The sequence below is a fragment of the Phalacrocorax aristotelis genome, chromosome 5, assembly GCF_949628215.1.
Source record: "Phalacrocorax aristotelis chromosome 5, bGulAri2.1, whole genome shotgun sequence".
Lineage (NCBI taxonomy): Eukaryota > Metazoa > Chordata > Aves > Suliformes > Phalacrocoracidae > Phalacrocorax > Phalacrocorax aristotelis.
Window position 1 is genome coordinate 11,444,408 of NC_134280.1, and position 61,284 is coordinate 11,505,691.

The 61,284-nt window shown below is 41.8% G+C and overlaps 1 protein-coding gene and 1 long non-coding RNA gene across 5 annotated transcripts; both read left to right on the top strand.

Moving 5' to 3' along the window:
- The first annotated feature begins 599 nt into the window (after positions 1 to 599).
- SNX4 (sorting nexin 4) lies at positions 600 to 37,242 on the top strand. 4 transcript variants are annotated; one of them, XM_075092980.1, is made up of 15 exons: positions 600 to 687; positions 2,521 to 2,636; positions 6,463 to 6,564; positions 13,183 to 13,321; positions 13,398 to 13,547; positions 15,195 to 15,242; positions 19,166 to 19,221; positions 23,880 to 23,952; positions 25,506 to 25,567; positions 27,026 to 27,091; positions 31,168 to 31,257; positions 32,476 to 32,575; positions 33,389 to 33,534; positions 34,885 to 34,999; positions 35,320 to 37,242. In XM_075092980.1, the coding sequence occupies exons 1-15, from the start codon at positions 634 to 636 to the stop codon at positions 35,365 to 35,367; spliced, it is 1,365 nt and encodes a 454-aa protein (XP_074949081.1). In that variant the 5' UTR covers positions 600 to 633; the 3' UTR covers positions 35,368 to 37,242. The 4 variants fall into 4 exon arrangements, with proteins under 4 accessions (XP_074949081.1, XP_074949080.1, XP_074949083.1 ...); XM_075092979.1 differs by lacking the exon at positions 600 to 687 and adding an exon at positions 1,298 to 1,513; XM_075092981.1 differs by lacking the exon at positions 600 to 687 and adding an exon at positions 1,862 to 1,998.
- A 7,445-nt stretch (positions 37,243 to 44,687) lies between these two features.
- Positions 44,688 to 59,563, top strand: LOC142057276 (uncharacterized). The gene is made up of 2 exons (XR_012660597.1): positions 44,688 to 45,277; positions 57,305 to 59,563. It is a non-coding gene; the product is annotated as an uncharacterized LOC142057276 (long non-coding RNA).
- Positions 59,564 to 61,284: the final 1,721 nt, after the last annotated feature.

The window sequence follows — 61,284 nt, forward strand, 5'->3', positions numbered from 1 at the left end:
AATCAACTTTCAATCCCCTGAGGTGGCCTTTAACCTGGATTGAAAAGGGCAGGAAAAGAAAAAAAATTTACATGTGAATAATAAAAAATGCAGTGCTTGAATCAAAGGACATAAGCCTGGTCCAAAACCAGGAAATCTCAAGGGAGTGATGTGATATGTAAACCAGAGAACGATGGGACTGCTCCTGAGTGTCCGAAATGATGTTTGGAGTATGAGGAATAAGTAGGAGCTCTGTCCAGTTTGCTGGCCCCACAAGGACTGCGTGGGCACTGCAATGTCATGAGGGAATAAACCCAAAGGCTGCACCAGTGAAAGTGTATGTGTGTATATATATATTATACATATATACATAGCATGATACATTAACTGATGTTCAGTAGGAGCTGCAGGGCAGACTAGCTGAACGTCTCTCCAGAACGACGGAATAAGAATCACAGGAAAGCACAGTTGAGTTCCTGCTCAATGAGAAGAAAAGAGACAGCTGTGGCTTTTATCAAATAAACAACAGAGGCTTCCCCAGAGCTCTGCTCGGGGGATTTTAGCTACTCAGGTACCTCCTGGGGAAGCGTGGCGGGACGGGACACACTTTGGTGTTAGCTGGAAGGGACGGTGGGCAGGAGAACACCGTTCTGGATGTTGTACCACTGCCAGGAGGGAGCTGATGGAGAAGGCAGAGCAGATGGGAGGGTAAGAAAAAGCAAATACAGCACAACCGACTCCTTCGCTGCCTGTAAAGGAGAGTGGAGAAATAACAGGCTGGTGGGCTTTAAAAAATAACCCCACCTGCCTAGTGTTAACAAACATACTGGGGGAAAGTTAACAGCTGCTGGAAGAGAGTCTATAAAGCAAAATGACAAGTTGTCCTGCTATGGAGGGAAGATAAGGCGCAGCACGGCTGCATCAGAAACTCTTCAGTGACCTGAGGGCTAAGAGAGGAACAACAACAAAAATAAATATTAGAAATAAACATTTACAACTGTTCGAGGGAGGATGAGCGCCCAGGGGATGACAGAAGGTCTGCCCCTCTCCTGGACAGGAGGCTCAGCCTGCCCAGCTTCGGGGAAGCAGAGCGTTAAAACGAAGGGGTGTCTCTACCCACCCGGTACCTCACGAAGAGGTGCCCACCGCCGGGTACCCACAATTTTTGGCAGAGAGGTGGGCAGGACACCAACAGAAAGGGCTCAGCTCAAGGCAATCGATGAGTATCAGCCGCGGCGGCGGGCCGGGAAAGGTCGAGGGCCAGTGGGTCGGCCTGGCCTCAGCCCTCGGGAGGCTGCCTCGGCCGGCAGCGCCGGGCGGACACACGGACGCGCCCTCCCGCCGCGGCCGCTCTCTCTAGGACCTGCGATGAGTTTGCCCGCTGGAGCCGGCCTCAGCGCCTGCGCGGAGGGAGGCGGCCGAGCCCCTTATCCCCATGGAGAGCGCCGAGGCCGAGCCCAGCGATAGCCGCCCGGAGGAGGACGGCGCCGCGCCCTGCAGCGGCCTCCCGCCTCCGGAGCAGTCCGCCGCCACGGTGAGGGTGCGGGGGGTGGCGGCGGAGGGGCGGCGTCTCCCCTCTCGCCCTGCCGCGGACCGCTGGCCGCGGCACGGCCTACTCCGGCGGGTCGAGCACCGGGCTTTCCTGAGCGTGCTGCCCGGCCGCTGGCCCGGGGCGAGCGGGCAGGGGCTCGGGGCTCGGAGGCTGGGGCCGGGCGGAAGCTCAGCGCTGACCGCCGCGGTGGGAAGGGGTACAGGTGGGCCGAGCCCTCAGTCTGCCTGCCTGGGGCCGAGCCCCTGCCCGGGGAGCTCGGGGCAGAGCTGTGCAGCTTGGCCCTCCCAGCTGCCGGGTCCTCGTTCCAGCCCCATTCTGGCTGGTGTCAGAGGGCTTTGTGTGCCGTCCGCACTCATCCTTAGTGCCAGATTATTTTTTTTTTATTCGTTAATTATCTTCAATTCGTCGCCCCCTTAATTTCACCTATAACTCCCTCTCCCTGCGCAATTCAGCTCTGCCTTTTCAGGGTGAGTGTGTGGTCCTGACTGACTTCTGCCTGCCGATGTGTAAAAGATAACGATTCTCTTCTGAGAGATTAAGACACCTCGGTCTGGATGTATTGTGTTTCCTGTGAAAGGGGAGGGGTGGTTACATGTGTTCCAGGTGTCCTGAGGAGGATTTCACCTGGAGTTGGGAAGTGTTTGGGTAGAGAGTGTAGGCGTTGGTTTGTTTGTTTTTAAAAAAGGTTTGTTTCTTACCTGTAAGAAAGAATATTTCTTCTTTCTGTACCTTCCTGGCTCACGATGGCTTTTGGTATCCAAAGTTGGCTGTTGAGTTTGGGGTTTGTTTTCTTCCCCCCAAAAGCAGGTATTCTGTTTTCATTTGCAAATGTAATACAGAACATGGGTATAAAATGAAGCCGTGCCTTTATCCTATAGGGACCTGTCTTATTTGAACAACTGTGGTGTGAGAGAAGGGGAGGCAGGGTTAGTAGCCTTTGCCTTGTATGGCTAATGTTACATGTATCTTTATTTTCCTCTTCTAAAAAGATGGAAGACTGTTTGGCAAGAAAAATGGAAATCACTGTTTCGGAAGCCGAAAAACGGACTGGGAGGAATGCCATGAACATGCAAGAAACATACACCGCTTACCTCATTGAGACAAGGTGGGTGAAGAGAGCGTGCTCTCAGAGTACGTGGATGTGTCATTCTAAACAGGTTCTCTCTCCTTCCCCCAAAAAATGTTAAGATACAGTTGAGAGGATTTAGTTTGTTTATGATTTGTTATGTGATTATCAGCCTGCTTGTGAGGATCTTTTCCCATGAAAACTTGGCGTCTGATCTCCAATACAGTATTAATGCTGGTGTTGTGTAACTGTATACAGTGGTAATTCTTCAGTTGGAGCTAGGTGGAAAAATGTTTGCTGGAAAGATGTTGCTTTAATATGGTGTCAGCAGCTGCTTGGTTGTTTGTTAGGCATGGACTGGATAAATTTATCTACATATATATGAGTCTGTATGTGAGAGGGGTTGTACGTTGTGGTCTAAAGGAATGGTTAGGCTTGTTTGGGATCACAAGAAAATAAAGAAGTCTCATGACTTATGTCATGTGGTCAAAATTTACTGCTCTGCTAATATTTGTGTTTTGCTTGATCTGATCACCACATAATCCTTGTAGATGCTCTAAGGGTTAGGGTTAATTAAGTATTTCCTTCCTTTATACTAGCTTGAACTTTCACTGGAAAACTTACTGCTTTCAATAATCTTATGTTACATAGATTAATAATACAAGTATGGTAAACACACTTGGTGCCACAAAGACAACTTGCAATTTTAAGTATTGAGTAGTGAACAAAGCTTTAAAATCTCTTCTAACTTATAGTTACTTCCCAGTCACAGATGACTCCCATTATTCAGGATCATGTTACTCAGCTGAAGTAAGAATTTCAAAATTAGACTTTATTAGGAGTTTTGTCTCTCTCATGTTTATATTAATAGTTTAAAGCTTTGGACCTTGCCTCGGGAATGATCTGCTGTACAGATAAAACCTTCTGAAACAAAGCAGTTGCATTTTGCAAAGGCTCTGAAGAGTTCAAGTTGTAATACTATGGCATAAGTCTTCTAGTTACTAGGTAAAATGCTTTTTAACTTGTTTAACTGATGAGGGGGAACACCAGTCACGCTAACTGCAGATCTGTTGGGATATGTTTACTGTATTTTGCTACACTTTAAGGATAAAATCCAAAAATATGCATGTTATATTTTTCAAATATTGTAGCTCTTTGGCAATTACTCAGATGTTTAAAAAATACTTTTACAGTGTATTGATATTAAAGATCACATCTTCTCACATAAGTAATGTTATTTTTCTTTTAATGGTGTTCCTGAAGGAAAAGAGAAGAAAATTGGAATCATTGGTGTCTAACTGTGATGGGAAGTGTGCTCTGGGGGCATCTTTATGTAGCCCCAGAACATGCTGACTGCATCTCCTTTCCCAGTCATCCTTACATTACTTTAGACTCACTCCTGCTGGTCTCTCCCAGTGGTTCTTTCATAGTGGCAAAACTGTATTTTGCTGCCCAGATTGCTTTCTTTCATTAAGATTTATTTTATTCTGTGGTCAGCAAATACCAAGACCAATTACATGTTTGTCACAGAACTATTGAATATGTGGGTTTGTCACATCTCTAATAAAATAGGTTCTCTGTTCCTTTTGCTGAGAAGGCAAAATTTCTTGCATAAATATAATTGCTGGCTATTAAATGTGCTTCCTGCTGAGCCTGTAGCCGTAGGTGGGCTTCACAGCAATTTGTGTGTGGGTAATAGGATATTTTGTAGCTGAAGAATAAAACTCAGTTTTTAGTAATATAAAAGGAAGATCACTTAATAGTTGCATACGTTTATGTCAGCCAGGGTTCTGCCATTACTGCTATCTAGGTTTTAATTTCAGTTTGCACTGAGGAATTGCATGCATCTAGGTAAACCAGAGACACAAGATGGATGCAATTACAACCCCTGTATATTTGTTACAGAACAGGAGTACCTAAACTTTTAACACGTTAGTTTCATTAGTGGTGATGAAACTGTGCTCAAATTTCAAGTGAGTGTTGCTTCCTTTTTTCTTTCCAAAATAAAAAGATGTCTATTGTTTGTTTGTTTTTTTTTTTTCAAGTGATATTACACCTCCATGTAGATCTTTTTCTTTGAGACAAAACAAATTCTGCTGCTGTAGACTGCAGAGCCTCAGCAAATTCCAAGGGTTGTGCTTCCTGAAAGCATCTCTTTTATTCTTGGCTTACACCTTTCTGCATTAGCTAAGTAGATTTTTGTGGTGAGCTATTTCCGTTCAATTAGTCTTGAAGTCCATTTGTTTCACAGCTTCCGTTAAACTATATGGTTATTTAAAAATAACTTAGTTTTTATATTTCCCTGTGAGAACAGAGGAACACTTCCACCTCTTTGTGGGAAATGGCATTAAGGCAAGTAAAAATTGTTAAAATTAAGATGTGTAGCTAAATATTCCTCCTTGAGATGCAGGTGCTCAGCATATCACATGCTTTTTCTGTGAGAGAAATTGCAAATATCCAGGATCTCACTTAAATTCCGGATTGCTTCCTCGTTAGAAACTTAGGCAGCTGTGCCTTATACCAGAGTCTGCATGAAACTACAAGAACTGAGGTAGTATAAAACCCAGAATTTGAACCCTGGTCTTGTACCCATTGTTTTTCATGACAGCACTGAAAGTCAGTCAGTATTCAGTGTGCTCTAAGTGCTCTGTGTTGATGGACTTCTAATTATAGTACATACAGGGTTGCCTTTTTTTTTCCTGTTCTCCTTTAAAGTAAACAATTTATTCTGTAGTAGATGCTTCCATTTAGGTAACTTTGCTTTTGTCACTGCTGATGTAGATCTCTATCCTAGTCACGCAGTATGACGACTAGAGTGTGTTTTGGGTGTGGGTTGTTTGTTTGTGGGTTGTTGTGGGGTTGTTTTGTGGTTTTGCTTTTTGTGTGTGTTGTTTTTTTTTTTTAAATTTAAATGTGGCTTTAGGAAGAAGTAAAACAACTTTGTGCAGCCTGGTAGCTGACTATTTAATAGTGGGATCTGTGGTTTCCAGCCCTATTAATCTTTACTTCTTTTTGAAGTATATTTGCTTGTTACATCCCCAGTATGGCTGGGGAAGTTACTAATCATATTTCTGTTTTCAGCATTTGGAAGGTTTTCCATTAGTTAAGTTGTGCCATGGTGTTACTGCTTCTCCCTTAATGCCTTGGATTGCCCATCCAAAGTGTAGGGACTTCTAAAGAAAGTTTCTGTGAGAGAAATTAACTTGGAAATCAGTAGCCAGGCAGGTCACAGTTTAGTGGTAGCAATGCTGCACGATGGGACTTCAGGAGTTTTTCCTTTGTTACAGTTTGAGTTCCTTTCCCAAAGTCCGCTGTTCCACGTTGGGCTAGGCGAAGGGCTCAGGCATGCACTTCCTGGGGAGAGGCACAGAATGAATGCCCACAGAGGTATGTTTTCTTCTAATAAAACAACAAAATGCAGATTTAGGTCACTGAGAGTCAGGAAGACTTGTCTGCTCTCTCCAAAGGAGGTATTACGAAAAAAGGAAAAGGTCTGAATTTAGCATGAGCTTTCGGTGGGAGAGTCAGGAGCTGAAAGACAATGGAGTTGTTGAAAACACACTGCTGATTTTTACTTAATTGACACTATGAATCATTAACCTGCTGAGCTGATGTATATTTTAGTTAAATACAGCAAACTGGGTGACAGTATTAAAAAAATAAGAAACACCTGACTGAAAAATCTTCTTACAGGAGAACTGCCTCTTTGTTATTCAGCTTGCCAGGTAACTTCTGCTGTATTACAAAGTAAATAGCTGATCTATAATGATTGCTGTTCTGTCTGTCGAGAGGCCTTAATACAGAGACCATTTCTAAATAGCTAATAGAAAGTTTCTCAGCCCTCTAAAATGGTATTTCTCCACAGAGAGAGTGAACCTTGTCCGCTGCAGGGGAGTGGAAGTGGTGTTTCTCATACAATGGAAGGTCAAAGGCTGAAAGCAAAGCTACTGCTTCTGCGATTGAAGAGGTGATTGCTTTTACAAGGAAATAAACCAATGTATTTCCTTCTCATCTGATTTAATATTTTGCAGCCATTCCTCTTTTTATTGCATCCAGAATTGTTTAATGGCTCATTTAAGATAATTAGTTTAAAATGGGAAATGGGAAGAGGTTAATTAGATGGACTAAAGTTTTCACATTGGCACTTTGAATTACGGCAAATGAATGTGACTTTTGGAGTAATGTAATCTTCTAATCACTTATGATAACATCAGTTATGAATGTAAAAGCTGAAGGTTTCAATTTTGTCTTTAATTTTTTTTTCAGGCAGGTTGGTTCATTCAATGAATAACTTGCATTGTTAAAACTGTACTTAGAGGGGAAACATATGGTTTTTCCTGCCTGAAAACTGTACAAGTATTATATTGTGTTTTTAAAACCAAAACAAATTGAGAAGTTTGACCGAATGTCAACAAGTGATTATAATCTTAATTGAAACTGGTCTGCAGTACTTGCATTTAATGGTGGAGTTCATAATGTGGCCTAAAAAATTAGATGGTAATGAAGGTATTAAGTGTAATGAGTACCTTTGTGGATTTCTACTTCCTTTCTGGGATGAGGTTCCTGGGGAGAAATACTCTTGTAATTGGTGATATTTTATGGTCTCATGTATAACCAGGTGGAGACATTTTTGGTGTGATTTAAAAAAAAAAAAGATTTTTCGCATCTTGCTTGCCTGTACCAAATCCATTCATGCAGTTTCAAACTCTTAGTACCTAGTTCAGAAGGTAGGGGGGTGGACACAAGCTCATCACTGTGCGCTTTATGGTACTTTACTACCACAGCTTTGCAAAGAACTTTGCTGCTCCCCTCCTTTACCCAACTCTGCAGCATTGCACACTCTAGAGTGCAGAATGTGGCTGCTTTTACTTTATAAAAGCCTGGGTGTAAGGAGGAATCTTAATCTAGTGTTAATAATTTCAAAATGTGTATTAAATCTATTAAAGTGGGCTAATTTAAAAAGCATAGCTTCTTTGAGCGTTACACAGCTCACTCCTGAAATGTTGTTTTCCCCCTCTGGTCACTAAAAGTCACTAAACTGAAGTTTCACAGACTGTTGAGAAAACAACTAGAGCAGGTGCTGCAGAGGCAGCAGGGATTTCCTTCCTGCAGGGAAGGGCAGCATGGTGGCAGACTCCTGCCGAGGTGCAACTGTTAGGGTGCAGCTTTTTGCAATGGGATGTTGGGCAAAGAAAAAATCCAAATGCTTCTCTGGACAAGTGTCTGTCTACCTGTTTTGCTGTCACATTTACTCCCTTCACCTGTTGTCTCTTAACTGCTTTTCACCCAAAACAAGAACTGCATTATATAAAGATAAAAGCAACAATTACAACCAAAAAAAGTGTGTTTCACAATTCTAAGACAGCAAGAATAAATGTGCATTAGAATAAAGAAAGGAAGTGTGATTTGAGAAGAGAAACAACATCAGGTTGCTTAACTCGGAATATGCTGAGGAGATTTTATCAGATGCTGTCTGTTTAAAAAAGAACAAACTACGTGGGCGGGTTTGACCTTGAAGGTTCTCTAGTAGTAATTTAATCTTTTTCTTCAGGGTATGTGAGGCTTGTGTGTCCGTCGTAAGGGTTGTAAAGCTTGATTAATTTGGACTTAGGGAAACCTAGCCTGTTGTCCGCAGATCTGCTTTGTCAGAATAAATTGACAGTAGGCTTTAAGTTTATTAAACTTCCTTAGTTTCTTCAGCGTGGGCAGGGAAGATGTGGTGAGTGGCATGGTCTGGTCTGGCAGTCTGCGTGCTTCCTCCTTGAGTTCTTGAGGCCCCTTGTGGGCATAAAACTTCAAGTAACGGGGTGCCTCCATCTCTGTTGTGGAGTAGTGATGATTTGTTCTGATGTAGGACTGGGCTTCTCTATAAAGCTGTGGTCCTTCCCTGCTGAAGTGCTACATTCCTAGATGACCTTTGAAAAATTTTGGCTCCTGTTTAATATTCTGCATGATATTTTTTGTCTGTGTGGACTGTTACTACTCCAGTTATTGTGTTTTTTCAAATAACTGATGTGTTCTTGTTAACTTTGACAAATACAAAGCTGATAGAACAGGCATGTTGAATAATTTTTTGCACAGTTAAGGCTCCACATGGTCTTTGCTGCTTCTAGTTTATAATTAACTCTGCCAAACAGTCATGAAGCATTAAGAGCATAATTTACACTGGAACATTCTCTTGTCAGAAGGCTACTATCTCTTACAATGCCAGCTTACTGATGGTGTGTTGACCTGAACCCTTATGAATGATAAATGGAGTGCTATACTATTACAATATGTGATATTCCTATCCATGTGTTTGCTTTCCTTCAATATTTTTAGGATAGGAACGTAAAACGTAAGCCTATTCTCTTCTAACCTGTAATCTGTACTATGGAGGTAGAGTATATGTAGTTCTCCAACCAGACTTGAATCTGTGAAGTCACTTTTAAATTTCTAAAGACATTCTTGATTTAATTTCTCTTCCACTTGTTAGTTTGTAGCAGAGCACTAAGTCTTTAGTTCTTTTTTCACACTTGTGGTGTTAAAACTATTGAAGCTTATTAAATGATAATGTGACTCTCTTGACTGCAGAAATTGGGAGCTCTAAGAAAAAGAGAGATGAACTTTTACATGACACTGACTTGGCAAAAACGGGTGTGTGGAGGAATGGCAAGCCAGAACAGGATGAGTTAAGGCAAATCAACTATGGAAGACGAGCTACCTAACTTTATACTACTAATGTATATTACTGTAATTGTATTTGATATGAGTTACAGATGTGTGTACTACCAAAATTTGGGATAGTTCTAACATCTTGTGAAGTTGTACTTCTACAAAAGTGCATTTGAAAGCCAAGTAGGAATGTCTGGACCAGCCACTTCCTTGAAAGATAAACTCATTTTCCTTCCTCTCTGTGCTGACCTCACTGATGTTATAGGTTATTCAGAAAGTGATAAATATAAGATCAGGCTTGCACTGCATTGGGAATTGATTGGGTTAGAGGCAGAAGACCACACTTAAGTACACACTGCTGTGGAATGAAACAGCCAATGAAATTTTCTGAGTACCTGGTACTTAGGAGGTGGAACACACTGTATTTGAAGTTGCCTATGGCAGTGTAAGCCCATAGAATAAGTTAAGTGGAGACGAAAAATAATTGTGGGTAGCAGCATTTTTTCCATAGGGGCTCATATTGACAAGAAAAATAAGAATGATGTTTAAAAAAATAAAGTGAACTGTTCTTGTAGTTTACCTTTGGTGGTAACTTCTTAAGCCTCTGTAACTCTACTGTATGTCTGAAATGTGTTAGGCTGCCATAAACTGTCAGTAGAGTGTGCACATCCAGCTTGCCTCTAGTTACAAGGTGATGCAGTCAGTCTTAAAGTTCAGTTAAATTTTAAAAAGATGAGTAATGAAACTCTTATATTACAGAAAAATCAAAACTGGAAAGAAGAGCTAGTTAAACACAACTCCTGTGCCAGTCCCAGGGTTGCATTTGCTGTGGCCAGGAAATGGTTATGCATAGGAGTGACAGACATTTAATAGAAATGGACCAAATGCATCCTGCAGTGTTTTTTTAATGGTTTTTTTTGTGTTTTTTTTTTTTTTGTTTTGGTTTGGGTGGTTTTTTTGTTGGTTTTGGGTGTCTTTTTTGGGTTGTTTTTTTTTCCTTCCTTTCTTTGTTGCCTGACAGAACATGCATTATGGTACGGAGACCTCCTTGTTCCAGATCTGAGATCTGGATCAGTAATCTTCCTGCCTTTAGAGTACGGGTGGCTGCAGCCCGCTTCACTCTCTGCAATGTGTCTGCCTAGCTCTAGGTAAGTCTCTGGTGTCTGTGTTGGCGCAGCAACATCTGTATCTGCAGCACAGATGGGTCCTCCTGGGATGTGGCTGGGTTCTTAGGGCAGTTCCAGCCTGTGTTTTTCCCATCTCCCTATTAATGTTTCCTTGTGCAGTGTATTCTCAGACAGGGCCCACATAATCATATGATATATTGATGGTGGCAGTCTTGGTTAAGGGTTGTTAATAACCCATGCAGATGTAGGACTCTTGAAACCCATGGTGTAAGTCAGTGCAAGTGGTTGATAGCCTCTGAAGCTGGAGATTAAAAGGATCCCTAATTCTGAAGTAATTCTTTGTGAGTGTCTTGAATGGCCAGGTTGTTTACCAAACCCTGCTGGGAGTTTCTCCTCTAGGAAAGTGAGGTTTGTGCCTTCAGCTTTCAACTAGACAATTAATCTTCCAGAACATAATAGCTTAATTCTTTATCTATTTAAGTTTACCTCCAACTCAGCGACGGTACAATCACTAGATACCTACTGAAGTGTTCTTGAAATGTTTAAATTGTGCAGCGTTCTTTGTAGGAAGAATACTGCACAGCCTGTCAGCCCAGTGCTATGCCAAGTTTACCCTCTTCAGAACTTTGTGGTTGCAGTTACAACTTCATTAGATCGAAATACTCTAATAGAGAAGAAGCATTCTGTGGTGTGTTGCCAGTGCAATTTAGTGGCTGTCAGTAGTGTGCTCACCTTTTTTTAAGTCAGTCTCAGACAGTTTTAATCTGCAGCAGTTTGTGTTGGATGCTTATGAATACATCCTTTTTTTTTCTTCCTCCTTGTGATTTTTTTTTTTAAAAACTACAAAGTCAGTTATCTGGAATAAATGTCGTTCCACCAGGCAAGGATAGATATATAGAAAATGTTCTGCCTTACTCATTTATAAAAATTCCTTTTGCATAAATCTGTATTGCATTACTTCATCTCAAGATGTAACCATGGTTTGTGGAGGTTTTTTGTTTGTTTGGGTTTTGTTTTGTAAACAAGAGGATATAGCAAGACTGTTCCTCTCTGAGAGTTCAGAAATGGATGACAACGGCTTTGTGTATTTTGTTTAAGTGTACCAAATAATTGGGGCCACTCTGGAGTGGGATTTTTTGTTTTTCAGTAAGATCGCTAGAAATCCAACCTTGTAGGTTAAGAATAGTTTAAAAAAAATTGTGTGATAATTAAACAATTTAAAAACTTGACTCCAGAGGGTTCTTATGAATTCAAGAACTACATAGCCTGAATTCTGCTGCAAGAAATAATGTAGTACCCTATCCTACAGAGTACCATACAAGTAAGTACTTGTAGTTCCTAGCTTACTGCACTCAGTTCTGGGCTTGCCACACAAGAAGGATGTGGATGCACTGAAGCAAGTCCAGTGAAGGGCCATGAAGATGATTATGGGTTTGGAGCGTCTGACATGCAGGGAGAGGCTGAGAGGTGGGGTTGTCTAGCCTCAGAAAGAGGCAGCTCAGGGGATCTTAGCAATGTGTGTCAATACCTGGTGGGGGAGGTAAAGAAGATGGAGGCAGACCCTTTCTGTGATACACAGAGAAGGGACAAGAGGCAGTGGCCACAAATTCAAATATAGGCCAAACATGTTTGGCCATGTAGCCAGACATGGGAATGGGTTGCCCAGTTTGGTAGTAGAGTCTTTGTCCTTGATGATACTCAAAACCCAACTGGACATGGCTCTGAGCAACCTGCTTTGAGCAAGGGAGTTGGACTACAGATGAGCAGAGGTCCCTTCCAACCTCAGCTAATCCGTGATAATCTCATAACATAGCAAATACCGTTTCATGTTGGTTTATACCAGTGCTTTGTATGCTAATTAGTCACTTAATATAAGAGCTTGGGTAGACACAGACGTCACTGGGTTCTGTTAAGTGCCTTGTCTGAATTCTCTCTGTGTTTATTCTGGCATGCGCTAACTGCCAAGAAGCATTACTGACCTGATACTTATTTTATGATATTGCAAAGTATTTCTGTTGCTTTAAATGCCTTGTATGAAGAATGACTTTTTACTTTTCAATCCTATAATATTCCATGATTTCTCCTTATATACTAACATAAAATTCCTTTAGCCCCTTGCTAGGTGATGTTGACTTTAAGTTTTTGATGAAATTTTCAGATGCATCAATTTTGTACCTGCTTACCCTATCTTTAGATAGTTTGTTAGACTGCATGTCCTTAGTCTTTAAATATAAAAAGATATCAGTGGGGGGGGGGGGGTGGAGGGAGGGAGGGAGGGAAAGGAAGTGCTTTGAAATTTGCTGTTTTTTGAAAAATATCCTTTAAAATTTTTTAATATTTTTAGTTATTTTTACCTGTTCTAGCTGTTGCAGGCAAGACCGTTTTTACCCTCTGAAGTGAAGACTTTCCTACTGAATAGTAAATTCCTTGTTGTAGCTGCTCATGAAATCGTGTTGGCTTGGATCCTAACACTGTTCCAAGACAAATATGTCTAATTCTCTAGTGAAGTGAACTAAGTCACTTGTGTGACTATTTACTTGACTGCGACCTACCTGTTTGTTTGTGGTATGATGAAACTGCGTTGACTTTTCCTGTGTTCCTAAAAAAAATTGTGCTATCAGGCAGAAATTTTATTTAAATTAAGTACGTAGACATGAAATTAAGGTTACTTTAGATTATGGGCAAGTTAATGCAGTAATCATTACTGGATGACTATTTTTAGGGCCTTTGCTATAATAGTACTGATGGTACGAGGGAGAAGGCGATAGCTTACTAATGCTCAAACATGCTGTTTTATCTTTCAGAGCTGTTGAGTCCCAGAGTGAGGGACAGTGCGCCCCAGTGGACTCCCTGTGGCGACGTTACAGTGAATTTGAGTTGTTGAGGAATTACTTGTCAGTTACCTACCCACATATTGTTGTTCCACCTTTGCCAGAAAAAAGGGTAAGGAAGCTGAGGCTGCAGCTTGCTTTGTATTGTTTGTTATTTATTTACTGTTAACACTCTTCTGTTTAAATAGGCTGACTTTGTTTGGCATAAGCTATCAGCAGATAATATGGATCCAGATTTTGTGGAAAGAAGAAGAATCGGTTTGGAAAACTTCTTGTTACGTGTGGCTTCACATCCCGTTCTTTGCCAAGACAAAATCTTTTATTCATTTTTAACACAGGTATAGTAAAGTGATGTGCTTTCTAAATACATTCTTTAGTGTTTATTTAAGATAATGTCCTTCTGTTCTTTTTCCCTCCCATTGACCCGTAGCTTCTTCTGTTTCTAGAAGAAGGATAGACAATGTGAATAAACTTGAGGTAGAAAAGGCTTGTCCCTGTAACATCTTCTTAACAGCCCAGTGCAGTTGTACAATTGGCCTTCTAATGTACCTTATGACTTTTTCCAGTCTAGTTTTCAGGATCCTAAGAGAGAGTTTCCACCTCTTTGGAGCAGCATATTGGGAACTTCTTTCCTAGCTACCATGCTATACGGCTGGCTGCACAGACAGTACTGGCTTCCAATTCACTCTTTGAATATCTGATATTCATATCTGTGATATCTGTGATAGCTTTGCGGTTTGAATCATGATCCACTCATATGTGTTGTGGTCCAAAACCAATACAATATGTTATCACAAAGGTTGTGATCCAGTTGTCAGCTAAAGCATTGCATTCTGCAATATGAGGTGTTGGATGTTTGGTTTTTCCTGTGCTTTGATGAGAGATTCCCAAATAGTGGACTGAGCAGATGTTTACCCCAGCATGGTGTAGTATGTAGATGAAGCAGTGTATGGAAACTGAAAATGGTGGACAACCAACCGCTGCACATGAGCGAGGTAACTGCATGTGCACTATAAACAGCTGTCACCTGTATGTTCTCTGTATGCTCTCTGCCTCAAGCTGCAAAGGTACTTGGAGCTGCTGATAATCTAATAGGCAATAGATAATAACTACCCTTAGAATCATTAAGGTTGGAGAAGACCTCTAGGATCATCAAGTCCAGCCACCAATGCAACACCACCATGCCTATGTCCCAAAAGTGCTACGTCTACACAGTTTTTGAACACCTCCAGGGAGGGTATCTCTACCACCTCTCTAGACAGCCTGTTCCAACGCCTGACCACTGCTTCAGTAAAGAAAGACATTTTTCCTAATATCCAGTCTAAACCTCCCCTGACACAGCTTGAAGCCATTTCCTCTTGTCCTATTGCTAGTAACTTGGGAGAAGAGACCAACACCTGCCTCACTACAACCTCCTTTCAGGTAGTTGAGAGCGATAAGGTCTCCCCTCAGCCTCTTCTTCTCCAGACTAAACCACCCCAGTTCCCTCAGCCGCTCCCCACAAGACATGCTCTCCAGACCCTTCACCAGCTTTGTTGCCCTTCTCTGGACACGCTTCAGCACCTCCATGTCTTTCGTGTAGTGAGGGGCCCAGAACTGAGCACAGTATTTGAGGTGTGGCCTCACCAGTGCTGAGTACAGGAGCACGGTCACTTCTCTACTCCTGCTGGCCACACTATTCCTGATACAAGCCAGGATGCTGTTTGCCTTCTTTCTAAAGAGCTGAGCTACTTCTTTAGACAAAGCTGTATGGCTCCTGCCCTAGTTGATAAAATGAGGTAATTGAGTAGTGAAGAGGGGAGAGTTTTCTGGGGGAGGTTAGTATGTAAGCACAACATCATGACATGTTATTCTTGAAAAGACATGGGAAGGTAGCTCTAGGCAGAACTCAGGCTTTCTGGAGAAGCTTTTCTGATATAAGGACTTTCAAAAGCTGTGGCACTCTTAAATCACCCTAACTGAATGTTCTTTTCCTGTATTTTTAGGAAGGTGCATGGAAAGAAGTGGTGAATGAGACTGGATTTCAGTTAAAGGTAATTACTGCAATTGTCTTATGACTGCTGTGACAAAGAAATACTCCAGCAAACATGTCTTAGGCTGTTTATGAAAGGCTGTTTGCTGTTAGAATGAGTTAAAGGCCTTGCCTTACATATACTTGTAACTACAAAAAACGGTGTTCTTCGCATGTAATAGGTAAGACTTCAGTTGTTAAGGTCTCTAGCAGGCTTGTTAATACGTGCCTATGTTTGATGCTCAACCATGTAATTCTGCTAGTAATGTAGAATTATGATCCTTACAAGCTTTAAAACTAATGAACTTGAGCCCATAGCAGTGCCTTTGTATGTTGTCAGTTTAGTTTGGGTTGCTTTAAAGATGCGTGTCAGCTTTAGCCTGGTAAGAGGTGCAAGGTGTTAAAAAAAGAAAAGGGAGGGGAGGGGGAACCAAAGGGGTCTGAATTGTAGGTCTTCTCTACAAGGATAAGTTGCTGAAAGGGACTAAGACAGATGGATTTGGTGCCCCTTAACTATTTAACAGAATGTGTCTTGAAGTAGTACTATCCGCATTGATATCAGTGAGTTTGTGGCTGGGTAAACCGGTGGAAGACTTGCAAGAATAAATGATCAAAGGACAGGACAAGAATCTGTGAGAAGCTGATACTTTGCTGGGCTGTGTCTGGAAAAGTTACTATATGGGGACAAACACTGAGCTTTTGTTTCATGGTAACGAGATTAACTTTCATGAAATCACAAATAATCAGGTAGATTGTGAGGAATTATTGTGAATAATTCTTAGTGAGAGCTAAAGAAAATCACTGGTGGTCTTATCCTCAATGTCTGAGGAAGTTTGGTCCTGACACTTCACGTTGATAACTTAAGTCGAAAAAAATTCTCTTCCATCATGGTAGGGCTTGCACATTGCTAGTATTCATAATGCAAAAAACGTAAAGCTCTCAAGCTGTGTTTTCCTAGTCAACGGATCTTTTATTTCAGCTTACACTCACAGGAGTTCAGAAAGTTTGTACTGGCAGGATATATGTTCAGGAGTGCATACAGGGGTGTGTGTGTATATGAAAGAAAACTCGTAGCAGAATGCTGGGACTATTTGCCTACCTGAAACCATACTGTAGATTAAATGAGAGATGAGCAAGTCCCATTTTCCTTCTAGATTTGATTTTGCATATAGTTTCCCTTTTATAGTTCCTTTTTCCTTAGGAAAGAAAAATAAATTCTTGCAAAAGCCTGGGAAAAAGCATCTTTATTCAACATCCGAAGTATAAAATCCTCAAGATTGGAAGTTATTTGGCACTATGCTGGAGGACAAACCTCTACATGTCATAGACTAGAATCAGACCACTGGTTTATGTGCTGCTGCTGCTGTCTCTGCTGCTGATGGATTAAAGCAGGATGTGTCTTTTGTCCCAAAGGGTTTGAACCAGGCTAACTAAACTTTAAATTAGGCATTAATGCAGTGTAGCATGTTATAGCTGGATGTTGATGTTGGAGACTTTGTTTACTCTGCCAACTGTATCATTAAATCATGCCTTTCCTTTCTCCCACCCCCAGCACTTAATTTTATTCTTTAAGGGATTTGTCACTTGGGATTTTAACCCTTCCTTCAGGAAGGAGAAAATACCCCCCATCTTTTTAGTTTACTTAAATGATTATAGGATCATAGTAGGAATTAACTGTCTGAAAAACTCCTTGACTATACCTCACTTCATGGGGAATTCACCTCTAAAATGCTTGTGCGTATTAGTCTTAAATCAAGTTTAGGACTGGACATTTTTCTAACAGTGTAATTCTGTGTGGTGAAAATGCTAAAAGGTGGTGTGTGGGAGTTACTGTGCTGTTAATGGCAAGAAAGAAATAACCCTACTAAGACAGCTGAGCATTGGCAGGATCTTGGTTCCTGCCTGACAGTGCTTGTGTACTTACTGAGCCATTCCTTCAGAGCACTACCTGTGTCTGAAACAAAAGGCAGAAACTTGCCCTGTAACTGTAATGTAGGATGTGATCCTTCTCAAGTGTAAACCTGTTGGATGTGTATGCTGTCCCAACAAACTGAAATGGCTTTGGTGCCTGCTGTTTCAACATAAATATTTTGTGAAATAGCTACTTAGAGGGAAGGACTCTGATTTAATATCAGTGTACCTAGGAGGTGTTCAGACTGTTAATGTGTGAGGAGTATGCATAGGTGGGTCTGAATGACCTGATATCTAACTGGCATATGTAGTGACTTGTGGGGATAGAGCAGTGGAGGTCCAAGGCCATACAAGCCTGTGGAGTGCTCTGAATAAACATAAAGCCTGGGCTAGGGGCGGAGTTACTGCAGTGTTTTGTGTTCTTTGTGCTATCTTGGACAAGGTTCCCCATGCTGCCTTCATTTTCCCTTTGCAAGATAGTCTTACAGGAGCACCACACGTAGCAGTGACAATGAACCTGTTTACTTCCAGTATCAGTTATAGTCTTGCAGGCTTCATTCACTTACCTTTTGGTTTGTGGACTATATTTTGTATTGGTTGTTTGGTGGTTGGAAGAAGGACAACTAAAGTTAGCAAGATTTCCATCAGTACCTCTCATCCTAGTTTGAAGAAAAACTGATTTTCCTTTAACTTGGATGCTGTCCTAAGTGTCCCTCGGATATGGGGGTGGTTCCAGGTAAAAGGAACTTGCAGTGATATTCAAATATGGATATCTTCTGCTCAGCTCCAGTGCAGTGGGAGGTGAAATAGTCTGAAACTGCGCTTGTCTCATTTGTAAAATTTACTGAAAGGGCCTTAAAGGAAGGACTCTGTTCTTGGTTTAGGCAAACACTCTGTTCCTCTTACCGTCAAATTCAAAATAGCTTTTCCAGCTCTAAGTTGGCTGTAACTGCGCAAAATATTCCTGTGTCATATCCCATACTAACAAGTACTGCCGGAGTAACTTACTGCTAGCAGTTGTGGCACAATCCATTACCTAAAAGAGTACGCTGTAAGAAATTCATACACCTCACAAGATGTGTTATTTATTGTTTTTTCAATGGAAAGAGGGATGTTTTGATCAAAAGTAAACTGGAGCCATTTTACCTGAGTTGGAGTTCTCATGCAGTATAGGTGAGCCCTGAGTGAGCTATATGTAAAATATGCCATACAGAAATGAAAAGTTGTGGTGTTGTGGGACCTCCTTAGATAAGGCTGGGATATCTCATCTGTATTGGTGTCATATTAAGAGTGAATACCCATTGCATAGTCTAATGATCAATTAAACTGGAAAAAAAAACCCAAAACTCTCCTTAGAGGGATTCAATGCTACTATTGCAGTCATTGGTAAACCAACATCTCAGAAAGTAAAGTAGCAAACTACCTTTTTTAACTAGGTATTGAACTTTCTTCTGTACAGACTTATATATGAGCTATTTTAGAAAAGAACATTGCATTAAAAATGGCTCTATTTTGATATACAAATTACATCTATTCTGTGAAGCCAGTCATAAAATAAGAGAACACCATATATAAGATTTTGGTTTCACTGGGGAACTGTTCCTAGTAATAAAGAGCATATAGAGGTCACTCTACCACCAGTTTTATTTGGTTTGAAAAATATAAAATAGTTTGTCCATATGGTCTTATGTTACCTAATTGCTTCATCTAAAAAGAATGTAGGGTTGTATATCTTAACTCTGTGATTTGTGTAATATTTTAAGAAGGGACTACTTTTGTGGGATTTGGATTATACCAGCTTAATTTTAGTGGATACTGTTTACATCCTAGTTCACAAAAATAGCGTAGTTTTTTGACTTTTTAATAAAAAACTGACATGCAGAGCAGCTGGTGTCAACTTGTTCAATGGTTGAAGATTTAAATATGCCAGGAAGGCAGAATTTTTTTCTAATAATGCTGCCAGAAGACTGAGATTTTTTGTCACTGGAATTTAATTGCATTAAATTAACAAAGCTTTTTTTCCCCTTTTTTCAGGCAGATTCCAGATTAAAAGCTCTTAATGCAACATTCAGAGTGAAAAACCCAGACAAGTAAGATTCCACATCCTTCCTCCCTCCCTTTCTCTTTTTCAGTTACAACTGTAACTTCAGATGACAGAATATTCTATCTCCTTAGAATAAATTCAGAAAAGAAAAATTATCTTTCTGCACTTCAAATCTTAACAGAAGCCCAGTAAGGAGGTAGTGTGAAAAGGTTTGATAAATCCTGTTTCTAGGAGCAGGAAACATTCAGAAAAATACCATCACTTTATGCAAAATGAGTCTTTCATTTTAGCTAGATTAAAAGGAAGGAATAGGAGAAAAAAACAGACCCAGAAAAAGAACCTCTTAATATTTGTTTGGAAAGAAATCTTTCCAAGCGTGAACAGAATACAGATTGATAGTAGGTCTTTCCAAAAATCTGCTAGTGTACAGTTCTGGTTACACGCAACCTGGTGTTGCAGTTCATAGATCTCTTCAAGCTGCCAGTTTTCACAAATGCTTTTGGAAGTCCAGAGGTCACTTCAGCTCTGTTGCGGTTTAGGAAGCTCTGGGAAAGGCACTAGAGCAATCTGCTGATAAAAAAAATGGTCAGAAGTGTAAGGGTGTGTAGCAGAAGGTTCATCACACCCTCGGTGATGTGAGGAGGGTAAAATGAGAGTTTCTACTTCTGCAATAGTTAAAAACATTAGTGTGTAGCAATAGGGTAAAGAGATGTTGCTGTTTGCCATCTATAGGCAATGGAGAGCTGTACAAAATGCCCTTCTGGGTTCATCTGCTGTCCAGTGGTGGCAATAGGAGATCCTGTTTAGGGAGAGCCCATGTGCCTGACTGCTTTTGGTTGTCTGTTCCCTTTGTACTGCCGTGGCATCTATGGGTGGTGTTAAGGATGTGAGAGGGTACATACCTTTCTAAATCTCTTCATAGACTTATCTGGGAATTGGTGCAGTCTCTCCTATTTTATTCTGTTTATTTTTGCAGCCTTCTGTGGCAGTAGGAAGCTTTTAGCTAAGATTTAATATTAAGGATAACATTAACGAATGAGAGAGAAAGACAGCAATTCCCTCAGTAGCTACAGGTGAAAATGGCCCCTTGTTTGAATATTTCATCCTTGATCATCTTGTCTGTGGCTAGTAGGGGTTATCTTTTTCCTATTTTCATGGGAGGAAAACTTTGCCAGTAGTCTGCCTGTAGGCATAAGCAGGCTAGACTAGTTAAGGCTGAGATGAGGAATATACTGTTATCTTTTGAGGTAAATCAATATTTCAAAAAACAAAGCTGTTGTGAGAAGTGGCTTGGTAAAAAGCAGGAAAAGAGTTAATACAAGGAAAACATGAGGAAGGGCTTGCAACAAAAATAGTCCTTGAGAATCTATCTCTCAATAGAGACTTCACGCTGCTTAAGAGGGATGGCGCATGCTTTCTATTCTGTTCTGCCAGCTACGTAACTTCTAAATTGAACTTTTGGATAAAAGTTGTTTAGTAAATAACTGATAAGCATAACTTGGTGTTGTTTTTTTTTAATTCAGGGAGGGCCTTTTAGCATAGCATGCATGGCCCTAACAGGAGGAATAGTGCCTTGCTCTGCCTAGCACACTTAGCTTGAGCTGCCTGGAATTTGATGTCTTGCCCCTCTGCGTTACCTTTCGTGCTTGTGTGACTGGGTGGTAAAGTGGGTTCAGCAAGCATACCTTGCCAAAACAGAAGACCTGACTGCTGTGTGGAGTGTAGGCTTTCAGGTTCCTGGATTAGGAAGGGTCCAGGTAAAGAATTGCTTCAGCTCCTGGTCTGGATTGCCTTGTGGTGCTGTGGGGCTGCCACCCTTCAGCTTGGAGCAACCTGAGGAGCTTCAAGCAGCTGAAAGGATGCTGCTCTAGGAGTTTAACTGTAGATGGGAAACTAAACCTCCTCCTGTGGGAAGCAATAAATATCTTTAATGATGTAATTATATGGTGATAAAAATGTGGTATTCTGGTACTCGGAGGTAAATTAATATCTACTGCAGAACCCTCTAATTTGGCCTCATAGCACCCATCCTCTTGTTCTCTTTCTGTGCTTTAATCAAAACAATAGCTTTCTTCTTGATGAAAGCTTTCTTTAGGAAACACTAAATCCTTTCCTAAGGCAGCTTTCTTACTTTTTCTTAAAAAAAAAAAAACAAAAAACAACCCAAAACCAACCTCTCCTTTTTTGTCTGGTTAGTTGTACAAGTGGCTTGTTCTTTAGTGAACAGTTCTGTTATTGTAATATCTTCCTTCACAAGACAGCAAAATGGTACTACTTTCTCTGATGTAGGGAGGAGTATGCCAAGTAAAATGCAGAAAGTAAATAACTTATACTGAAATACTGTAAATGAAATTTTAGTATTTGCCATTACCGTAAAAGATATTTTTGAGAAGCAGCCTGGTGGTGCCTCTACAGAAATGTGACCTGATCTGTTCTTCATTTTTGTCTGAAGTTCTACTTTAATAGCTCAGTAAATATCTGGGCTGTTGGTAATGTTGCAGAACCAGTAAAACCAAGGGAAAAGTGCTAGGCTTGCTTCAGTTACTGAGTGCCAAAACAATGTCGTTTCACACTTCTACTGTTATGATGCGCTGGAAAGTAAACATCCTTTTGTGTGCCTTGCCAAACTCAGCTTGGAAATTACTTTATAATTATGTAATGTTTTTACATGAGCAATGAGTAGGGCTTAAGCAAATATTTGAGGAATAAACCTCTGATCTGCAACACCATCAGCCTCTTAGAAACAGTTTTTCCCTGAAAAATTATTTTTGTAAAATTTTCAGCCTTAACAGAAGATGGGGCAAAAAATAGCATTACTTTGGTTTATGGTTTTCTGAGACGGTAAAAAGATGACAGCTTGGTTCTGAAGTGGTGATTTTTTTTTTTTATTATTACTATTATTTTATTTTTTAATGGAGGAGGAATTGGCGTGGGTGAAGATGTATTGCTGCTGGAGTCCAGGATACTGAAAGTTCTCTAAGGTTCCTGACTCTTGCCTTCAGGGAGTACGGCATTCCTAAAAGCTTTCTTGCCACAAAACAGGATAAATAAAACTTTTCATTATAAATTTCTGGAGTGGAAATGGGAGTCTTCCTGAGCTGAAGGCATGCTTTTAAATCTTTTGTTTTTAGTTCAATTATTTCAAATATCTTCACTGTATGTGTCTGCAGCTGTCCGACATGCAGCCCTGGTGCATGTTTTATAAAGTGTAAACTGAAAAGATTGCTCTCTAAACCCCGCTGTGCAGATCAATGACTATATTTATTTTTCCCATACAGTTTCTCTGCTGGCTTTTAAATCTTTTTATGTACTTTAACCCTGTGTGTGTCATAATCTTATAAAAGATGCTCCTTGGAGATCAAAAATATTAGAAATTGTAATAAAGCTCCTACTTCCTGAATGTAAGGAGGAGAATATTTTAGGGGAAGACTTCCTGGCAGGGGAACAAGAGGTGTTAAATGAAAAACCCTGGAATTTCATACTTGGTCACCCAAAACAAGTGACCTGACTCATTTCAGTAAAACCTCTTGGGTACAAACTATTCCGAAATACAAAGCCTGACTGTGTGCATGTGGTGGGAGGAGGGGTAAAGGGTGGGGGTTTTCTTATGCTTGAACATCAACCTGGAAGGCTAATCTTAGTCTCCCATTCCTTAATTCTAGTTGTGTTCTTCTGTGTTTATTTTCAGATCATTGTTTAGTAATTTAGATAAAGTTGTTTCTGGCTGCCCATCTGGATGAAATATGTTCTTGTACCAAAGTAGGTCATGAATTAGACTTGCGTGTAACAGGGAGGATTTACATATACAGACGTGGCTCTTGCTCTGGCTTTATTGGTTAGCTGTCATTAGCAAAGCTGTGGCAGCTGCGTTTGCTTCATGATTAGCATGAGCTAAATTAAGTGTTATCAACTTAAACTACCACCAAGGCCTAACTGGGGTGGCTGATAAAATGCCTCTCTCTCTCTCAGTAGTGGTAGGCCAGCAGTGTGCTCGTGGCCACTTGCTATGGGTTACCTGACTGGTACCTTGCTAGCTGTAGTGACTTGATTCTTTTAGCCTTGTGTGACTCCTCTGTGCAGGTACAGGTCTCAGTAGGGTTCCATATGTAACTAGTTGCAGTTACTGTACAGTTTAGCTTTAGAGGGATTGTGATAATTGTGAATGCTTCCTTGAACTTCTGAAGGGTTATACTCAAAACTGGCTGGATGGTGGCTTGAAAGTAAAGTATCTTTGTCAGGTCAGAAGTGTGAATAGATTTTTATTGGGAAGTATGTATGCTTCAGCAGATCTTGGCTTTATACTTATTTGAAGCTTTCCTATTCACTCATGCTTGTTTTCATAAATTCTATTTTTAAAAAAATCCCAACACGATGATATAGTAATTTCAGTTAACGATTTTTCATAAAAATTTATCTCTCAAATTGTTCTGAAACTTTACATTTACAACATTGTATCACTTCTATGTACAAATGCATACGTTAAAGTACATTTACGTAAAAAAGTAGCAGTTATGCAAGTGTTGGGTTGTTCACTTTAGTTAAATTTAACCCTGCAGTCACTTCTTTAGGAGTCCTTCAGCTAATTCCACCTCAACATAATCCAGGCTCTGTCTCGCTGGCTGTAGCGCTGCGGCTCTATCTTACGTTCTGTGAAAGCTTGCTTTCATGATGGCTAATGATGTACTATCTGTTTCCTGCTCCCAGGAGATTTACTGAGCTAAAACACTATAGCGATGAACTGCAGTCTGTCATATCACACCTTCTGCGAGTCAGAGCTGTAAGTATTTCCCATGTGTGTCGTGACAAATAGTATAATTTATTTCTAAGGCAGTATTTCTTGTTTAGTCAGGAGAACTGGCGTATGTGCTCTAGAATAAGGGCAATTTTGCCTGCGAGAGTCTGGCTCTGGAGCACAGGGCAGGAGATGGCAAGCGGGGGGCAGGGCTGACTTTGTACAGATTCGGTGGGGGGAGAGTTCCAAATGTGGTGGTTGAGTTTGACAGTCATTGGGGGATCAGACACATGCATGTTGCTAACCTGTCCTCTCCCCTGATGGTCACATATCAGAGGGAGGTGTTTTAAAGAGGATCAAGATGTCTGCTTCTCTCTACTCAGCAGACAAGTTGCTTTTGCTGGATGTCTGGGCTGGGAAGGGCCCCAAAACACAGTATTCTGGTCAGACATATAATACTTTGTTTTCCAGAGCTTGTCATATCAATCGTGTATGCTTTCCAGCACACTTTTTCTTTTTTTTGGCTTGTTCTTCGATCTGTAACGAGTAATGTTCTTTCTAATGATGAGAACAATTATGTCATGCATCAAGATACTCTGAGTTGAGAATGGAAGGTGGTTTTTTTTTAAAAGTCACAAAAAGGAATTAGGAAATTACAATTCCAATAATGCGGAGCATGATACTGCTTTTTAGTATGTTAAACATACTAAAAGGGATTTAATCTTTGGTGGAGGCTGTTGGCAGAGGATGGTGGTTGATTGCCCTGTAGAGCTGAGGTTCTTGAGAGGATTAATCAGTGGTATTCTACTGACAGTGCCTTTTTTTCTCAGGGCTGTATGCAAATGAGATCCATTGGGCAATTTGCTTATGTTTCTTTTTTACTGCTTTGACAGACCAATAATGGTAACTCTTACCAAACTTCAGTCTCATTCATTGGTGGTACATCACAATTACAAGGGCATTACCTGGGTTGCAAGTCACACTTGAGTGTACATGTGGTCTTCTGAGGTTGTCGCCAGCATTGTAGTGCTGGCTGCAGCAGGTACTGACTCTCCAAACAGCTGAAATGGCATTTCTAGCTTGAGCAATAAGTTCTGCAATGGATAGCTCGATTCCTTTCCTTTGTTTCACTGAGCTGAATGGAAAAATCAAGTCACTTGTTAGAATTTTACTGAAGCTTTCCCTACAATTTTGGTGAGAGGATGGACTTTTTTGTTTTGCCATCTTTATGTTAAATAAGCAGGTGTGTATATAAATTCAGCCATTATTTGGATGAAGGAGGCTATGCCTTACATCTGGTTATCAAAATCTGAAGGTAATTTGATTATTTGTGGTCTCCGTAGGCATATCCTATACATGGGTTCTTCCTAAGAAATTCTTGAAATGTTACTTTTCAATATAGCCTTGACTGTGACTTCAGTCTTCAAAGACTTAATGCTATAGATTTTTTTCCTTCAGTGGTGGCTTAGATTAGATTTGGGCCTAATCTTGTTTACCTGTATAAAAACACTAAGGCTTTATCTTGAAGTTTATATATGGGTTTTCACAAAGCAATTGCACTTAATGTTGATGACTGAAAATTGACTCTAACGTTTTAGAGGGTAGCAGACCGGCTATATGGTGTCTATAAAGTCCATGGCAACTATGGAAGAGTATTCAGGTAAGAGTTCACACATTTTTTTTTTTAAATAAGTACATAGAAGGAGATGTGTGTGTATATATAGCAAGAGTAGGGAATTTGTTGGTTATGTTGTTATGCTTTTGAAAAGCATAACAACATCTGAAACATTTAAATGCCTGCCTTGAAGAACTTCACATTGCAGTTCTAATGAGATTTGCGTCGGATATAGTGATCTCTGGGTGTGCTGAGCTTAGTCTCAAGTGGAAGACTTTAGCTTTTTGTTTTGTGTTCCAGACCTTTGTTGCATTGGCATTCTGTTTCTTCAGAAAGTAACTTAGTACCTCTTTTCATGCACTTGTCTCTGAAAAGCTTCAAGTTCATTTTAAGGGTTAAAAATCAACAGCTATATCTATCCAATTTTAGTGCCTTTTTAAAGTGAATTTGCCAATCGTTTTTTGATTTATATGAGTGAATTGCATGCTCAAGTTCTCCATCTCACTGGAGAATTAAAGAATCTAAACTTCTGGTTAAGGAAAACCTCCTGCTTCTGCACACTGTTCAAGTGCTAAATTTAATTCTCTGGGTTAATGGATTGCAGATGTCTTTCTCATTGGGGGTTTTAAAGTGAAATTAGGTGTAGTTCTGTAATAACACAAAGACAAACAAATGTCAACATCAGCAGAGTGGAATGTTTATGAGAAAGTGAAGGACAGAATAGATGCATTAGACATAATTTATGTGAAATAGAAGGAACCCCTTTTTTCTTGTAAAAAGAGTTGTGGATGTCTTGTAACTAAGAAATCGCATAAGGTTTCACAAAGCTGAGAACACAATTAAAATTACAGTGTATGTACTTGGGTGTCCAGAATAGGTCTCTTGTTATCTTTATTGTAGCTCTGTTTCCTCCCTTATCTAAATGATCTCCCTAATGTGAATAGGTAGTGGTAGTAATGAGACGATTGTAAGTTGAATTTTAAATAGAACTAAACATCAGCCTACTATGAAAACAGAAAACAACAATGGTTTCAGGAGCAGTGAAATGCTTGCAAATGTCAAATCCCACCTTCTGGTTTTGGAATGAAAGGCTTTTATCTGATGTGTTGCAGGTCTGGAAAGCTTAGTTTCTTCTTGATGAGCATGTTAGACCAAATTCTCTTTTAGAAAGTTCCCTCTCCCCGCCATTTTAAGTGCTAGTACCTTTTTTTTTAATTGGGTTTTAGCTATTTAAACAAGACTCTTTCTGCTCAAAACCAATCCCAAACTAAGTATATTTGTGAGGATGAGTTTAGGTGGCAGGGACAATTGTTTGAGTGCCATAAATAGCCTTGCCACGTTGTCACTGTTCCTGCTTAGAGGAGGAAAACAGTTCAGCCAAGCCTAACTTTGAGGCAATTTCCATTCAGGTGTCACCTGGAAAGAAACTATATACAGGATGCAGCTTATTAACTTCCCTTACCCTTCATGTGTGATGTTGTTTCTCATTTGTTTTTCCTACAGTGAGTGGAGTGCAATAGAAAAGGAGATGGGGGATGGGTTGCAGAGTGCTGGCCACCACATGGATGTGTAAGTACTGACTGAATATCTGATAGTTTGATGTAAGCCAGATGTAGAACTCTCCCTCTTTCCTTTCTTTTCCCTCAACCCCAAAGTACATACAAGTAGTGCATTGAGAAACTTGGGGGTGCGTTGTTTTTACGTATACAGTGTTTCTGCGACTTGGATGCAGGCACAATGTTAGCATCCATATACTGTATTAAGTAGCTCAAAAGGTCTCAGGAGAACCAGAGGGGTTTCTTTCTTTATTATTATGTTGAAATTGTAGAAGTGTTTGGAATTCTTCCAGTTTTTCTTTTAAGCTACTATGCGAGAAACTGGTGGAATACAACTTTAATGTACTGCAGACGTGATGAGATCCATTTGGTTTTGGTAGCAGCATTTTGTACCATGCAGTAGATGGTAAACAGATTTGGACTTAATTACAGAAAGTTAAGAAATTTAATTAATCAGCACCAAAACTCCAATGGATTCTTGAAAAAAATGCTGACTGGATGTAATAAAGTAGAGAATCCTCCCTCTTTGCATCTTTAGAGTCAGTTGGCAAAGTACGTGAAGCACAGCCTTCAAAATAAGAGTCTAGCCCTTCGGAGTGCTCACAGAAGTGGTATTCTAGGCTCATGCTTTCTGCTTTCAGGTAGTCATGGATATAAGTGAAACAGTATAATCTCACTCATCACTCATAAAACTCATCACTGATTCCTCTTCTATAATTACACGGTACAGATAACTAACAACTCCAGCAAGAGGTGGAAGCTGTTTGACACTTCCTCATACAATATTTTTACTGATAAAGTGTAATTTGTCTGGAGGTAAAGTTATCAATCAGTTTTAGTTTACAGTGCAGACTTACACATGTTCTACTGCCTGGATGTTATTGGTGTTATGCCTTGTCAAGTGAAAGGGTTTGAAGAGCCATGTGAAACTCTGCCCTCCGCTGCTTCAGAATAATTCTGTTTTTATCAGATATTCAAGAATTTGAAGCCCTCTGAATAATCTATTCACACTTCTGTGTTTTGGCTAGCGTGGTGGTTTGCACCCAAAGAAAGCTATAACATTATTCTCACCAGAGCCTTCTGCCTAAAAAAAGAAATGGAAAATGTGTTTCAGAACAAAGTAATTGAAGTGGAGGTGGAATACAATGTTAAGCACCTGTTACAGTGTGTAGAAATTAAAAAGATAATGACAACGTGGTATAATACAGAGGAGTTAATGAGGCACAAGTAGGTTCTCAGCGGTTCAAATACACCACACTAAGATGTCAAATGCTTAAAGATGTGTAACCAACTAAAAGAAGTAGGTCTCACTTCTTGGTCAGGAGGCTGAACCCTCTCCACACATCCAAGATGTCTAATATTTCTGTCTGTAACACAGGGTTAAAGATCCAGAGTAATGGCAGTGAGTTTCTGGGTAACTAATCGCTGCATGAAGTCTGAGTTAGCTTTCATTGTCTGTCATCTCTTCTGCTCTGGCACTTTTGTACAACAGTAATCTCTTAGTGACAATCAAGCAAGAAGCAGCAGCTGTGAGAATCAGGAACTCATTCAGTGACCCATGTGGTCTCCTACCAGTAAGGACCATATCTATGATCTCGTGAAAGTATAACTTGCCACTCCACTTACCATTCCCATAACATTAGACAGGAGTTTATCGCAACAGAGAGCTACTTCAGGAAGGTTGCCTAATATAGATGTTAAACTTCAAGACTAATTTAATTATTCTCTATCTATCCCATATGCTGTAGTCTTCACTAGATGTTTACTTGAACTTTTGAGTTGATATTGTTCAGTATGATCTAAAACTTCTTAATATTTGGGGAAGACATCCCAAAGCACCTCTGGGTCTGTGTTGTGTAACAGCATAAGGCTTGCTAAAGTGATAGAAAGCAACAGAGTGTGTTGAGAAAGGTTGAGAGAATGGCTGTAATCCTATCACTTAAAAGATGAAAGAAAAAATGCCAGACCTTTGACTTCTGTCCCTTATGCTATTAATGAGTGACCCTTTATCTCTGTATCAACTAAACTATCGTTACAGGTGGAAGCAGTCTAAACTAAAACAGTGGTTTTGATTTCCATGGAGAGTGGGAACGTATTAGGTACCTTTAGCACTTACTGCACCACTTCTCCAGATTTCCCCTGGTTTGTCTTACCTGCTTAGGACAAACCAGTGTCTGAACTTCAGCTTAAGCAGTCAGAAACATGGCTGTGTCTTTTTTTTTTTTTTCCTTCTTTAAATCAAATTTAAGTGTCATTATGAAAACCCTGCCTAGGTAAGGTGGACTTTTGTTTAGGTTTCTTGTTTTGTTTGGCATTTTTTTTGAGTTGTTTTGCCAGAGGTGAACTCTAGCACTGCTGTAAACTTAGAACTTACTTGAAACTGAAATGTGGTCCATCTGCTGCCCTGAGAAATCTAACCACTATACTAAAATTATTGCTCTTCAGAACGTAAAAATAGAGAGGGCAAGCCACTTATGACCTATGTGGCTGCAGGACTTTTCAGAAAAAGTATTGTTTTCAACAGTTTGGACTTCTTCCTTCCTTACTTTGATTCATAATATGGATTCTTGTTCTGCCTGTTCTTTTATCCCTTCTGCTCAATCTGATCTGCTGTTGCCAGTCACTTCATACATTAATATTTATCACCAATAGCCTTGATGGGGCTTTTCCTGGGTGTGCCATGTCTTTGATTTCAGAGGAAAACAACTGATCTTGCTCACAAACTTATAAAATTCCACATTCTTCCAGTTACTCTGCAAGTGGCCGTTCCCTCTTTGAAGAGCTGTGGTTCGCATGCCCTGCTGAGCAGGCCTGAGGGTGATGATAACTTTCAGCAGGGGTATCTCCCTTAGATTCCAGGGGTCTAAGTGATGTTTCTTTTAGAGCTTGCAGGAGGGATTTCTTGTTCCCTCCCAAGTCACATTACCAGTTCCCTTTCAGCTTAAGACTCTGCCTCTTTTTTCTGTAGAGCCAGTTACTGGAGAGGCACAGGAAGAAAGGGAAAAGCTCATACTTTGGAAAAACTTTAAGAGGTGCTGTGATTAACATTTGGGTCACATTGTGCTGGTCACTAGACAAGCTTAGACATAGGCTCGCTGCAGAGAGCCTGCAGCTGTGCAAGGGATTGCCACATACTTGAGAATCCAGACTGAGTTTGGCAGAATAGATAAAGGCATTTGTGATGGGATTTCATTCGTTCTGTTTATCTCTAGTAGAACATGCCCTGTATTGCTGGCTAAAGTGGCATCCTGCTTCTGTCATTGTGCCAAGTGGGATGAGCAGTTACTTCTTAGCTATAGGCCTGTCCCTGCACATGTCTCCATGCATTGTCATTTTGGTTAGTGAGAACCTGTTAAATACTGTCCAGTAAGCAATGTAAACTAGAAAAAGAAAGTGCTTTTTGCCACTTTTAGGAGACATCAGCCTAAACTACAAAACTCTTACCGAATGCAAGAGCTGGGGGGTTAGTCCAAGCCCTTGTACTTCAGATTTCTCCCTAAAAGGCAGATTTAAACTCCTTGTTGCTCTGAATTGATATGTCTGACTTACACAGCAGACAAAGCAACACACTTTCAAGGAGCTCAAGGACTTAATGCTGCGATGTTCAGAGCACTAGTGTGAGTTCTGCTGTGCTCAGGTTGAATAACAAATAGTGAAAGCAGGCATTAAAATACTGCATCTTTGCTTTTCAGAAGATACAATGTTTACATTCCTATGCCTTGATGCGTTAAGCCTTGCAGGATTTCTTCTGCACCATGTCTTTTTTGCCTTGGTGCTGCATATTGACAGTCCACCAAAGAAAAGGAATACATTGTTTTCCTTTCCTGTAATAAAACTGCCTCATCTTCAGCAGAAACCTTATGATAGATCTTCTAGCAACAACCAACAAAGGCTGGCAGGAGTTTTTATATTTGCTGGTTCAGAGTTTAATTAAAAACAAAGGAAAAACCCTTTTTGGAAGTGCTTTTCAGTCTTTCACTTTGTGACTGGTGTTTCTGTGAAACAGGTGTCCTCCCTTGTTACTGTATACGTAGTCCTTAAAGGTTAAATTAAGGAACTTTATATTTAACCATAGCTGTTTTTCACCAGATATGCAGCTTCTATTGATGACATACTGGAAGAAGAGGAACATTATGCAGACCAGCTGAAAGAGTATCTCTTCTATGCAGAAGCACTACGGTATGTACAGAAGAGTGTAGCTCAAATGGAAGCTATAGTCCTTTCCCGTAACGTTGTGTTGATGTTGAATTTAGTGTGGTATCCTTTTCTGTTCTCCAAAAAGTAGGAATTCCAATGTTGTGGCATCTCCATGTTTGCTTACTCATATTTGATTGCCATGTGGGTGGCAATAAAAATTAGAACTGAGCTGATCAATAGTGAAATGATAGAAATGTTGAAATAGGTATACTGTGGAAGGTAATGCTGTTTATTCTTCTGGTTACACTGTTTCCTTGGCTTCTGGTATAATAGTGCCCCAATGTGCTGAAAGCCTCAGCTTTCAAAGGAGATAGCCCAAACAGCGCTGTCAGAGCTGTTACAGATTCCAGCAAGTTTCAAAGTGCCCTTATATAACTTTCATCTCCTGTGCAGTATTGTGCAGCTAAACACTGTTCTCTTTTTTTTTTTTATTATTACATTAGCCTTTGTAGGGCATTCCTCCATTACAAGTGTGGATACAAAAGCAAATGGCTTTTATGCTGTAAGATTGCACCTGAAGCTATTGTGCTCTCAATGGGCTGGCTCTGGACCCCTTGGAGCGGTCTGGTAGTGTTGTAGTGAATCGGGTTGGTGAGTGTGACAGCTGCTGTGTGGGAACCCAGAGCACAAGTAGCTTCTCTTGGGAGACGAACGTGCATCCGGCCTTGGAGGACGGATGTAGCGTCGTCAGCCCACACAGGACTGGGACTTACTGCAGGTGGTCAGAGGAAACTCTCTTCTTTTCCAGATGAAAGGTGCTGTATGAACCTAGGAGCACAGTTTCTTGTCTTGTTTAAAAAATAAAATGTGAAGAATTTTGTTTGACTGATACATTGCTTTTCTCATAGTTGTGATTTCTCTGTAATATATTTAAAATACAACTACTTTACAGTGGTGTCCTTAAGTAGGTGGTAGGGCTTGTATTGCTGAGAGCATCTTGGAATGAGTCTAGAAAGAGGAGTAGCAGAGCAGAATGCTGCTGTACTAAGAACTTTCTTTATACTTTGATCTAATCTTGCTTAACTACAGTATTTGCAGAGTTACACATTCTGTGATAAGGCTATTGAATTCAAGCTAGATAAATAACTGAATGTGCTGCCTGCCAAAAAAAAAGTATGATGCCATTTGTAAAGTTTAAATGAAGGGAAGCATAACTAAACAAAGTATTACATGACAGATCTTTCATTGCTTACTTTTCAGGGCAGTTTGCAGGAAGCACGAACTAATGCAATATGACTTGGAAATGGCTGCACAGGACCTAACATCTAAGAAACAGCAGTGTGAGGAGCTGGCAACAGGAGTGAGTCTTTCCACATTCTTCTCCAAGATGCCACTTTTTTTTAATCTTATTTTTATTTTTTATTTGAGCCAAGTTACTTAGTGCCATTTAAATGTCATTGTAACATGCTGGCCACTGCTTACGAGAAGCGGTATCATATGAGCTGTAGGCATCTCTGAGGTTTAAAGTAACCTGGTTCTTGGTGACATAAGCTGTTTGCACCAAACTACTTTTATTGGCTACTGAGCAAGTAAAGGGTTGCAGGCTGAGCAGAATAACACAAACAACTCTATCCTAAAGATCAAAATCCTGAAAGGCTTCCTCTGCCTTTTGAAAGGTGGATATTACTGATCTATGGCTAGTCCCTTTCATACGGAAGATAATGTTACTTAAAACGGTATCTTAAAGTGGTAACTTCAAAAAAGCGTTTAGAATTCTTAATATTGCTGTTGGATCTATTGATGCTCTATACACAACTATTTTGTCTTTTCTTTCTCATACAGAACACAAGACAGGTTCTTTTGTACTCCAGTCAGAAAATTGCTCTGAAAGGTTTCCCGTGTCAGTGGAGTGACTCACTTATGGTCCAATCCACAGACCAGCCTTAAGAGTTGGAACATGAAATTACTTCCTTCCCATTTTGCTCAGTCTAATGTGAGCCACCATACCTTCTATAGCTACTCATCAATGGGACATTCATGAAATGGAAGTTAAAGCCAAAAATCAGCTGAATAATAAGAATAAGCCTAAATGCGGGTTAAAAAAAAGAAATCACATGATGACTTGTGGCTGTGCTCAAGAATCCCAAACCTAGAGTGTTGTTGTTTTTTGTAGACTGTGAGAACGTTCTCCCTGAAAGGGATGACCAGCAAGCTCTTTGGGCAAGAAACCCCTGAGCAAAGGGAATCCAAGATAAAGGTTCTAGAAGAGCAGATACAGGAAGGAGAAGAACAACTTAAGTCTAAAAATCTGGAGGGCAGGTAAATGGGCTTGACTTTTTCAAAGAAAACACAGGGCTTGTCTTAGCAAAAGCCCTTGACTGGATGCTCTTGAAGGTGTTTGCATTTTATAAGTGTTTTAATATATTCTTGGTGTTTATGAGCTGTCTATAAAAGCTCCTGTCAGCTGCAAGTTGTGAAATAAAGTACAGTACATGCAGTTAGCTTCTGGTCTGAGTGCATGGCTGATTACTTTCCCAGTGACTGAGCCCACTCTAATGGCTGACTTGCGTGCTTTTATGTTCAGCTAGTAATATGTTTAGCAGGTGAGCTTGTAGGTCTGCAGCTGAATAGCCTAAGACTCAAAAGCTGATTTGCTTCAAGTACAGCATTTAGCTTGGTTTATGCATATGGGTCCTGAGCTCATATTCTGCAACTTCTAATATCGGGGACAACTGACTCTTGTTTGAATGAGATTAGAAGTTCTAGCGGGTTGTGTTTGAGTAACAGCTTCTCAGTGCTCTAATGAAATTTTCTTCAGGGGTGCAAACAAGAAAAATAGGAACTAACATTCCTAAAGCAATGTGATTGTGTCAGAACATGTTCATCGTACAACGCAAGGGGTAAACATGCTGTCTCCTAATGTGTTACGATCAGAGCTGAGAAGATGAGACTAGTTAATGAACAGTAATGCTCAGTAGATGCAACTTCTTAATCATTTTGACAGAAGTATTGGAAATCTCTCCTTTTGTAGCTCTGGAAGCAATTTTCTAGTGAATACTTGCTTTGTATTTATAGTCCAGCACAAATGAAAGCTGTGAATTACAGAAATCTACCTCCATTTTAGTTAAGGAGACCTGAAGACACATCACCAAACCAACAAAATTAATTCCTAAAGTGAATTGTCCAAGTCAAGTTTGCATTGTAAATATTTGTTGTACTTTAGTATCTTAAATCCTGATGACAAGTGAGCTTTCATGTTGGAAAGACCAAGATTCTGACTTGACAATTGACAAAGAACTGTGCAATGTTGTGTGCTGAATGTTAGCGTAAAGATACTTAGTTACCTCAACAGAATCTGAGGAGAAAAGTATATTCTGAATTACTATGCTGGTTCTGTGGCAGTGATGCTTACTGGGAAGAAAAGCCCCAAACACATTCTGTGAAACTGATTCTCTAGATTAAAAACCTTAAGAAAATGGAGAACTAGGTAGTAGTGCCAGTTATACAATGAGGACACTGGGATATATAACAACTACAGAACTTGGTTTACTGACTGAAAGATGGAGCGCTTTGTCATACGTAGCTTGTCTGCTGAGGGTTTGGAGGAAGGAAGATCAGCTGAGGATGGAACATGTCAAACGCTAACAGAAATATTGCTTTTAATTCCAGAGACTTTGTGAAAAGTGCCTGGGCTGACATTGAACGCTTTAAAGAACAAAAGAATCATGATTTGAAGGAGGCACTTATAAGCTATGCTGTTATGCAGATTAGCATGTGCAAAAAGGTATGTTTGTCAAAGGCCAGGCTGGTGTATATATCTTATCAGCAGGGGATCAGATGCAAACTGCCAATAACTAGGAACATTGCAGTCACAGAAGGTTGGAAGTCACAAGCGTAAAACCTCCCACATATTCTGTCCTACTCTAACTCAGTCACATGTTAATGTTGATATATAATAGGCAGTGTGATCCAATTCCAGTATGGTCTCTGCCTTGTTCTTGTGTGAAGTTCTGTGGGACTCTTCTGTGGAAGAAAGTCTGTTGATGAGGTTTGCAAACACAGTGTATTTCCACCTTTTGATTCTTAACTTTTTTTTTTAAAAAGGGAATTCAAGTTTGGACAAATGCAAAGGAATGCTTCAGCAAGATGTGATTATCTGGAATTGAATTCCTCCTCCAAGTGCCAGAGAACGGAAGCACAAATGTCTAACACCTATGTTAAGTTGCTTCATGACTTACATATAAATCATGAAATAAATGAGTTGAGTGAATAGTCTTTCTTTCTGCTGATTATAATTGTTAATAAAGGACAAAAAGGACATGTTATTAAATGTTTAGCCCTGACTGCCACTTCTGTGGCGTGTTTTATATGTGGTAGCAAATAATTCAGGGGTAAAAGAGTTACTGAAAACTACAGCTCTGTACTGGGGCAAAGGTATAGGGGAAAGTTATCCCAGAAAGTATGAACTGAACTGTTCTGAGACTTGTGAAACACCATGCTCTGTAATGCGTAGATCACTTCCAGATGCCCTTCTTTTCAGCCATTGCTGTTTAGAATTTGTAATGCTCGAGGGTGCTTTGGTTTTATAATGGGACACGCAGTTGTGTTCTTGAGGCCTACACCATAAGAGGACAAAAAATGAAATACTGTAACGCCTAGGGTTCATATTTAAATGCCTTTGCGTGTCCATAGAGAAATGTGCTTTTCCAGAGTTCAGGTTAAGCAGTCTCATGCTCCTGAGGTGTTTGAAACTCTCTACAGTAGAGGTGTTGTACAATGGTTTGATACAATATTCTGCATTTACTGGTTCCCACTTAATTTTTGATATGGGCATTGATTTCTTATCAAACCTCTTCCTGCAAATAAAGGAGACTGGTGATCTAGCTGAGCAGCAAAACCAAAGTCATAGCTGGTGAGAAGCAGTTGCAACTTCTATTTGGTTGTTTGGAACACTAGGTGTGAATCTGGCCTGTGGTAGCTCTTCTTGTAACTGAAGCAGTTTGGTTCTTAAAAGAATAGTTCTTAATGAAGTTGTTGAAATGAAAAATCTGGTGCAACTTCTGTAGTACTTAAGAGCAGTGATGTGCAGAATCCACAATGAACTGAGGTGTCTGTCTGGCTCTTGTAATGATGTTTTGGGGGTGGGTGTGTGTGAGTATATATATCTGTGTGTGTATATATACACACCAGTTTAATGTGACTTGCAGTTACAGGTACTTGTATTAAATGTTTCTAATTATGAAAAACACTTACTACTGTCTAATACTGGGCTTTTTCTACATATTTACTTAAAATTCCTGAAGTCTTGTGGAATTTGTCAGACTTGATTCCTAGTCCTAAAGGAACCTTTGTAATACTCTGTTGAAAAGTGTATTTAATTATTCTGGGTTATAACACTACTCAGATTTTGATCTTTAAGAGATACTCCAGGAAGTCCGTAAAAGTTCTTCCGATAAATTATCAATAACATAGTTACCAATATGTCCCATGTTACTTCTGTCTCTGCAGCATTTCTTTTCTATAAAACCATTGCAAAGCATTCATAGGCCTGGTGTACACTACAGTTTAAAATGCTGAAGTAAAATGCTGGTCACTCCGATAACCTGCTTTTTCGAGGCATATGACGGTGACACTCCTGGCTGGGAGATGATGTTGGGCAGAAGGAGGTCTCTCCATGTAACACAAGTGTTGTTCCATTCAGAGGTTGTGGTATCCAGTTCTGATACAGGCTGAAGGACTCTTACATTCCAAACCAAGAAGTTGCACACTTGATGTATTCAGTAAACCTTCTAAAGGAGTGGTGCCTTAATACAATACCGTGAGGCGCTCAGAGTAGGTATTTTTCATGCACTTTGATTTTTGGTAGATCTTTCTGGTGCCTCTTTCCATATTTCACTTGCTGTACAGCTTATTATATGTACTAGTATGCCTCTTTTTTTCCTTGCTAGTTGTATTAAATTTAAAGAAGGGAACAAAATGGTTCTTGTAAGTTTTGTGCGAAATAAGCTAAATAAAATTGCTCTTTGAGATTTTGTTACATTGTTTTTTGTAAAAATGCTGTCTTCCTAATTCTGAGAACTGCTGTTCAGTTCCTTAAAATCAGTTATTGTCCCTCTTAGCTCTCAAACGCTCCCCAAACTTGGGTTTAAAATTTCAAAAGTAAATTGCCCAGAACTAGCTTATTTGCCTTTTAGGTGAAGAACCTAGTGTTAAGGCCAAACTTAGATGCTTGTTAAAAGACAGCTTTGATCCCTGCTTTGTTTTTGCCCAAACAGAACCAGCTCTCTGAATTTCATACATGCCTTCATCTAGGTAAGAGAAGATGCATTTGGAAAGGGTTTGCGTTGTTTGACGGAAACTGAGTGAAAGGTGAATTAAGGATAATATTGCAATAACTTTGTTTCTTTTACTTCTGCTTGCAGAAAAGCATTGCATACGCTCTGTCCTTCTGGACCTTAGCAAACAGTGAAGGCTTCTTCCCCCTTAGCTTTTTAAGGGGAAATAATCTAGTTAATGGCTCTTTCCGTGTGGTTAATAGAGTCCACATGACAAATGCACACTTGTGAAGCATGCATTTTTCCAGTTACAGTGCAGACTTAACTTCTGTAACTCAACCCACTTTGCCTCGGTGAGCTTCCTTCAATTATCCAGTAAACATCAAAAATTGGTGGAAGGCCTTAAGAATAATAGCAGGTAGGTAGGCCATTTTAAGTTAATCTTGACAAAACGCTTGTGTATGAAAGAGTTAACCCATGTGGGTCATCTCATTTGCTGATGGAGCTGTCACTTCTGTCCCAGACAAGTTTGCCGGGTGGATTATCGCTGTTTGTGCTATCCCTGACCTTCCCCATTGCTAGCAGGACCTTGACTTGTCAGTACATTTTAGTTGCTACTGTTGTCTGCTCCTGAAACAGCTAGGCTAAGGGAGCCAGCTGAAATGGAAAGAGAAAGTATTTTTATGGAGTCTATTTTTATTTTTTTAAAATGTATTATTTCAGTATCTGGCATGTTAGCTGGAGCAGAGTTAACCTAGCAGCTGTGTGCAGGGACTACCTTGGCAAGCGCAGAGCAGAGCTTGGAGCTCAGGTCCTGGCTGAGGAGCATGCCTCGTGCAGGTGAGCCAGAGGAAAGTGGCAGCTGTAGCCAAACGCAGGGCAGAGCCAGCAGAGCAAGGCTGAGGTCCCAGAGCGGCAGGCTGGGCTGTGAGCACTGCATGCTAGGAAAGACCTTATTTTCCTGTATTTTTCCTTATTTTTCTCCCGACAACTGAAAGTCTCTTGTGTGTATTGGTTGAAGAAATGAGAAACACTTCCTAATGTGCTGTGAAGGATTATAGGGAAGTAAGTTGTCTTAATTCCCCACGCTTGCCATGCAATGGCACGGCAGGGCTTTAATTCATGTTTCCTTGTGTCCTCCTGTTCTGTGCACCACTGGTGCCTCTGTCTTGCATTTGCTGTTAGAGCTCTGTGGGGAGGCACGATCTGTGTAAGAAAATCCTCGTACAGGGCTGCCGTAGAAATAATGCAAACGAAGCAAGCGGAGTGAGAGCTAGTAGAATGGGAGCGCAGGCTTCAGTGCCAAATCCAAGGCCAGCACACGTGTGTATCGCCAGGAAAAGCAGCCACATTTGTAAGCAGTCACTTTGCTGCTGCTGCAGAGTTAACTGCTCTAAGGCCTGCAGCCTGAGCACACCTGCCTGGCAGGTTCCCCAGCAGAGCTGGGGTTTCTCAGGGCAGGGGTCCCTCGCAAAGGACGCGCACTCTTCATCCAGCGCCTGCAGAGGCACAGACACACAGTGCCAAGACTCCTTGGCACTGCAGCAGAGTAACTCGTGTGAGCTGCTTCCCTCTAGCGGGTGGCCGCCGGGGAGGGCAGGATGCTCGCTGCGGTGGTGGTAGCCAGAGAAAGGTCTCGCTTCAAGAGGCAGAGGCTTCAGGGAGGTTTTGCGTGCATCCCCCTGCTGCGGTGAGTACCTCCTCCTGCCTTGGCCGGTCTGGAGAGCCTCCAGTCCCTGCGTAAGCAAAGGGTTGTGATTCCTTGGCTGCTGCTTTCTGATGCTTCTTGGTATGATACAGTCCTATGAAAAGGATTTTGCAATGGTGACTTCTGTAAGATCAAATACAGAGGAGAAACTTTGGGGTTTTTCCTGCCTTTTAGTTGCTTTTGAATGGCTTACATAGACTGGCCTTGCCAATGCTGTATTTTCTCTCAAAAAAATCTTTTTGCTTTGACTGGTTGTAGAAGGTATCTAAACAAAATAAAACCAAATTGGAAAGGATCTTAGGCAGATTTGGAGGAAACCAACTCCAGACAGTGAAGGGACAGGGTATTTGGAGGTAAGGGGAGATGGCACTGTGCTGGGAGAGGCAAGGGGGGGGTTAAGCTGTGTGCGTGTGAGGGAAGATACAGGCTTGAGGAGAGACGCACAAGAGGGTGAGGGGGTTCAGAGGAGAGAAGAGAAGGCGAACAGGCAGGAGGGAGAGCAGAGGTGGGATGGGTGGAGGAACTGGAGAGGAGAACAGCTGGAAAGCTGCTGTACCTGTGAGCTGTGCTGAGCAGGAGAAGGGGAAAGCAGCACTGCATTGCCCTTGTTCTGGAGGGGTAAAAAAAGTCAGGGAGGTGGAAACAGGAGATAGGGAGTTGTGTCAAAGACACAACTATGTAACACTGTTGATAGTATAATGATAGTATCTAGGTCTGAAGGAAACTCGTGGTGGTGACCGAGGTCTTAAAGCTGAGTTCAACGCTGATAATGGGGTGACGTTTCTCTTGAGCTCAGAAAGAGAGACTTAATTTTGTCTAATATTTTTTTATCTATTTTTAATATGATTGCTTTGAATTTTCTGAATAAATAAAATAGGAGAAGAAGCTTCAGTCTTCAAAAATCCAGCGTAAACTTTGCGGACACCCTGATCCTACAAACACCAGCATGATCAGCTATGTGATCTGGGGGCCTGCTGGCTGATGCAGCTCTAAAACGGGCTGCCCCACATACCACAAACATCCCAGGGACTACAATTAATAAATAGCTTCTTCGTCTGTGGAGAACATTTTCTGTTTCATGTAGGTATCGTGGCATGTGATAACACCTATTACATTCTCTTCAGAAAGTAGCTGTAAGTGCCCACAGAAGATGTAAAGCGACTTTGTGGTGCACCTCCCTAGGATGCTAAGGAGGAAAAATTTTGTAGTCAAAGGGAAAATGCAACCCCGACCGCCCTCTTGTGGGTCTCCAGCTCGGGCTTGCATGGGTCAGAATAAAACTCTGTGGCAGGAGGGAGGCAAACACCACCCACTCCCCTCCTGCCGCTCAGAGGTGCAAGGGCCATTGTGATAGACATACCGTAATGGATGCCTAAATACAAAGGGATGGTTATACTGGAACAGATACCCATGCCGGCTTTAGTGATTAATTCATGTATTGCTGTAGGTTGCTATTAATAATACCATGTATTATACTGTGATTTGCAGTGTGTGTGCAGGTTCCATAGGTGCCTTTCACACCAGGCAAACCCTGCAATGAGTTGGACTTAAAGCACAGGTTTTTGAGCTAGCAGTATTTTTTTTTTTTAGTAACTGCTTGGAAGTAGTGCCAGCTGCATGGTCAGGAGCAATGACCTGTAACCATTTGTGTAAGCTGTACTCTTGTATAAGGGATGGCAAAGTTGCCCTTGCCCAGCACTGCTTTGAATTAGCTTTTTCTGAAGTGTGTGCTCTCTGATCCCAGCTTTGAACGTCTCCGGTGACAAAGAGGCCAAATCTCATGGTAGGTCCAGGGGCTAAAAGCACAGACTTTATTTCCAGTCTCTGCTTTATATTCCAAGCAAAGTGTTGGTAGGCTCCGGCCTGCTCGCCTCTGATGGTCCTGCCAGCCACTGGATGCTCAGAGGGCAGCAGGGCAGAGCCATGGGCTCCTTGTGCTGCAGTGAGATCCCTCCCAGGCTATGTGGCAGAGCCCTACATCCCTCCCATCCTGCGTTTGCCAAACTGGAGTGGGCATTGCAATAGTCACAGCGGTGTTCCCAATCTTGTGTGACATTCCCTGCTCTCTTCCATGGATCAGGTCAGCCCCTGATGCATCACTGCTCGTTTCAAGCCATATCTGGTGTTCCTGGTGGCTTTGAGAGGCTCTTCCTTGAGCCCGACTGCGCTGGGGCTGCATGGAGCTGTGCCGGGTCTGGCACAGAGCTGCTGCTCTTTGCTTCCGTCAGGTGACTCTCAGCACTGCTCCTCAGCAGTGTGACCTCCTCTTCTTCTAATGGCTCCTAAATCTTTTCACCTCCATCGCCCATGGTCTCAGTAATGCTCTTACTCCCCGGCTGTTAGTAAAGATGCTAAGCAGCCAACGCGAGATCCCAGCGGGACCCCGCTACCCCAAAGGGTTTCTGTCTCCAGTTACAGCCTGAAGCCTTTGGCCAGATTTTAATTTATTTTAAGGAACACTAGGCTGGCTCTCTGCTTTCTTGTTCAGAGCAAGAGTGGCCCAACCTGAGAGAGGAATACTGCGGTATGGTGGTTTGCTGCATTAATACTATTGCTCTATCAAGGAAACTGTAATCTATTAAAATGAGTATCAATTTGACAAAACCTGTTTTCCATGAACGTGTTGATTAGCATTAATGTCTTCTAACTCTATATTAGCTATTTTTTTCCCAGGGGTTACTTTCAGACTGACAGGCCTATAATAATCCAATCTAACTATACACTTTTTATAAAGAGGCAAAATATTAGCCTTCTTCCACCCTTGTGGAATTTCTCCTGAAATTCGAGACTTGTTGAAAATCAAGGTCCATGGTTCAGAGATCTCTTACACTGGGACTTGTATAAGCTTGAGAAGAAGCTGTATGGATCTGCAGATACGGGTATTAATTCAAGACACTGATGGCTAGCGCTGCACCCTGGGTGTGACTCAGGAGAAATTATCTCCTCATGATGGAGCTAATGCACAGCTGTAGTTGATGAAGAGTGCCCACAGAGTAGGATTCAGTTTTGGCATCCTCCTAAATAAAGTGAAAACTATACCCTTATGTAGATTAACATGTTATTAAATTATAATTCTATGCTGTTGCTGAAGTTTGATCAAACTCTCTGACATCCCAGAGCTGAAATACTGAATTAACCTTTGAACAATGCAAAGTGTCAGGAATATACGGTGGTGAAGTGGGTTCATTTGTGGACCAGGAGACGCCATTTGGTCTGGGAAGCTGAACTATTAGAGGAGATGAGGAATCCTCCCTTCAAAATCTAAAATCCTTCTCGGTGTTAAATCTTCCCTAAGTACATCTTGCTTCCTTACAGATAATTGATCTTCCCTAACCTCTAACTTCTCTTTATGATTGGTTTTACCATTCTTCCCCTCTCCTTAATGCTTTGCCTGTTTCTGTTTCTCCTCTAAGCAAGGCCAGGGTTTTGAACATGTGTTGCCTTTTCCAATTTCAGGGCATTTACTTGAAATATTCAGAAATAATTGCTGGTGATCATTCACTTTCTATTCAAACTCCTTCTCCCTGCCGATGTAGTTACTGCTATTTTTAGCTTTAAAATGCTAAATACATAGTGCTTAGCTGGGTCTTTTTCTGTTTCCTTCCAAGAAATATAATGATTGCGATTACAAAGCAATTTAGTGGTTGCTCAGTTTCTTGTTACTTTTAAATGTGAAAACATTTCCTTTTTCTCTCTCACATTGACATCCACTATGGAGCTTCCTGTGCTGGAGTTAAATGAAGGAGATGGTAAGCCAGGGAGCAGAGCCATATTGCCAGCAAACATGTGAGCGGCAGGACAGATGCCTTGGTGGTGGTCCTCAGCAGATGGTCCTGGAGAATTTTTGACTTGATTCAGAAGTTTCTCCTTCCTCCCTATACCCCATTACCAAGCGGGATGGCTTTTGCACTATGGTACTGGAGATCCCTGGCAAACACAGAGGGATCAGGCACCTGGGTCTAATGGCGATGCTTCCGGATGGTCACAGGGCAGCAGGTTCCTGGTTTGGGGGTGTTGGCAGGGTTTGTTTGGTCTCACAGGAGCAGAGGGAGGTAAGCTGCAGTAGGAGCCCAGCTTCGGGAGCTCATAACCTCTTCATTGCAAGATCCCACCCTGAGTAGGCAGATAAGGATATAGAGGAGAAATTAGCTGTTAACAGGAGCAGGGTTGGATATAATCATGGGGAAAGAAACCACAGAGCTCTGCAAGTCCAGCTGGAGGTTTGGGTAAGGTCAGGTTTGGCAAACGCAGGCTCAGCTGGTGGAAAAGTTAATTTATAAATTTGGCTTCCGGGACTGACATTCACATAAACCTGCCATGGTTAGGAGATGGCACTGCCCGGGAGCTGAATTTGGGGTTACTTTTTCCATCTGAGGAGCAACATGTGGGATGCAAGAGCCCTGGCCCTGAGTGATAAAGCTGGGAGTTGGCACCTCAGGTTAGAGTGGCCTGTGTGGTGTGAGAAGGCACGTTTTGGTGTCCTGGGCAGACTGAGCTGCCTGAGTCGGTAGACACAGTTGTTGGTTTGAAAGTGTCTTTGCAGAGGCTGCCTCTTCCCTTCCTCTCTTGCTGCCTGCCCTTCTGCCTTCCATTGGTGTTAATGCTTTGGCGCGCGAATCTTTTCATTGGGTGTCGGTAACACCGCTGTGCCAGGTCTGAGCCTGCAAATGTGTTTTAACAGTTGATTTTGTGTGTTACCTGCTCTGGGGCACTGCCGTGCAGGCAACTGGCCTGTTTCCTTCGTTGCTTTTGTTTTGAACACCCTGGCTCAATGGCCACTTGTTTTCATCCTCTCTTCGTGCTAGTTCAAACCCTTTCAAGTCGTTTAGTCTGCCTGAGCCTGGTGCTCAGAAAATCAGGGTGACTTCTACTGATACAGTGGCCATCCGCAGTACACAGCCTCCCCGCCCGCTGGAAGACTGTGCCACAAAACCTTCCTTTCTCACTTTACAATGCGATTGAATCCCTGATTTCTTTCTGTTCTTCCTATCAATTGATTAAGGATGGGAAGGGTTTCAAGAACTGTTGCTGAGATATCTGCTGCTTCATGTTGAGCAGAGTTCTCTAAAGTCCTCACCAACGTGCCAGCCTCCTGGGAGGTACATTGGCACGGATGGTGCTGCTTCTTTACAGGTGGCTCCGTAACCAGCTGTCCCTGGAAATTTAAGCTTAATTACATTTTATGTATTGGCTCTAGAGAGGCAGGAACTGTGTCCCTTGAAGGATGTACTTGTGTTATCCTGAAAACAGTGGGGTTTTGCAGTGATTGAAGAGCTCCCTGGGCAGCATGGATTGCCTTTCAGGTTAGCTTGAACAGCCATGTTCAGCAGTGCTTCTTGCACCTTTTGTCTTTCTGCTCTTTCCTTTTCTGTCTCCAGCGAAGAATGCTTTGTCCTTTTGTCTCATGTTTAAAACCTGCAGAGACTCCTGCTTAGCTTTGGTATGAACCATGTCCCCTTTCTTTTTTCCCATCTTCCTTACAGAGTGAGCGGCAAGTCCCCTCCAGCTTAGTTGTCCAAGAGTTCTCCAACTGCTGTGTCAACCTTTGCCTTCCAAACCACTGACTTCTTTGTAGCACAGCGACCAGCGTTTGCTTCTTAGGAACATCTCCTGCTGCAGGTCGGAGATGTGGCATGCTGCAGCAGGCAAGGGTTGTGTTTCCCTGACTGGCCACAAGTGTGTCATATTCTGTTTATGTCTCAGCAGCTGTCCCTGAACAAGAGCATTTCTGGAGCCAATGAATGTAAAAGTACCCTCCTGCGTGGCTGTATGGGAATTCTAAAACCAGTTATTAGATTGCCATAATCTGGGGAAGAAAGGAAAAATAAAGCACCAACCGTGAAATTGCCTCCTCTCGCTGACTGATCTTACCGTTGCCGCTAGTCCCTTGGGTCAACATACACCGAAGATGTTCTTTCACCTCCAAGTATTTGAAGAGGCTAACATTTGGAAGGACAAGCTGCCCTGCCAAGTGTAAAGGTGTAGTCTGACTCACACATTGCAGAAGACAGGATCTGGAGTTATTTCTGTGTAGCATCTCTGGGTGCTGGGTGTGACAGGGAGTCAGTCACATCCCAAGGTAAGTGTTTAAGGCAGGTTGAAGGAATTGCTCCCTGGAGATCCCTTTCTGTCTGGCAACAACTGCACAGGGAGTTGCAGAGAGATAATTAGATTTCAGATGTAGTCTACCCTAAATAAGGAATAAAAGCTGTGGTGGTTTGCTGTGGGTTTGCTTTTGAAGATTTTTGGCCTCTTTTTGTCTGTAAAAATTAGAAACTGGGAATTTTATGGAGCCTTCTTGGATTTGGTCCAGAAATACCAGCTTTGCAGTTCTCTAGGAAAGGGAACCTCTGTCTTATAGATGTTTCTTTCTCTCTCCCTAAAAAATTTTTTAAAAAAATATATTTACAGGACAGTACCTGTGGCACCTGGGTTTATGTGCTTGAAGTACAGGGCGCTAATCTCGGAGGAACCACATGCCGGCTGGAGAGCTGGGTGCTGTTGCTCTATAGGTGTTTTGGCTAGCAGGATGGCTGCAGGCTGGCAGAGAAGGGTTAACTGGCGGTATCTAGACTCGGTGTGCGCAGAGCAGCCACTAATCTGCAGATGAATATGTTCCAACAGGAAAAATAAATCTTGTCTGTACCTGTGCTTGTTTGCTCCCGCTGGAGCCAAACTGCAGTGCTGCCTGTCAGCCTGGCCCGGGGCCGGCTCGCAGGCTCCTGGCACCAGCAGTGCCGGCCACGTTTCTTGCCTGCATCCAAGTCAACGTCGCTACTTGGATCAGAGGATCTTGTGCAAGAAGAGTGCGGCGGGGGGGCTTGGGGTGGGGTGGGGTGTCAGTGCGTACGTGTGAAGGCACCAGGATAAAGCGACAGCCCATATGTGCTTTTGCAATGTGATGTCTCTAAGCTCGTGCACTCGTTGGTGCTCGCTTACCTGCCCCACCGCGTCTGCAGCGCTGCTTGGTGCTCTCCAGCTGTTCTTGCAAACGCGTAATTCTCAGCCATATTGCCGTTTGTTTGTCTCCCGGGTGTTTGCAAGCATATTTGTGAATTTTCTGAAACTTCTTACTGATGCCACCATCACACACCTGTGCCGCTCCCATGGTGGGTGAGCCCCGGCACAGCCTTGGCGATGATGCACACAGCGCAGCGAGGGAGCATGCGGAGCAAACCCGTGCTGCGTGCCTTGTTCAAACAAGTGCCTTTTGATCCAGCAGGCTTCAGTGGAGAAATCCAAAACTAGACTAAACAAAGCCAAAAAAAAAAACCAAAAAAAAAAAAGGAAAGATTTAAGGTGTGCTTTTTCACAAGGTGAATTGCTGTTTCTGGGTTTTTTCTGCTTTGGCTTTCTTAGCTCGCCCTTAGGTTTTCTCTGAAAATCAGATCAATTGCCATGAATTTTGGGAATTGAGATAAATCTGGAGACTTTTGCCTGCCGTGCAGCAAGTTGCTGTTATGGGATAAGCATTTGCAAATGGCAACTGTTCTCTCGCAATTGGTGTGGTGGGGAATGCAGGGGAGGAGAAGCCACCTCTGCCACTTGCCAGCACTCACAGAGAAGTGATGCTTGCTAGACAGACTGGTTTGTGAAAGAAATGTAAAATGGGAACAACAGTCGTGTCCCCCCCCAAGTCGTAGAAAAGTAATCTCAAACCCAAGAAAAGCCATGTAATACACGCTCGCTGTTGGCCTTGCCTTGCAAGCTGATATATTGTCTTTGCTATAACCATGAAAACAAAATCCTTCAGCTCAAGTTTTTCCTACTGGACAGTGTCTGTGAAAGAAACCATTTCCATTTCTGGGCCCGGAGAATTCAAATGAAAGAAATAACTGCTTATGGCTAGCCTGTCAGAGGAGAGGCAGATCTTGGCCATCATGCTCCCACCCCCACCCAAACTTCCTCAATGTTTGGAACAGATTGATTTGAGCTTTTCTGTCATACATGGCTTCAGATACAAAGCTTTGTTCCAGCAGCTCTGAGAGGCTTTTTGGATCTCCTGCTTGGCTGGGGATCATCTCTGACAGGAACTTCAGGAGCAGAGCCTGGACTTGTACCTTCTGTTTAGAAAAAACAAAACACGCCAGGGTAGAGAGTGTGCAGTCAAGGTGCTGCTATCTCCTGCATCCCTCTTCTGTGCTTACTTCTTCCAGCCTAGTGGGAAATGCTTCTTCCCCTCCTCCTCTTGCATAATGTCAGCTACAGTCAAGCCCTCATTTTCTTTGTTTTTTTTTTCCACTTCAATTATTTGATAACTTATCTCCTTGTTCCTTGTGATGCGCTCTTTGCCTCCTCCTTACTATTTCTGCCATTTTAGAGAGCTGATAAAGGAGCTAAGCTGCGAGTGAGTCCCTGCCATCCTGGCCATGGCACTGGTGGTATGAATGCGGCCATAAACCCTGAGATTTAGAAGGAGCTCATCTAGCGACAGCCACACACTTGTGGATCTGCTCGATCCGAATAATCTGTGATGTGTCGCTAGGTTGGGCTGCCAAGATGCAGGTGAGGGGCAGATGAATCAGAAATTGCTGCAGAAAGATGGGGATGTGCTAGTTAGCCACCTCCATCCTCCACTTCAGTTGTCCACAGCACAAAGCAGGAAAAGGAGAGAGATAGATTCAGTTGCCAGCAGTTCACTTAATGAAATGCTGGAGGGACTGTGGCAAAGGCTGTTCCCGGTTTCTGGGAGTCTCTGCTCAGGGGCAAGGCAGATGGGTATGAGCGGTACTGATCAGGACTGTGCTGCTCATGGAGCTGCACAACCATGTTGCTGCCATGTGCACCCAGGGCTGCATCTGCTCTGGCCATCCTCTGAATGGGACACCAGAAGCCTCCACAGTCTTTTGACCATGTCTGAGTAATTTATGATTGCAAGTTGGTGCCAATATGAGATGCACTGGGACTTGTTAGTGTCCTTAAACACTATTTTAAGAGGGGCTCAGACTTGTGTACTGCTGCACCGTGAACAAAATTGACTTTTTCTAAGTTTTCCATCCCTTGGGGAGAGTCTTTCTCCCCAAGTAAGGGTAAGGACTGTCCCCAAAGGCTGGGGTGGCTGCTCTTTGGGCACCTTTCCACGGGGAATGCACTGGGGCATCCCTTCATGCTTGGGAGGTGCAAACCTGCCTGTCCTGCCAGGCAGCTGCAGAAGTTACTGGAGGAGGAAGGGGAAATGGAGTGACAAACCGCCTGGTACCGTGGCCACCACAACCTCCCCGCTTTAACAAATAAGCCAAAGGCAAGTTCCCTCTTTGTACCATGGTCCCCTAAACTTGCATTTCGTGCCAGTTTAGTGCCTGGTGCCTGATGGAATCTAGAGGGAAAAACTTGCCGCAGGATGCTACTTTAGGTTGTGCAATGAAGCGTGACTAGCTTGCAACTAATGAGATGGCAGGTAAGGCTCTTTTGGGCTGAGGTCACCTGTATTTTGTTCTCTGTGTGGATTTCCCTGCCTTGCTGCAGATGGCAGCTACTCACAACCTCTTCCTCCCAGCACCCTCCAGCAGTTTAACCAGTGCTCTCCAGTAGCAGATACAGTAATGCCCAGGGTAGGTGTGCGACCGATCGGAAAACACGCCGGCTGCCACGGGAGCCTCCTTTCCTGTGAGCATGGTCCAGTGCAGCCCACTGCCCCGCTGCTTGCCGTGGCTTTCCTGAGGTGCTGGGGGTGGGGACTGTCACCATCCCTGCTGGGGAGAACGCTGGGCCTGGCTGGGCCTGGAGGGCAGCTGCTTGATGGAGCAAAAAGGTGCCTGCTTGCTGCCCCCCTGCTCCTGCAGGTACAGCTCCTGGCTGCAGCCTCCTCTTCATGCTCACCTTCAGAAATCCTTTACTGCATACCACAAAGGGGTGCTGCAGCCGGTGTACCCCGTGTCCCTGGTGCCATGTTTGCTGTACCTCGGCTATTTGTATTTGTTGGTAATTGCAAAACCAAGGAATCTTATAAGGGGTCTAGAATAAAACAAGTTAGTGTGCTTAGTGCTGCAACAGTGGGCTGTATCTTATCCTCCCTTTCCCAGTTTGGAAAAGGTCCCTAGGGAATAAACCTGGGTCACTGGTAGTTTCTGGTGTGCCGTGATGTGGCCTGAAATATTCTTGTGGGAGGAAGCAGTTTAAAGAGTGATTTATGGGCTTTAAGGTGTTGGGGGGAAGGCTGGGGACAGGCAGGACCTGTGCCCATCTGCACAAAGGAGTGCTCGTCTGCGTGGAGGCTACAGGGAAGTGGTGCATTGTAGGGGACCAGTTCCCATCTGGTAGGAGCGCTGGTGAGCTGTGGGTGGGGGGACGGCACGACACAGGGGGATGCAGGACCTGGGCACAGCACAGTCACAGTGTACGGGCGATAACAGCCACTGTGGTGTTTTGAAGCCGGCTCTAGGGGTACCACTCCTCAAACAGGGCTTGTGAGCACGTTTCTAAGGCTAGGCTGCTGCGTCAGTGGCTCTGGGACCAAATGGGGGCATATTGTGTTGTTTGAGTATTTTGCAAACAATTAAACTGCAATTTGTGCCAGCATGGCTGCTCTTACTCACAACGTGATGACAATTAAATGAAGTGCAATGTTTAATGACCAGTATCTCATTTTCTAGAGGCTGATTGAGATTTCTTTTTCACACTCTGATGCAATTTTCTTTAAGCTTAAGATCTACTAAGAAGAAAAGAGAACAGTTCATCTAAGAGGAATCACAAAAACTTGCTATTTCGTTTAGGTGTGTGCTCTGTGTTGCTGCTGTTTTGCTGCTACAGGCGTTACTACAGGTCTGCAAAAACTTCCACTGTGCAAAGAAGGTGTTGGTTTGGTTTTTTTTCTGAACACCGAAGCCATGACCCTTGCTAGAAACTATGCAGACTCAGAGGGACAGCCTGACCGTGCAAGGTGGTGCTTTTACTAGCAGCTGCTGATCAGGGTCAGGCACGTCACAGGGGAGGATCACAGCAGCTCCCTGCCTTCCCTCTCTCCTTCCCAGATTCCCTAGCTGCAGTGGGTGATTTAAGGTTAACGTTCCTTCATTTGTGAATTTAGTTGTAGCTATAAAAAATAGGCATCTTACAGGGAATGGTAAGAGGATGTGCCAATTCAGCAACAAGAGATCGAGAACATAACATTCCTGTTGGTGGTTGTGTCTTTACATATTGTAACAGACTTGAGGATAGGCAGACACCTTTTTCTTCTGACAGTTGTGTCCAGCACAAGCAGGTCTTCAGTTCCAGCAGGACCGCTTAGGTGGTACCACAATGCCAATTCATTAGGAATGATTTGATGTATTAAAAGATTTGATAAGTTGAGACTATTAACTATTTCCAATAGTAAAAAGCATCCGTGGGTATTTTTTCCTCTGTGTTGTTTTAAAGGGCTGTACGACCCTGAGCCGCTACCTTGTAGGAATTTTGGTCTGATGTAACTGTGAGAGACTGGTGTTTGCCATTGGCTTCAGGATACTGCTCCTGCAAGGTCAAGTGAAATTATTGTACCTTTGCCTTTTTCTAGTTTAGCTTCAAAGGACATGTTCCTATAGCTCCAAATTACTATGAAAATCATCTTTCACTGCACTAAACTTTGAAGCTGCAATGTTAACCATTTTATATGCCTATGAATGGCGTTTCTGTGGTGAAGACACAGCAACATCTTCTTTCTGTTTTGACCCAGCCTGTTTGCTATTTTTGCATTTACTATTTTAATGCTGTCTCACCCTATGCTACACCCTATTCTTCTAGTTCTTTTGTTATTCAGCTAACTCTTGTATTATCAACATAACTTACTTCGATAAAACATTCTGTTTAAGATAAAGACGATGCTTTAAACTTGATTTGTGGGGTTTTTTTCACCATCTCTCCCAAATGATTTTATTTCTCTACTTTGGCACTAAATAAGACCTGGTTTTCTTCCTTTTAAGGACACCGACTTACTGATTTCTGCATGAAAAATTCACCAGCATTAAGACTACTCATTAGTATGCACAGCTATAGAACAGGATGTTTTATTTTTTGACAGCTCCAGCTTTGTAAACTTCTCTGTAAACTGTGGGGGAAAAGCAGCCATTTTAGTACATAAGTGGGCTGTACTACAGACGCATTTCCCAAGCAGGAACCAATCTGCAAAATATTGCCACTTTGCATTCAATTAGGAATGAGATGGACTATCATATCTTTAATTAAATATGCTAAGTGAGTTGATCAAAAATGGCCAAGCTGACAAAATGAAAGTATCCTTGATCTACATCTAAATATACATTTTTTTCAAAAGACGTTGTAGCTTTTTATCATGTCTTCATATTGCAGTAGCTGGCATTGGTTTCAGCCTGTCAGCGTGCATGTGTTGATAAGGAGTCTTTAATATGTTGATTTTTTTTAAAATAAAGCTAATTTTTCCCCCAGAGATGTGTTGATTTTGGGTCACCTTGCTGTGTTTTCCTTTTTTGTATTCAATGAGTGACTCAGAATCTCCTGCCCCTATCCGTTTGTTTATTTTTGCCATTTTGGCAAGGTTATCAGCTAGATATTTTATCAGGGTCTATTTTCTACGTGCCCCTGGCTTCTGAAAATTGAGAGTTAACGTTATCTGGCAGTTAGGACCGACTGCACAACTGCCAGCAGCTCTGCAACACCTGTCAGCCCACCAGAGGGGCTGCGGGAAAGGGAAGCTGCCTCTTGTCTTGGGATGATGCTTTTCCTCACTGGATTTTTTTTTCTGGGTCAAAGCTGTGCGTTAGCTCACGGTCTGTGGTCACCATTTGTCCTCTCCAATTATGTGCCTTCATCCCCTCACCAGCCCCTTTTCCACCTGCCCTTTGAAGTACTAATGGGATATTTTCTTCCACTGTTTACTGCAGCTCCTCTCAGGCTGGGCAAGAGTCTCTCCTTCCACCCAGGGACCAGTTTTTCTTCATCTGCTTGTCTGGTTTGGTGTGCCCACATCCAGCCAGCAAACAAGGGCAGTTTACTTCAGAAAGAAACATGGTTTTACTTATTACAAGCCATTTTAAATAATATATTTGACTTTTAAATTATCCTCAGCACTGAACTCTCATCTGCTTTGCAGATGGAAAGCGGCACTTACCAAACAGCCTTTGTTGTCTGGGATATCCCCAGCCCACAGTCAAACTGTTTTGATGTTCTTCTGACCACTTTCATTTTACGTTGTCCCTAAGGCTCAGCCAAGCTCCCTGGATTTCCCAAGCTGGCGGTAATTGCTATTCTGGGGGCTTTCTGAGCTGGCATTCTACGGGCCAGCCTCCTGCCCGACCTCCTGGGCTTTCTGAATCTGCCTGGCCATGAAGCGTGAGGGCGTGCCATCCTTCTTCAGGGTCTTGCCTGCAGGACACGGTTGGTCCTCCTTATTCCTCGCTGAAGCCTTCCAGAGGCTCACGTCAGTGAGAAAGGGACTCCACAAATGCCGTGCCAGGTGTGATGCTCTAGAGCCTGTCAGCTCTAGGAGACCAGAGAGATGGTGCTCTTCCATCAAGAAGAAATTGTGTACAATTTGAAAAACGCATCAGTGCTGATAGCTGAAAATAGGCTGGTGTTGCTACATCACTAGCTCCAATGTTAAAAAACAACTGCTGCCACTAATGAGGTCATCTATCGAGAGACCACATCATGTGCAGCATCCCTTCTTTACCAAAGTGGACCCGTGGAGAGAAGCTGAGGAGGGACCTCTCTCCTCAAGTAAAATACTGTGATGTATCAGCATTACAAAGGTCGCATTTTTCTTAGTGCCCACACACAGCACCACATTCCATTCCTTCCCAGAAATTGTTCTTTTGATGTTTGTTTTGTGTTTTAAACAAATTTCTGGCAAAATTTCTGGTATGTCTGAGACGTGTCCTTAAACTGATTCCCCCTTCAAGTCCAGTTCTTCCTAGGCACTAGCTGTAATGTATAAATAATTGAAAATTTAATGGTTGGAGTTTTTCAGTAATAAATAAGTTTAAGTTTACTTTGGGTAAGACTTTGCAATGAAAACCTTTGCCCTTCTGTTTACAGGTACTGTCAATGCTGTCATCCAGGTTGGAGATCCTTTGTCACTGTTCATTATTGGATAAACTAGACACACAGAAACAGCTAGATACACCTCCCTGATGCACCCGCTCAGTTTTCTTAGGACAATAACAAGGCCACGATTTCATGACATCTGTTCAAGTTACTGCTTTGGGGCAAAGCAGTGTTTTTGGCTCAGGACACATTATATATCTAAGACAGAAAGTGCTTGGATCAGACCTGTCCTCTGTTCTTTCAGTGATGACCAAGTATGACCAGCCAGATCCCAGCCTACTGGGATGAAAGCGTTCTCTGAATGACAAGCAGTCCTCCTTTTTGGCTCCTTTTCTGTCTTTTAAAAGAGCAATATCTGAAAGTTAGGCTTTTTGGCTGCTCCCCCCCACCCCCCCGCACGCCTGTCGTGCGACTGCAAGCAGCTAGCTGGGTTTGTGGTGAGACTTCCCTGTGGTTTGGGTGGCTGCCAGCCAGAATGGGTTTGGTGGCTTTTCCTAAGGAACAGCTCTAGAGGGATGGAGTGCAGTTGTAAAGGGCCCATGGGGGCTAACAGAGTGCAGTGCCAAGGGCCAACGTCAGCTAGCCAGCTGAAGCAGATCTTTTTTTTCATAAACTTTAAGGTCTCTCATGTACCTATGCTGGTAAGTCATTTTTTTTCTGAATCCTTGTTTTTAGCATCAATGCTTTGGATGCACCATAGCAAAGACGTTTCCCATTTTAATCTCGTTTTATACTTCCTTTGATGGTGCTTTTTAGTTTTGGTTTTTTGTTTTGGTGGTTTTTGGTTTTTTTTTTTTTAGTTTCAAATATCCTACCTTTAGTCTGATAGTTCAGAGAAGGTCCCTTTATTCTACAGTACAAGACAAGAAGAAAGGTTCCTGATCAGTCTGTACCAGACATTACTTCATGTACTTCTGTCTCCCTTGTTGTTCTCTGAAGATAATAATCCCAATCTTTTCAATCTTTCGTGAATTGCCATGCCCTTGATCCTACTTGTTGCTCTTCTTTGAATCCTCTGAAGTTCCCAGTCTCTTTGAGACAGCTGGAGATGGCTGGACCGCAGCACTCTGCTTGAGGTTGTACCACAGATCTATGTCAAGATATTCTATCTTCTTACTGTTCTTTGTCCTATTTTATCTGCTTGCTTATTTTATCTGCATGATGAAAGTATGGAGTTGTTGAGCTTTCTGTTACACACCAGCAAACAAGGCCAGGTGGCACCTGGGGGCAAAGGCAATGATCTAAGTTACTTCCTAAAGCGTTCCTTGTATATTTGTCCAATCTGTTCCTAAAGACCTCTCGTGACTCCACAGCCCTACAGGCCATCCGAGTGTTTTGTGACCTTTGCTATTAGAAAGACAGAAAAATACCTAACCTAAAGCTTCCTTGCCGCAGTTTCCATCTTATATACCTTCCATGGGCAAGGAAAACAGCTTTTCCCACTTGACTGTGCAATGGCCTCTTACATATTTGAAGACTCTCATCATGTTTCACTTTGATCATTCTCCTTGGGAACAAGTGCCATTCATTTAGGCCTTTTTGGTCATGTTCTCTAGATCTCTTATCATTCTTACTGTCCTTTCTGACTGGGCCATGTCTTTCCTGAGCTTCACGCTCCAAAGCAGATATAATTTATAATACTTCTAGCTGAAATCGTAACAATGTTGTGTAGACTGAATGGAAAGGATTCCCTTGTGTCTTACAAGGTATAAGCCAGTTCATACATAACAGCATGATATGCACATCAGTTCATATCCAGCTTGTGAACCACCACACAACCCTACTAAACCGTATTCAGAAATAATTGATGTCCTGGAGCTCAGCTGTCAATTCAGTGCAGGTCCTTTCCTCTGTCCTTACTGAGCTGGGCTCCAGCTTACTCCTAGACTATCAAGAGGCAGCTGAACCTGAACCTGGACCCCAGCCGTTCTTGCAGCCATCTCCAGCTTGGCGCAATCCGGAAGTTTAGCAGTCTTCGTCCTCCAGCTGAAGCGCTGAACAGTCCGGTACAAGTCCTGAGCAATTCCATTCAATGCATCCTTATACTTTGAAAGAAAATCAGTCACAACTACTTTCAAGAAAGGATTACTAATTAGCTTTGCATAGGCCTTTGAGAAATTCTGTCTAGTCCACTTCTGACACAATGAGAAAGGAACATGAGAAAATTAATATCAACAGCTTTACCATCTTGCCTTTCCCTGCCAAGAAGAACCCCCGACCTGAAGCTGTACCTCAGCCATTTTCTCATGTGTAATGTATGTTAGCAGTTTGCCTTTTCTCCTTGATGCATAACTTCACGCAGATACAGTGGACTTCCTTAGCCATTACATTGTGTATTAATCTAGATTTTTTTGAAGGTCTCTGAAGTTTCCTTTAGTCCCCTCTGGGGCCTGGTTAACTTAATAAATTTATACGTATGTTTTCTATTTATAGTCATCATATCCCAGTTTAGCATTCATCTTTCCTAATCCATACTGTAACAAACAACATGAAATGGATTTAGGATGGAAGGCTGAGACCTTTGCTGTTAATCTGATGCCCTGATGAAAAGTGACCACCTAACCCTCCTCTCCGCTTTCTGTCTCGTGGACAAATTCTGACATCATAAATTGTCAAATATATTTTGGAAGACACAGTAAACTTCTGTTTTTCCTTTTCTCTTACCTTACCGACAGAATCAATAATTCTAAGAGATTGGTGAGATCTGATTTTCATTTACAAAACCTTACTTGCCATAACACGATATCCCCAACGTTTTGAAAGACCATGGTGACCGATTTGCAGTTAAAGGTGTGTGGCTGCACAGTTTTGCTGGTAGCCCAGCAATTTCAGCTTCTGACAACCATGGATACACTCTATGTGATGTGGAAAATGGCTAATAGCCTGTCTTATTCCAACATTTCCTTATTATTCTGATGCAATTTTTGAGAGTACTACCAGAGGAGACCAGTAAAGGGAAGGCAACTCTATGATGTTTTTGATTATGAGACTGCAAAACCCTACACCCTTCTTTTTTTTTTTTTTTTTTCTGTGTTGAGCAATTAACTTAGAGTTCCAGTTCGCACCTTTTAAGGCTTTTTTACTTCTTCATGAATCTCACCCCATTGGTCTTCAAGGTCCATTTGTGCCCCTCTCATCTGCCCCTTCTTCACTGCCAACTGAAATTTGAGACTTTCCTTTTTACTGGCTTTCACAGATTCGGATTTCTATACTCTGACTTTTCTAGTGGCTCAAATAATGTATGGAAACTTCCCCTTTAGCATAATGGCTCGATCCTTCTCATCCTGGGAATGTACATCCTATTGGGCTTCATTGTTTTTAGTAGTATCCATGTCAGCTCCAAAAAGCTTTTATTTATTTCTTTTTTAAATTTCCTTTTTTAACTCTGAACTTTTGGTTAATCTCCCACCATTATCCTACCTGCTTTTTGACTCTTTTGAGTCTCACTTTTAATCGGGTAAATGTAAGATTCTTGAAGAGGTGTTAATCTGAATTTGAAATATGGTAGTTACTTGAGACAAACTCAGTGCATATTAGGGAGTGTGAGGCAGCCGACAGCACTTTAATGTAAACTAAGAGTATTAACACAAAGCAGATATGAACTAGCTGGTTATTCTGCACTGAGTAACCTCCCCATACGGACAAGCCTTTTGCCAATGTTTCAGCTAATGCTATCTTTCGAATTAGATCCATGGTAACATTTCAAGCTAAACAACTCAGCTGCAGATAGACACTTGGGAAAGATTAAGATGAATTAAGTAAAGGTGTGACATAAGTTGCATTAGTTAAAGCCCACCAAATCCCTCTGTGGATGCTTTCTCTTTTACAGATAAAATAACCCTCGTTTCCTTTACATTTAATTCTGAAAGACGTAATTCTAAAATGTTCACACTGGGGCTTAACGCCCTCTTACTTTCCCATCTTCAGTTAATTCAACTTAAATATCTTAGCTAGACAGGCAATCTAAGTTAAGAGTGGATGGTTTTCTGCTCTGTTATAACTTGTGTTTTAAGGCAGAGAATTCTCTAAATTCTGCCTTGTGTCAGTTGACAATTTATGTTATGCAGAATACTACATTATCATAAATTTTGTTGCTTTTTCTGCCTATTAGGCACCTCAGCATGGGACATTAAGCATCCTTTTTCTAAGAGGAAAATAGTCTGGAGATTTATAATACTAATTTTATAGGAATGCCGTGCGGGACCAAGCCAAACATACTACAGATAGCTGAATGTCTTGTGTCTACACAAAAACATCTTGACTGATGCTGACTTGCTACCTTTTTTTTTTTTTTCCAGACAGGTAGGTATATCTCTCATCATACCATTACTTTCCATTTTCTCTGGGATTTTTGTGATGTCTCCATGCTCAACTTTTAAAGCACTTCAAGCTGCTGCATTATTGTAAAATAAATGAATAAGTCTTGTCAGGCGTGTTTGTGGCATTAGAAACTAATCTGATATGAAAACTGCTCTAGGGCTCAGGTGGAAGCGGAACAGTGTTCTCCTCTGAATAGATTTGGGAACAGAAAAGATTTCGGGAATAAAGAAAAGAGCATGCGACTTGCATGCACCCTCTCCTTCTGACCAATATTTTCCATAATTAATTATTTTTGTTTACAAGCATCAGATGGATGGGTATTTTGAGACATACCGTATCATCACATTTCTCTGCATTAGGTAATGTCAGGACAAGCATACAGTACTGCTATGTGACAACAGCATTACGATTGATTCCTGATCTGCTAGCAGTATAGGGCAATGCAGACTCAATTGAGTCAGGCTTACGTGGGATCATGAACTGAAAGCCTGCTATAAAAAAAATAATAATTAACATACAAATTCAGTCAGGGATGCCAAAAGGAAGAGGAGCGATTTACAGACAATGTGAGCAGGTGCTCAGCTAACGGACTCATTTAATTTTCTGCACTGAATATTTGTGCTAGTTCAAGCCCTGGTAAAACATCTGAATTGGAAAAATGGAAGGAGATATTCTAGCTTTCAATAGCAAGCGTTCCCTGATTATATCCGCTGTTGAAATGTCAGGTGTTCATCTAGGCATTTCTGAAGCATCATTCAACTTAGCACTGGCACAACCTAGTATTAACCAGGGCTACAGCAGCCTTACCGATCCAAAGGAGAGGAGGAGAGAAAATGAAGAAGGCTTTTAGTTTTCTTTCTGATTCAGTATCTGATAGCTCCATTTAATTCAATGCGATATCAGCATTTTTGAAGCTACACATGTGCTTGGCTCTGTTGCCAAACAGGGAATGAGACATACCTGCGATGAGGACTAACCGGTGTTTATCTCCACTTCTGTGGTGACAAGCCATTTACACTAAACCAGTTTACATTTACTTCTTTCCCTCTATCCTGGGTTTAGTCCCAATGATAATTACTATTCCTTTATGTGGTCATGATTTGGTACTCCTTTTAGTCAAAGGGGTTTCCAGGAAAATTGCAGGTGATGCCCAGCATGTAGACTAGTGAGAGACAGACACTAAAGCTTAAACTAACTTCCACACTAAAAGAATAACTCAGGTGGGTGGGGGAGAACACATCTGTTATCCCTGAAAGCCCAGTTAATCTCATCCTGCACCAAAGTTGCTAACTTCAATTGTTTGATGATTGCACAAGCATAGAAAAGGCTGGTTTAGCGTTGTTTGGGAAGATGAACTGTGTATTTCCACACCTTAATGCCCCATGCATTCTCCTGGATTTACCTTCCTTTTGAACATACTGTTTGCAAATACCTTTTTTGTGGAGAAGATAAAGATTTTTCAGGCAGTGTTCCCTATCAATAAATTACTGACATAAACTCTGAGTCTCTGAGACTCAGATTAAAGTCTCTGAGATTTAGCATAGTTACAAAATACTCAGTAAAAGCATTGATACTTGACATGCAGATTGCTCTTCACACTGCCTTTGGCCTGATCCTGTAACCACATAAAGACATGAATAGTTCAACAGATTTTTTTTTAACTCTAGAAAAGTCAATTGTGTGTGTTTGAAGGAATAAGACTATTAAGCTCAGGCTAGATGAATTCAGACAAATACAAACGCATAACTTTAAGAGTTAGGCTAAGTGGCCATCTTGAAAACCCACCTAACCTGTGGACTTCTCTCTCAAATTCCCAGACTGGATCCTTCCAGATCAGCTGCTGCTTCGTTAGAAGTTGCTGGCTTGACACAGAAATTCCTGAATGAAATGCTTCAGTTTGCCATGCAGGAGTTCAAATGAGATGGTTCTACTTGTTCTACACAGTTACTTCTGAAGCCGCTTCCTGTTTAAGACCTTTTAAAACACACATATATTCTCCAACGACATCCCCAAAGCCACTCTTTTTAAAATATAGCCTACTTGTGCTTCCTATGTGTCTTGGTTTCTAGATTTATACAGAACAGGGAAGAAAAAAAAGTGCCTTTTACTTTCCTTTAGCCCTCTTAAAATAGGAAACCGAAATGTTCTCTGCTCCACGCTGTGCGCACATTGCCTTTTAGAGGGTTATCATGGGTGGGCAACTTCTGGAATTTGGAAGGGAAAAGGAAGACTATATTAAAGACTAATAAATTTTTCCCTAGGGAAAAGAAGAGTTTATCTGCTATTTACAGGGAGGCATAAGGGGAAAAAAAATGTAGGTCAAAATGCAAGTGCTCCTTTAAACTTCTCAAGCTACTGACTTTATACATTCTTTTTCTGTTTTGTTACGTCAAAACACTAATAAACACCACAGTATTAAATGTGTGTCAAAATACTAAAATGAACATCAGTGCCGTAGCTGTGCGACTTGGTGAGAAACTACCATATTTTGAAAAATATGGGTGGCAAAGAGGTAAAGTCCAAGGCCTGACGTGTCCCTTTACCGCCCCTGCTTCGGTGAGGGGACGCCGACAACAACTTCCAGATGAACAAAGTACTCTAAGATTCTCACTGAGCTTAACAGTTTGTAGGCGCTCGGTTCCTCTTACAACAACAGAAAACTCCACCCTAACCCAAACTGACATTTGAAAACTGGAACATGCCTGATTAAGGTCATAGAAGAATGGTAGGAGAGTAATGAACAGAACGCAAATATGCTGAGTCTTACTTCTTCACATTAAATACAAGACAGTCTTTCTTCTTCATATTACACTGTTAATTGCCAAACAAAATTTTTTGAAAAGCAGGTTCCAATTGATGTGTCCTTGGAGAAAGACTTGTGCTCACCCTGCAGAAAGATTTAATTCCTTGGTGTATTTTCACATAAGGTTTTAGTGCTGAGCTTCCTGACACAGCCTTAACGGAATTCAAAAGAATTTTTTTTGACAGGTAAAAATGAATAGAGTCAACAAATTATTTGTCTTTGAAGGAAAAAAAAATCAAAGCTACAGAAATGTACATCTTCCCTCAGTTTCTAAAACTCTATTTTTGCAAAATAAAAGTTTCCCATTTTATTCAGCAAGCAGGTTAAGGACACTTCTTGTATTTATGTAAAACTGTAAATGACTGCATGAAATGTAGCCACATTTTATTAACTCCTTCCTCTGTACAAATTGAGTACTCAGTGCAATTATTTTGAAATAGATGCATTGCATAAAGTCAGGGCAGACCTTCAAACTGGGTCTTAATATAATTTTCTTCTTAATGCGGTTTATTACACTGTAACTGGATGGCACAATCTATGACCTGCATGAAGATGCAGAACCTTATTAAGGCATCTTGTTAAAGGAACTAGAAACCCTGCATAAAGCTGACTCACCAGGCAGATGCATCTTACTTCTAACAGGACCCGAACAAAGGGCATAAACCTTGTTGCGGAGACAGGGTGATCCTGTGGGACAACCTGGGAATAACTAAGCTCCTAGCAAAAAGCTTCGGGCTGCTGCTGATTGAATGACTCACAAAGCTAAACCCGATGAAGCTGGTAAATTTTACCCAACAGAGCTTATGCAGATTTTGGCTTCAATCCAGCAGAGCACTTAAATCCGTGCTTAATTATAAGCAAGTGACATAGAGCAATTTAGTTAAGCATGTGTTTAAGCGCGTTGCTGGGCTAAAGACTTTATTTAGAAAAACGTGGAAAAGTTGGTAACCCCTAAGAGAGATGAAGTT

What these genes read in the sequence shown, in the direction of transcription:
- SNX4 (XM_075092979.1), top strand. Translation starts at nt 1,415, where the DNA reads ATGGAGAGCGCCGAGGCCGAGCCCAGCGATAGCCGCCCGGAGGAGGAC. An exon ending in TTTATTCATTTTTAACACAG is followed by an intron (nt 13,548 to 15,194) that starts GTATAGTAAAGT and finishes CTGTATTTTTAG; the next exon opens with GAAGGTGCATGGAAAGAAGT. An exon ending in AGACTGGATTTCAGTTAAAG is followed by an intron (nt 15,243 to 19,165) that starts GTAATTACTGCA and finishes CCCTTTTTTCAG; the next exon opens with GCAGATTCCAGATTAAAAGC.